Source organism: Aethalodelphis obliquidens, unplaced genomic scaffold, assembly GCF_003676395.1.
Source record: "Aethalodelphis obliquidens isolate GAN/ISIS:26980383/991018 unplaced genomic scaffold, ASM367639v1 scaffold51, whole genome shotgun sequence".
Lineage (NCBI taxonomy): Eukaryota > Metazoa > Chordata > Mammalia > Artiodactyla > Delphinidae > Aethalodelphis > Aethalodelphis obliquidens.
Window position 1 is genome coordinate 9735536 of NW_020837995.1, and position 71290 is coordinate 9806825.

The 71290-nt window shown below is 49.1% G+C and overlaps 1 protein-coding gene across 2 annotated transcripts; it reads right to left on the reverse strand.

The window, feature by feature from the left end:
• Window positions 1–813: 813 nt before the first annotated feature.
• On the reverse strand, window positions 814–43290 carry PLA2G4E (phospholipase A2 group IVE). 2 transcript variants are annotated; one of them, XM_027083997.1, is made up of 20 exons: window positions 43171–43290; window positions 36719–36791; window positions 31013–31149; window positions 27285–27416; window positions 26208–26248; window positions 24248–24290; window positions 23684–23744; window positions 22883–23043; window positions 22706–22792; window positions 22278–22315; window positions 20273–20408; window positions 18812–18948; window positions 16248–16470; window positions 13701–13815; window positions 13011–13148; window positions 11473–11580; window positions 10722–10925; window positions 9318–9484; window positions 1737–1920; window positions 814–1312 (listed from the first exon to the last, which is right to left on the reverse strand). In XM_027083997.1, exons 1-20 carry the CDS (start codon window positions 43264–43266, stop codon window positions 1074–1076), a joined length of 2520 nt encoding a protein of 839 aa, XP_026939798.1. In that variant the 5' UTR covers window positions 43267–43290; the 3' UTR covers window positions 814–1073. The 2 variants fall into 2 exon arrangements, with proteins under 2 accessions (XP_026939798.1, XP_026939799.1); XM_027083998.1 differs by lacking the exon at window positions 43171–43290 and adding an exon at window positions 42529–43114.
• Between the last annotated feature and the right edge of the window lie 28000 nt (window positions 43291–71290).

Sequence of the window (71290 nt, forward strand, 5' to 3'; positions counted from 1 at the left end):
CTTTGAGTTCCAGCTCCGAATCCGAGGTTTCTGGGGAACCAGCCTCTTATATAAATAAAATTGGGCCATGCTATTATTCTCCACACTTCAGGCATGTGTGGGAGCCTGTGGCTCTTGGATCCCCTTCCCTGCAGGGAAGGTTTAAAAAAAATTCCAGTGGGTATACTACTGGGCATATACCCTGAGAAAACCATAATTCAAAGAGACATGTACCACAATATTCATCGTAGCACGATGTACAATAGCCAGGACACAGAAGCAACCTAAGTGTCTATCAACAGACAAATGGATAAAGAAGATGTGGCAGATATATACAATGGAATATTACTCAGCCATAAAAAGAAATGAAATTGAACTATTTGTAGTGAGGTGGATGGACCTAGAGTCCGTCATACAGAGTGAAGTAAGTCAGGAAGAGAAAAACAAAATATACATGTATGCTAACACATATATATGGAATCTAAAAAAAAAAAAAAAAAAAAGGTTCTGATGTACCTAGGGGCAGGACAGGAATAAAGACCCAGACATAGAGAATGGACTTGAGGACACTGGGAGGGGGAAGGGGAAGCTGGGACGAAGTGAGAAAGTGGCATGGACATATATACACTACCAAATGTAAAATAGATAGCTAGTGAGTAGCAGCTGCATAGCACAGGGAAATCAGCTCCGTACTTTGTGACCACCTAGAGGGGTGGGATAGGGAGGGTGGGAGGGAGATGCAAGAGGGAGGGGATATGGGGATATATGTACACATATAGCTGATTTACTTTGTTATACAGCAGCAACTAACACACCATTGTAAAGCAATTATACTCCAATAAAGATGTTTAAAAAAAAATTCCAGTGGGTATAAAGCCCCATTACATCCCCTTGTTATTTTCCTTTGTCTCTTTCTCTTTCTCCTTCAACCTTTTTTTTTTAATTTTAATTTTTTTGATAGAAAGCCCAGGCCAGCCTGCCTGCAGCCCTTGCTAGGCAGCGGAGGTGGCTCTGAGGGCCGGTCAGCCCTGGGTTCTGCACCTCTGATGCTAGAAGCAGACACAGGACTGTCCTGGGACTTTAGGGGGGACTCTTTACGGGTGTCCTGGGACTTTAGGGGGACACTGGCTCTTCAGGCGTTTCTTCTTCTCTACTGCTAGTCGCAAGGCCTGAAGGAGCTTGTCCTTGTTATTCAGGATGTTATATTCGGAGAGCTTCACCAGCTTGTCGAAGGCGGCCTCTGTGTACGTCAGCTCCTTGGTGGCGTAGGGAGATTTGGGACCATAGATGTCAACCTGGCCCTGCTCCAGCTCCTCGGGGCTTCGCTCCACACCTGGAGGAGCAGAAGGACTTGCTGTAGCCCCTTATCACGTGAGGTTGTAATGGTTTGTTTCTGCCCCTCTCCCTGAGGCCCACCCCTGCACACCCACAATAAAACGTGCCCATGTGCACACTCACACACGCAGATGCGCACGCACACCTCCTAGCCCACCAGGGCGAGGGACATAGCTTGCCCATCTCAGGACCTCCCTGGCACCGCACTGCGCCAGGCTGTGAATGACTGAAAGAGTAGAGCTTGACATCGGCGGCGCACGGGGGCATGGGGGGCTGTTCTTTCTCGCCGAAGCCAAGCTGGGCTCAGACAGGAGCTATGCCAGGCTTTCCCATTAGTGCTGTCAGGAGACTGCACATGTCTAAGAACAGGAGCTCTCCGTCCAAGACCAGTTGGGGTGCGACCTGAGCTCCCGGCGGCTTACCTGGGGCCTTGTACTTTTGGAAGGTGTCGCTGATGAGTGGGAAGAAAATCACAGTGGGGGCATCGGGCTCCTGGGAGCTCTCCATCAGGTAGCACTCCTTGAGGTTATCCTCCTCCTCCTGCACCTCATATTTGGGGAAGGGGATGTTCTGCTCGGTGCAGTACTTGCAGGTTTGTTTCATGGGCTGGAACATCACAGGAGGACATGTTTGAGTATCAGGAGGGGTGAGGGTGGGCAAGAAACACAGAATTCTTAGGTCCAGCTTTCCGATTTCCCCAGCTAACAACTCAGGTCTCCAACTGCTCTGCCTATGTGTGCTCTTTTTAGGACAAACCTGGATCCGGATGAAGAGCCAGGGGCAGTAGGTTGGTGTGTGTCCAACTGCAAGCTCCTTCCCCAAGTAAACTGGACAGAAGCCCTTCTGATGATGCTTCACCCACAGACCTGGAGATGTGGCTGGCTCCCTAAGAGGGTGACAGCCATGGCTGGCCAGGCTCCTGCAGGACACTCATGGGCTTTGGAACGTGACAGGGCCAGAAAGGACTCTGAAAGGGCATCTTTATAAACAGGACGTAACAGAAAAAGCAGCAGACTTGGAGTATCAGAATCCCCTTAGTTCTTCCCCGTTCTAAGCTCACTAGCTGTGCGATCTTAAGCAAGCCATTTACCCTCTCTGTGCCTCACCTTCCTCACCTATAACAGGAATAATAGCAGTTGTGCCATCTACCTCAAAGAGCTGGTGTAAGGATCAAGGGAGATCATGTGTAGGAAAGCATGTTGTCCCTTGTTTACAAACTTAGGTCATTATCATTGGTGTCATCCTTGTCATCTGTCTATACTCCTCTTTCCCTGGCCTCAGGATAGGACTGTATTAAAGTAGACCAGGGAGAGGAACCAAGATGGCAGAGTAGAAGGATGTGCTCTCACTCCCTCTTGCGAGAACACCAGAATCACAACTAGCTGCTGGACAATCATTGACAGGAAGACACTGGAACTCACCATAAAAGATACCCGACATCCAAAGACAAAGGGGAAGCCACAATGAGATGGTAGGAGGGGTGCAATCACAGTAAAATCAAATCCCTTAACTGCTGGGTGGGTGACTCACAGACTGGAGAACACTTATACCACAGAAGTCCACCCACTGGGAAGGTTCTGAGCCCTACATCAGGCTTCCCAACCTGGGGATCTGGCAACAGGAGGAGGAATTCCTAGAGAATCAGACTTCGAAGCCTAGTGGGAATTGATTGCAGGACTTCCACAGGGCTGGGGGGATCAGAGACTCCACTCTTGGAGGGCACACACAAAGCAGTGTGTGCATCAGGACCCAGGGGAGGGAGCAGTGACCCCAGGGGAGACTAAACCAGACCTACCTGCTAGTGTTGGAGGGTCTCCTGCAGAGGCGGGAGGGGTGGTGGCTGTGGCTCACCGTGGGGACAAGGACACTGGCAGCAGAAGTTCTGGGAAGTAATACTTGGCATGAGCCCTCCCAGAGTCTGTCCTTAGCCCCACCAAAGAGCCCAGGTATGCTCCAGTGTTGGGTTGCCTCAGGCCAAACAACCAAGAGGGAGGGAACCCAGCCCCACCCATCAACAGTCAAGCGGATTAAAGTTTTACTAAGCTCTGCCCACCAGAGCAACACCCAGCTCTACCCACCACCAGCCCCTCCCATCAGGAAACTTACACAAGTCCCTTAGATAGCCTCATCCACCAGAAGGCAGACAGCAGAAGCAAGAAGAATTACAATCCTGCAGCCTGTGGAACAAAAACCACATTCACAGAAAGATAGACAAGATGAAAAGGCAGAGGGCTATGTACCAGATGAAGGAACAAGATAAAACCCCAGAAAAACAACTAAATGAAGTGGAGATAGGCAACCTTCCAGAAAAAGAATTCAGAATAATGATAGTGAAGATGATCCAGGACCTTGGAAAGAGAATGGAGGCAAAGATCAAGAAGGTGCAAGAAATGTTTAACAAAGACCTAGAAGAATTAAAGAACAAACAAACAGAGATGAACAACACAATAACTGAAATGAAAACTACACTAGAAGGAATCAATAGCAGAATAACTGAGGCAGAAGAACAGAAAAGCGACCTGGAAGACAATGGTGGAATTCACTGCTGCAGAACAGAATAAAGAAAAAAGCACGAAAAGAAATGAAGACAACCTAAGAGACCTCTGGGACAACATTAAACGCAACAACATTCGCATTATAGGGGTCCCAGAGGAGAAGACAGAGAGAAAGGACCAGGGAAAATATTTGAAGAGATTATAGTCAAAAACTTCCCTAACACGGGAAAGGAAGTAGCCACCAAAGTCCAGGAAGCACAGCGAGTCCCATACAGGATAAACCCAAGGAGAAACACACCGAGACACGTAGTAATCAAATTGGCAAAAATTAAAGACAAAGGAAAATTATTGAAAGCAGCAAAGGAAAAACAACAAATAACATACAAGGGAACTCCCATAAGGTTAACAGCTGATTTCTCAGCAGAAACTCTACAAGCCAGAAGGGAGTGGCATGATATACTTAAAGTGATGAAAGGGAAGAACCTACAACCAAGATTACTCAACTCAGCAAGGATCTCATTCAGATTTGATGGAGAAATCAAAAGATTTACAGACAAGCAAAAGCTAAGAGAATTCAGCACCACCAAACCAGCTCTACAACAAATGCTAAAAGAACTTCTCTAAGTGGGAAACACAAGAGAAGAAAAGGACCTACAAAAACAAACCCAAAACAATTAAGAAAATGGTCATAGGGACATACATATCAATAATTACCTTAAACGTGAATGGATTAAATGCTCCAAGCAAAAGACACAGGCTTGCTGAATGGATACAAAAACAACACCCATATATATGCTGTCTACAAGAGACCCACTTCAGACCTAGGGACACATACAGACTGAAAGTGAGGGGATGGAAAAAGATATTCCATGAAAATGGAAATCAAAAGAAAGCTGGAATAGCTATACTCATATCAGATAAAATAGACTTTAAAGAATGTTACAAGAGACAAAGAAGGACACTCCATAATGATCAAGGGATCAATCCAAGAAGAAGATATAACAATTATAAATATATATGCACCCAACATAGGAGCACCTCAATACATAAGGCAACTGCTAACAGCTATAAAAGAGGAAATTGACAGTAACACAATATTAGTGGGGGACTTTAACACCTCACTTACACCAATGGACAGATCATCCAAAATGAAAATAAATAAGGAAACACAAGCTTTAAATGATACATTAAACAAGATGGACTTAATTGATATTTATAGGACATTCCATCCAAAAACAGCAGATTACACTTTCTTCTCAAGTGCTCATGGAACATTCTCCAGGATAGATCACATCTTGGGTCACAACTCAAGCCTCAGTAAATCTGAGAAAATTGAAATTATATCAAGCATCTTTTCTGACCACAATGCTATGAGATTAGAAATGAATTACAGGGGAAAAAACGTAAAAAACACAAACACATGGAGGCTAAACAATACGTTACTAAATAACCAAGACATCACTGAAGAAATCAAAGAGGAAATCAAAAAATACCTAGAGACAAATGACAATGAAAACACGATGATCCAAAACCTATGGGATGCAGCAAAAGGAGTTCTAAGAGGGAAGTTTATAGCTATACAAGCCTACCTCAAGAAACAAGAAAAATCTCAAGTAAACCATCTAACATTACACCTAAAGGAACTAGAGAAAGAAAACAAACAAAACCCAAAGTTAGCAGAAGGAAAGAAATCATAAAGATCAGAGCAGAAATAAATGAAATAGAAACAAAGAAAACAATAGCAAAGATCAATAAAACTAAAAGCTGGTTCTTTGAGAAGATAAACAAAATTGATAAACCATTAGCCAGACTCATCAAGAAAAATAGGGAGAGGACTCAAATCAATAAAATTAGAAATGAAAAAGGAGAAGTTACAACAGACACCGCAGAAATACAAAGCACCCTAAGAGACTACTACAAGCAACTCTATGCCAATAAAATGGACAACATGGAAGAAATGGGCAAATTCTTAGAAAGGTATAACCTTCCAATACTGAACCCGGAAGAAATAGAAAATAAGAACAGACCAATCACAAGTAATGAAATTGAAACTGTGATTAAAAATCTTCCAACAAACAAAAGTTCAGGACCAGGTGGCTTCACAGGTGAATTCTATCAAACATTTAGAGAAGAGCTAACACCCATCCTTCTCAAACTCTTCCAAAAAATCGCAGAGGAAGGAACACTCCCAAACTCATTCTATGAGGCCACCATCACCCTGATACCAAAACCAGACAAAGATACTACAAAAAAAGAAAATTATAGACCAATATCACTGATGAATATAGATGCAAAAATCCTCAACAAAATACCAGCAAACAGAATCCAACAACACATTAAAAGGATCATACACCACGATCCAGTGGGATTTATCCCAGGGATGTAAAGATTCTTCAATATACGGAAATCAATCAATGTTATACACCATATTAACAAATTGAAGAATAAAAACCGTATGATCATCTCAATAGGTGCAGAAAAAGCTTGTGACAAAACTCAATACCAATTTATGAAAAAAACTCTCCAGAACGTGGGCATAGAGGGAAACTACCTCAACATAATAAAGGCCATATACAACAAACCCACAGCAAACATCATTGTCAATGGTGAAAAACTGAAAGCATTTTCTCTAAGATCAGGAATAAGACAAGGGTATCCACTCTCACCACTATTATTCAACATAGTTTTGGAAGTTCTAGCCATGGCATCAGAGAAGAAAAAGAAATAAAAGGAATACAAATTGGAAAAGAAGAAGTAAAACTGTCACTGTTTGCAGATGACATGATACTATACAAAGAGAATCCTAAAAATGCCACCAGAAAACTACTAGAGCTAATCAATGAATTTGGTAAAGTTGCAGTATACAAAATTAATGCACAGAAATCTCTTGCATTCCTATACACTAATGAAAAATCTGAAGACAAATTAAGGAAACACTCTCATTTACCACTGCAACAAAAGGAATAAAATACCTAGGAATAAACCTACCTAGGGAGACAAAAGACCTGTATGCGGAAAACTATAAGACACTGATGAAAGAAATTAAAGATGATACTAACAGATGGAGAGATATACCATGTTCTTGGATTGGAAGAATCAATATTGTGAAAATGACTATACTACCCAAAGCAATCTACAGATTCAATGCAATCCCTATCAAATTAGCAATGGCATTTTGTACAGAACTAGAACAAATCATCTTAAAATTTGTATGGAGACACAAAAGACCCCGAATAGCCAAAGCACTCTGGAGGGGAAAAAACGGAGCTGGAGGAATCAGACTCCCGGACTTCAGACTATACTACAAAACTACAATAATCAAGACAATATGGTACTGGCACAAAAACAGAAACATAGATCAATGGACAAGATAGGAAGCCCAGAGATAAACCCATGCACCTATGTTCAACTAATCTATGACAAAGGAGACAAAGATATACAATGGAGAAAAGACAGTCTCTTCAATAAGTGGTGCTGGGAAAACTGGACAGCTACATGTAAAAGAATTAAATTAGAACACTCTAACACCATACACAAAAATAAACTCAAAATGGATTCGAGACCTAAATGTAAGACCGGACACTATAAAACTCTTAGAGGAAAACATAGGAAGAACACTCTTTGACATAAATCACAGCAAGATCTTTTTTGATCTACCTCCTAGAGTACTGGAAATAAAAACAAAAGTAAACAAATGGGACCTAATGAAACTTCAAAGCTTTTGCACAGCAAAGGAAACCATAAACAAGACGAAAAGACAACCCTCAGAATGGGAGAAGATATTTGCAAACGAATCAATGGACAAAGGATTAATCTCCAAAATATACAAACAGCTCATGCAGCTCAATATTAAAGAAACAAACAACCCAATCCAAAAATGGGCAGAAGACCTAAATAGACATTTCTCCAAAGAAGACATACAGATGGCCAAGAAGCACATGAAAAGATGCTCAACAACATCACTAATAACTAGAGAAATGCAAATCAAAACTACAATGAGGTATCACCTCACACCAGTTAGAATGGGCATCATCAGAAAATCTACAAACAACAAATGCTGCAGAGGGTGTGGAGAAAAGGGAACCCTCTTGCACTGTTGGTGGGAATGTAAATTGATATGGCCACTATGGAGAACATTATGGAGGTTCTTTAAAAAACTAAAAATAGAATTACCATATGACCCAGCAATCCCACTACTGGGCATATACCCAGAGAAAACCATAATTCAAAAAGACACATGCACCCCAATGTTCATTGCAGCACTATTTACAATAGCCAGGTCATGGAAGCAACCTAAATGCCCATTGACAGACGAACGGATAAAGAAGATGTGGTACATACATACAATGGAATATTACTCAGCCATAAAAAGGAACAAAACTGAGTCATTTGTTGAGACGTGGATGGATCTAGAGACTGTCATACAGAGTGAAGTAAGTCAGAAAGAGAAAAACAAATATCGTATATTAATGCATGTATGTGGAACCTAGAAAAATGGTACAGATGAACCGGTTTGCATGAGAGAAGTTGAGACACAGATGTAGAGAACAAACCTATGGACACCAATGGGGGAAAACCCCAGGGGGTTGGGGATGGTAGTGTGCTGAATTGGGCGATTGGGATTGACATGTATACACTGATGTGTATAAAATTGATGACTAATAAGAACCTGCTGTATAAAAAATAATAATAAAATAAATAAAGTAGACCAAAAAGCAGTTTCTTTCCCTTGAAAATCCAGAACTTTTCAAAAGGAAATAAATTAAAATAAATAAAAATCTCTGGTCCTAACTCTTTGGTGTAATTACATGGAGGCTCATACTTCCTGGTAGTGGGGAGACCATGTGATCACTTTGAACATAGGACATTACAAGCTCCTGAAGTGGTACAAAACTTTACAATTGACTGGGTTCTATTAAGGTTATTATTATTTTTTTTAATTAATTAATTAATTAATTAATTTTTGGCTGCATTGGGTCTTCGTTGCTATGTGCGGGCTTCTCACTTCAGTGGCTTCTCTTGTTACAGAGCACGGGCTCTAGGCACACGGGCTTCAGTAGTTGTGGCACGCGGGCTCAGTAGTTGTGGCTTGCGGGCTCAGCAGTTGTGGCTCGTGGCCTCTAGAGCACGGGCTCGGTAGTTGTAGTGCATGGGCTTAGTTGCTCCGCGGCATGTGGGTTCTTCCCGGACAAGGGCTCGAACCCGTGTCCCCTGAATTGGCAGGCAGAGTCTTCACCACTGTGCCACCAGGGAAGCCCTAAGGTTATTTTTTAAACTCTTTTTTATTTTGCAGCTAAAGAATTGCCAAATATGGGAAATGCTCAAATGTAAGAATAAAATTGGAATTAGCTCAGTGAATCTAGTAAACCCATTGCATGCGGGCCAGCGGGCTACGCCTCTGAGGTTTGGAGGTGTAACCTCCATCAGGGATGGTGGCTTGAGCTTCTCCGATGCTAAGTCTAGGAGCCTGTGGGGAGTGGGGCGGGAGCCTTTCTTTGCCAAACTTGCCTTTGTCTGGGACCCAGCACAGTAATTGAGGTGGATGATGAGGTCAGCTTTTCTCTCCGGCCTGAGGACGGGCGGGTAGCTGGAGTTGATGACGAATGCAGTGTCCAGCAGGCACAAGTGGTTCACGGACGCTGTCAGCTTGTTTGGGAAGCCATCTAGCACCGAGTCTGAAAGTCAAGGCTTGTGGTTATCCTCACTCCTTGGCGCCCTGATCTCAGCAGATGGTCAGAGGCACCTGGTGGGGATGGGATGCCCTGCCCGGAGCTCATCCACTTCAGCCTGGCCTCCAGCCCTCCCCTTGGCCAGCGTACCCGGTGAGTCCCAGTGTCCCCCTGGGTAGGCTGAAGAAGAACAGCATTATCTGGGGAGTTTAGCAAGTCTTTTATGGAACATGCACAGAAAGCCCACTAAGGCTCAGCCCCATAATTTGTGGTGCAGCAGGGGCTTAAGACTATCCTATAAATTAGTGCAGACCGTGGGCCCAGAGCCAGCTGCCTTTTCTGCCCCAGATAGTGAGGACAAAGATCATTAGCCTAGGCTCAAGCAGCCATTGCAGGCCGTGGCCAAGTAAAATACCAAAGATGGTGGAAAGTCAAATTTAGATCCTCAGCAGGGTAGGGAAGAAGTCTTGAGTTGAAGCTGCAAGACCACAGTTTAAGAGCCAGCTCTGCCACTCACCATTTGGAGGAGCCTGGGCTGGGCCGTTCCTGCCCAACTCCGGGGGCAGCACTTACATTAAAACGTGTCCCCAGGGGCTTCCCTGGTGGTACAGTGGTTAAGAATCCGCCTGCCAATGCAGGGGACACGGGTTTGCGCCCTGGTCCGGGAAGATCCCACATGCCGCGGAGCAACTAAACCTGTGCGCCACAACTACTGAGCCCACACGCCATAACTACAGAAGCCCACGTGCCTAGAGCCCGTGCTCTGCCGCGAGAGAAGCCACTGCAACAGGAGGCCCGCGCACCGCAACGAAGAGTAGCCCTCACTTGCCGCAACTAGAGAAAACCCGCGCACAGCAACGAAGACCCGACGCAGCCAAAAATAAATAAAATAAAATAAATACATTTTTTTAAAATGAAGAAAAAGAAAAAAGGTGTCCCCAGAACACAACTGTAGAAAGTCAGGGCCCATATTTCCCCAACTGTAAAATGGGGTCAACTTCTACCTGCTGGGATTGTTATACAGATGCTGTATAGAGTCATTGTACAGATTCAATTAATTAAATACACCACCACTCCACCTGTTGTTCAAGGCTTCACCAGATGTAGAATACACTATGGGGAGAGTCTGCCACTTGGGCCCAATGAACATGGGCAGAGGAGTTTTCTCATCCTTTCTCCCTCCACATCCACTTCCCCTTCCTCTAAACAGAGGTAGGCCTCAAGGGGCAGCAGGTAAGGTTACCCTTCCACGTGGAGAACTGGCCATTCTGGTAGTAGTCGGTGTGCATCTGCAGCCCCAGCAGGAAGTTGTGGAACTCAGACAAAAAGGCCCGGGAGGTGAGGATGTTGCGGAAAGTATTGGACAGCCATGACCCTGGCATCACCACCGTGGTGTCCAGCATGTTGGCATCACATTTAGGGATTTCAGGTAGGAGTGGCTCATCTTCTGCAGGGGAGGGGGGTGGATGGAGGACAGGTTACAGAGCTGGAGTCCCCAGATTGCCCAGGTGAAGCACCCCATGGTTGCCCTGCACCCAGGGGTCAGCCTGTAAGTGCAGTGCACACCTTCCTTGTCTAGTTCTCGGAGCCAGGAGGACCCAGGGGAGAGACATAGAACAGGGGCAGGGTAGAGGAGAAGGAGTGGGGTGACAGGCAAGGAGCGGTTCCAGAGAAAACAGAGAGTCCAGAAGGGTGACCTTTAACTGCATTCATAGATCCCCACCCTCTGCAGCTCTCCTGGGCACCGTGCAGCTCTTCCAAGCCTACCACACGGTGCATCCACTCCCCTGGGCCAGGCCAGAGTTGGCAAAGGTGTATCCAAATGCAATCACCCTCCTTTCCAGGCAGGGAAGACCCCCTAGCTGCCCTCCTATTTCCATGGGCCATAGGGATGAGGTTGAAACACCTGGCAGGTGGACTGCTCCTCAGTTGCTGATCCACCTTCCCCACCCTGCCATTGCCCAACCAGGAGGGGAAGCCAGTGGGTCACCCACCGATATCATGCACTCTCTCCCTTGTCCACCTGTGGAAAAACTCCTCCGAGGTGTGGGACAAATTCCAGGCATCGAGCAGGTTCAGGGAGAAGATGCTGCTCCACAGACCTAGGGAGCAGGACCAGCGGTGAGCTGCTGTGCCCAAGAGCCTCCAGGCCCACCCAAATACTGATTGATTCTGCCTTGGACTCGATGCCCCCTCCAAGTCAAGTTGCTCAGGGAGTGGGACGGGCTTTCATTTCCCTCTCCCCACAGTGCAGCTCGACATAAGTGACTCAGCTCTTCTCCGCTCTCCTCTTGAAACTGGAAGAGGGTATGAAGGCATATAAGGCACAGCCCCAGGAGAGACTTAATGCTGACAAGTGCAGGCTTCAAGTTCAAGTCCAGAAATCACCCCTTGCATCAGTTAACACACTAGTTTAGGACAGCGCCTGGCACATGGTGAACACTCAATAAATGTAACACCATCTCTTATTATGATTTAAAAAATGCAACACAGTAATAATACTACTCATGTGAAATCTTTCACATACATTGACCCATTTGAATCCTCCGTAAGGTTGGTTTTACTCTTAAGCCCAGTTTACAGATGAGAACACTGAAGCTCAGGAAGGTTAGGTAATTTGGCCTACTTTGCACAGCTAATAAATGAGGAACCAGAGTTCAAGTCCGAGTGTCTCACCTACAGATCTCTGAGCCACATGCTCAACAGCACAGGAAGGAGAGGCTGCCGGGGGCTGTGGGCTTCGGGGCTGACTTCCCAGAAGAAATGGAGCTTAAGTGGGACTTTCTGGGATGGGTTGGATTTGGGATAGATGGAAGGGAGGGGGAGGCAGACAACTAGTTTAAATAAGAGCATAACTGTTGTTGAGGCTGTAAAAATGGGTCCGTTTTTTGCGGTTGCCCTTTGACAGATGTACTTTGGGCTCTGAAGGGGAGAACTCTACAAGTGGACATCACAGTCAGGCCTCTGCACTCAGTTGGCCTGGCTTCTGGAGGACCAGGGAACATAGTGTTGGGAGCTGGGCCAGGCTTCCCCAGACACTCTGTCTTCACCCTGAGGTCCCCTCTGGCCCCTTGGATCCCAGGGGCTGGTTCAAGCCCCGGAAACAGGCATGTTGCTTCCTGGAACCAGGGAGAAGGGGGTAGAAGTTCCAGAAGCTTCCATCTCAGCCTGCAACTCCCAGTCTGGTTCTGAATGGACACCAGGGAGACGACTGGAGACCAGGACATTGGGAGAGTCCCCTTTGTTCCTCAGTGACCCAGGAGCCCCTGTCAGGTCCTTCTAGGCCCACAGGGTCACAGGGAGATCAGGGCAGTCTGGGAGGCTGGGAGGCTCCGGAGCCTCTCCTGGAATGAGGGTATGCTGACAAATGCCAGGAGGGTCACATGCCCAAGGGATAACCCAAACCAGCACCAGCACCTGGCACATGATCCTGGGGGAACAGACCGTGTCTCCTCGTCATTCCTCTAATCAAACGCGGAGCCTGTTCCGCATGGGGCAGGTTTCCCAGGGGCCTCCCCCAGCCAGGAGTCACCTAGCATGTAGCATATCCGCGACTCTGGGATCCTCCTCATCAGCCGCCCCATGAAGAACTCGGAGCCGAAGAGCTCGGTGGGAATGAAGGCTCCATACTTCTGCAGACCCACCTCGTAGGGGGAGAACTCGAACCACTCTGCACACGAAGCAGCAGGGCAGGGTGTCAGTCTCAGGCCGGGGCGGCCCCGCCCACCCTTCTCCCTGCGCGCGCCGTCTCCCCGGCCGCGAGGAGCCTGGGATGGGGAGGCCGCAGTTCCCCCGCAGGGCACAGGGGGGCGCCCGTGACCGGCTTGCTGGCCCGGCAAGACTCAGTGTTGCAAGCTGCACAGGCTCGTTTGCGCCTCATAAACCCGGACCAAAACCGGACCCCGAAGCAGGGCAGGTCTCTAGAGTCCCTCCATCCTGGCAGCTTAAGAAATGTCTAGGACTCTCTCCCTTCACGACCTTTATTTCCTCTATCCCATCAAATCTCTGCTCAGGGGAGCCACAGGACCCCTGCTGCCCACCGGCTACACGCGTCTGGGCAGAAGGGGGTAGCCAAGTGGATTTCTTCGGCTGTCAGCACATTCTTGCTGTGGAGGCTGGCAAAGGTATGGTGGCGGGATGTGTGCGCTGGGGTACTGAGTGCCTTTGCCTGCTGAGAAGGGACCCACCCCGCCCCGGGGAAATTGCTAGCCACCAGTGTTACCTCTGAAATCCTGGTTGCTTACATCATCCTTGACATTGATGGTGAGGTAGATAGGCAGGGGGTTCTGGCCCTGACACAAAGCAGCACGCTGATCTGACAGTTTGCATTCATATCTCTGTGTGGAAAAATAATGGTTAAGGAGAAGGAGCAGACAAGCAGCCGGGAAGCGGTGCAGAGTAAGAGGACAGTCTGGACCTCTGGCAGCCCACCAGGCTCCTGAGCCCACCAGGCTGCTCTGGAGGTCTCACCTGACACCAGTCAAAGCTACGCTTAAAATGTACCCAGAAAATGTTCCCTCATCCTTGGGCCGTTCATCACCCCAGACACATGGACAGGGTGGGACTGGATCTGCAGTTTAGAGCTGTCCTTCAGAGTCCTGGGGTTCTCCTCGAGTCTCAGGGACCAGAGAATGAAAAGGCGGGGGTGGAGGAGGCCACCACTGCCCCCTCTTCATCCTCATCACCTTCCACCCTACTCAAACCAGAGCAGCTCCATTTTTTTAAAAATCTGCTTTGCATGTTGGGCTCTCTCATAAATTCATTTGGGAGGGAAAAAAAAAGATTCTTCTTTTTAAACAAAAGATTTGGAAACTTGGCACCGGATGGCAGTCAAATTCCCTCTAAGCCCCCAGAGCACTAAGTGGTGTAATCAAAGTGGGAGTCCTGCAGATCAGCCTGGACCACAGGCCACCTCCCAAAGTGAATCAGCCAGTGTAGACAAGGCCAGTGGAGGCTTTAGAGGACGAGGCTCTGACCCCAGGCCAAGCAGCTGCCTGGTGGGTGACATCCATGGTTGCGCGAGTGTGTAAAGGCACAGAACCTGTGTGGGATGGTAAACATGTGTGGGTCAAACAACTCTTAGGCCTCCCTTGCAAGGCCAACAGGATGCCTGTCAGAACTGGGCCCAGAGATATGGGCACCACAGCAATGACCGTCATGGAAGGAGAGGAAGTTGCAGACTCGGGGAAGAGCCCAATCCACACTCATTGTCAAGGGGGCCTGAGGCAAAGGAGCTCCTGCCTTGGCCAGAGTGGAAGAGCAGAGGCCTCCTTCCATCAATCCTAGACTTGCTTTCCCAGGAACCTAGGCTCCTTCCTACACCAAACCCTGGGCAATGCTCAGACTCTAATGTTAAAAGCCTTGGAGCTTTCCTCCTCACCACATGGAGCACTAACTACTCTAAGAAATATTAACTGTTGACGAAACAGTTGATGAAATTCCCATTTAAGGAATAGCACAGAGCAGAGCCAGAATTCAAATCCTGTCCTGCCTGAATCCAAAAGCCAACACCCTCAGCCTCTGCCTGCCCTGCTCCATCATGTGGACAGAGTAGACAGTGGGTTATCAGAAAGGGCAGGGATTCATCAAAGGCTGTGAGTGCCCGCGTTTGAATCCCCACTGTCTAGCACAGTTCCTGGCATGCAGGAGGTACTTAATTTTGTTGAAAGAATGAATGGGGGAATGAATGAATGTTGAAGATGAGGTTTGGTCTGTCCTTGGTTGCTCAAATTGTCTGTGTTTTCTGGAAGAGGGGATCTACTAGAAAAGAATTTGCTGTCCCTCTTCCTTCTGGTAAGTTCTGATTTGAATTCTGAACTCTTCAGACACCTTTGGGAGTGGGGCAGACAGCCATAGCCCTGGATAGAAATTAGATGGGAAGCCCTACTCTGGGGTCAAGCAACAGCCAAAGTTGCTTCCACCCTGGGGTCTGGGCAGTCGGAAGGGTCCATGTGTTAGCTGAGCTCACCCTGATGTCCGGGATGGCAGCATCCCATGGGGATCCCACTGCCCTACCATGGCCCACATGGCTCTCACAGCAGCTGGGTCCCAACACAGGCTGCTTCTCTTCTTGGGCACACACTGCTCAGATCATTGGATATCAGAGCTGGAAGGAACCTCACTGGGCTCATCCTCCGTGTGGTGGCCATGAGAAGGGGCCCAGCAGACCTCCAACTACAGGAGTGTAATTGGCTGATGGCCCAGCTACCGTGCTCTGAAATCCAGGGCTGAGTTTGTTCTAAGGCCACACTTCCCACTGGGCTGGTCCCAGCCCATGACTGAGCGTGGCAGGGATCCTGAGGCAGGCCCACTGTGGTGGAGGGGAGGGGGCGGTGCCAGACTCCTCTGATGGCCAACTTGGCTGGGGAACTCTGCAAGGTCACTGTGCTGACCTTTCAGACCGCACTGTGGGCTAGGATGCTTCCACCTGGCCTTTCCTTCCCTCTCTCCTCCACTTGGGGTCAGGCTTACATCACACTCTGATGGCTCCCTCCCCATTTTCTCTCACAGGTTCTCAGAGGGCCCGCTGCCTCTCGGAAAGGTTGCACCTAAGTCACCCTGATGTGAGGGTTTCAGTCATACTCCAAAGGGACTCGGGAAGACAATCCCACCATCTGCCTGCATCATGCGTTCTAATGCCTCATGCTTCTTAAGGCCCAGGGGTGCATCTGCAGGGTCTAACCTAACTCCCTCCTGCTGCGATGTACCTCCCGGTGCCCCAGTGAAGGCGGAGGGCTGGGCATCAGCCCAGGGGAAGCTGAGCACCTACCTCGTCCCCCAGACAGGCCTCGACCAGCAGACCCCAGAAGTCTGTGAAGGTGACTTTGTAGCCTTCCTGCCTGCGCTGCTGCAGCTCCTCCCGGAATTTGAGGAGCTGATCTGGGAACAGAGCGGGCGTCTTGTCCTTGACTACGTGCCTCCGCGCCTCGAGGATGGCAAGCTCCAGGTTTTTGGAGGACCAGTCAGGGTCACGGTACAAGGTAGCCATGGTCCTGGAGAGAGACAGGCGTGGCTGAGAGAGCTGAGCCAGCCCTGGTCAGATGGACCCTGGACCCTGGCAGGAAAGGAGGTGGGTAGGTCATGGGAAACCCTCACCTGCCAGGAGAGGAGCCTGGAGGAAATGGGGTGAGGCCCAGTCAGGGAGGGGAGAACATTCTTACTCAAAGTCACAATTGCTGCCATTTCTTGACTGCCTGCCGTGTGCCAGGTGGAGCACAGTGCTTAACAGTGAAGATTCTGGACCCAGATCTTCCTGGGTTCAAAACCAGACTCTGCCACTCACCAGCCATGGGATCTGGGCAAGGTACCTAACTGCTCCTCACCTCAGTTTTCCCATCTGTGGATTGGGGAGAAGGATGATAACTGTACCTACCTCACAGCGTTATTGTGAAGATGACATGAGTCAATGTAAAATGATTAGGACAGTACTGGGCACGAAGTAAGTGCTGGGGCCAGCATTTGACCCCAGGCTTTGCTGATTCCAAATCCTGGACTCTTCCCACTCTGCCACATTAATTCCCATAATTGTGATGCCAGCTAAGACTTACTTCCCCTTCTTCTTCTTAACTTCTATGTGGGCAGTGGGGAGGAGTAAAACAAAGATAGATATCCCCCTAGCCCTGGGTCTTTGCCTCTGTCTGCCTCTGCTTGGCCTGGACCCGGCTTTTCTCAGTCTAGGTCAGGACAGCACCCAGGAATCCCCCTCCCCACAGTGGACCTGGTCTACAGCTGCACAGCTGTCTGAGCAGCGGCCTCTCCCTTCAGGAGATTTCTTCAACAAAAAGTACCCTGCTCTCCATAAGGTTCACGCTGTTACTTTCATACCTTTAAAAAGCTTTAAAAAAAACATTACAAATGATTGATTTTGATTTTACAAAATTCCTTCCCAGTGCTTTCCCAGGCCAGGAGACACCCTACCCCCACCCCAGCTGGGTCTGAGTTCCTCCCAGTTTCCTGCCTGGCCCAGAGGTAGGCCAGGAGGATGCAGGTGCCCCTCTACCCTGGTGCAAACAAGTTTATCTCCTTAACCTACTTCCCATGGGCAGCGGTTTATCGGTGAGATTAAGAATGTGGGTCCCCCCCCCCCAAAAAAAGAATGTGGGCCCTGGACTCAGACAGCCTGGGTTGAAATCCCAGCTCTACCGCTCATTAGCTGAGTGACCCTGGGCAAATTCCTTTCTTTCTCCAGCTGTAAAATGAGCATAATGACAACATCATCCTCATAGTCTTCTTGTGAAGAAGAAATGAGATAGTCCATTGGAAGCAGTCACCTCAGCGCTCCGTGCAGAGGCAATGCCCGTAATCATCAGCTATCCTTCTGTCCCACCTGGGCTGAGCCTCGGGGCCTCTGGTGCACCAGGAACCCTTGGTTTTCTTCACACCCACCCCCTCAAATGAAAGTTACCCAGAGCCCCTCCAGGATGAGGGACACAGCTTGGGACGTTGAGGGCTCTGAGGCCCACTAGTTACACACAGAATAAGATGCAGCCCTGGCTGAGAGGATGTGGGTAGTCACAAGGCCTGGGTCACCCTAGACCAGGGCTGCATTACGACTTTGGTGGGCCCCTTCCACCATAAAAATATTAAAAATTATCTTCTATGACTGTTATATAAAGAAAAATATAGTGATATATTACTATATATTAAAACACTTTCTTCAACCTAGGTTTCTTTTAAAGAACTTAAAAGAAATTACAACATCTTTGTGGGCCGCCAGCGGCATCGTGAATCCCAGGTGCCGTGGCTGCTGTGGAGAAGCCGGCCTCGTGCTGGCCTCACCTGTCAGGGGAGCTAAGGGCTCACCCTCCCTGCTCACCAGCAAGAGTGAGGATGGGAGCCCGAGGACGCCTGCAGGGCAGAGGGAGCACGCAGGGCTGGGGGTGGGCTGGAACGTGGCAGCCAGAGCAGCGGGCCAGCTCCACCCACCCCAGGAGACCTGGCACAGTCTGAGAGAGGGCAGCTGCTGGGGAGATGCACCAGTGGCACCAGTGGTTCACTCATAACTGGCTGCCACGCTCCTGGGACCCTGCCATAGTCATGGAGTCATGACCAACACGTGTCCCTGGTGTACCCAGTACTGGGAGAGCATCTCACAACAACCCCATGAGGTCAGGGCTATTACTATCCCCACTTTACAGATACAGAAAATGAGACTCAGAGAAGTTCAACTGCATTCCCAAGGTCACACAGTGGTGAGGGGTAGAGCTGCCCAGGTGTCACGAGTCACTCTACTTGGGGCGGATGAGCTTTACCAGAGACCCCACCCCCGCCCGCCGGCCAGGCTGTTGGCTGCTCGCTCTGGGCTTCACCAGTCAGTGGCCCCCCGCTCCTTACCAGGTGGCCCCTGACAGGCCAGTGATGTAGCTGGCACAGTTCAGAATGTTCAGCTTCTGCAGCCCCAGCAGGTGGCCATACATGGCAGTCATGGATCTTGTCCCACCCCCAGTGGCCATGATGGATATCAGTGGGACCTGGGGGCACATGGAGGCAGACTGCTGGGGCAATGCTGGGTAGGAGAAGACTTGGAGAGACAGGAGCTTAGAAATAACAGCGGAAGAGGAAGAGCTGGCTACAGAGAACAGAGAGTGGGGACTGAGTGACCTGAAAACTGCCTTTCACAGAGTGTCAAGCCGCCTGGTAGGTCTAGAACTGGACCTTAGTTCCAAACCCAGTGGTCGGTGTTGGGCTTGGTAAATTAGAAGGCCATGGCTGGAAGGGTTCTTGGCACTATTAATCTAGCTCTCAGTTAACAGGTGATGAACTGGGGCCAGAGGGCTGGGTGGCTCGCTCAAGAGCCCAGCTAGCGTGTGATTCCCTAACGGCTGCAAATCAGCACCTGCCGTAGAGGGATTGGATGTCAGGCTCAGGCCTGGCACATGGTATGTGGTCCCTATAGACCATATGTGTAAAAGCAGGGGTAAATGGATTTTTGATGTGGGAAGGAGCACAGTTGTCACCTCTGGGTTTACTTAGGTTTAAGATGTCCTCAGTGTGTTTCCCTATAGATGGGAGAGTGAGGCGTGGAGTCTTTGCCAAGACTCACTCAGTTTTCATCTGAGTGGGGACTGTAAGATGTACTGTCGGCCGAAGCCCCATCACAGCCCTCCTCAGGGACGAGGTCTCTGTCTACACCTGTGGTTGGCCTCTGAAGTGCGGGCTCTCCGAGGGCTGACCTGCTGCTCAGGGGAGTGTGAGCCTCAGCCCCTACCAGGGAGGGGACAGAGGGCTCTGGCAAAGGTACCATCATCTACCTGTGCGCAGAAGCTGGGCCTGCGTGAGGAAGCTGTCTCTCTCCAGCCCCCCACTGCTGTTCGTTCTCTGTGTGTGTGTGTGTGTGTGTGCACGCGCGTGTGTGCATGTGTGTGCGCGCACGTGCGCATACATTTATGGGAAGGGAGAATTGAAGAATGAAAGGCCCAGGGCCTTTTGGGTGGAGGTGTGTAGAATGTGGGTGGTGGTGGAGCTTCCAGTGTTTTCCTGGCTGGGGAAAGGATGCCACATTGTCCCGTGTAGATAAGACATCATTCATCATCTCAGGATCTGTTAGCGCACGGGGAGCAGCAGCTGGGGCTCCTTCCTTTCTCTCTACTCTGCCCTTCCTGCCCCTTGCGAACACACAACTGAACCACATCCAGCACAGCCAGTCACCTGGGCACCTGGAACCTCAGCAGTAAGGGCCACCAGGAAAGGCAGTGCTGAGGCTGCCCTGGGGCAAGGGAGGGACTGCAGGGGGCAGCTGGCAGGCACAGTGTTCGAAGGACAAGCCTGGCTCTGAGCGGACCTCTGCTCACCCACCTCGTCTGCCTGCAGGTCCTCCTCCAGCTGCAACACCTGCTTCAGCGCCTCAGCCACCACCACCCTCCGCTTCTGCAGGAACTCCAGCTCTGCCTGGCACAGGCTGAAGCCTAGCCGCACGTCCAGTGCCTCGGAGCTGTGGGGACAGAGGAGCTTGGCTTAGCAGGTCTGTAGACTCCACCTCCATGGAGAAGACATGGCTTTAGGGTCAGTTGGACCTAGGCTTGAAGACTGGTTCTGCCAGGAATCACCTTTGTGACCTTGGGCCCCTGCTTTCTCATCTGTAAAATGGGGCTAATCGTGCTTAACTCCTGGCACTGTCTTCAGCACTTAATGAGATAACAAATGTAAAGCCCCAAAGCCTTAGCTGGTGGACCATAAGCAGGTACTCAACACAATTAGGGACTTACTGAACCTCTGCCTCTTCAACGAGATCTGGAAAGTCTTGAAAGCCTTCCCCCAGGCACCTTCTAGAGCCCAAGGCCAGACATGGGTGACAAGAGGCCCTGAGATCCTTTTGGCCAGTCCCTCTGAATAAGGCTCTACAGTAGGGCTCTTCTGAGCTGGATAAACAAGGTCCTGTTCTCATGGAGCTCATATTCCTTGGTGAGCTTTTCCTGCTCCCAGAGTAAAAATCATCCTGTGTGACAAAAACCCTTCACATCCCTGATCTCACCCTGTCACCCCCACAGGTCTGCAAGGTGGGTGGGGCAGGAAGAGCATGCCCAACGCTTGCCCTCTTTTTATCACATCCCTGATGTGAGCAAGTCCAGGCTTCTGGCCTGGCATCCAAGCCCCCACCTGATCTGTCCAACCTCACCTCCTGCTACTTCCTGGAAGGGTCCATCGGCTCTCAGAGCCCAGGAGTAGTCTGGGTTCTGAGCCTCCTCCCTCTGCCCATCAACATCCCTTGCATTCCAAGGCCCTCCTCCCCAGTGACTCCAGGAGAATGGACCTTGACAATTTCCAGCCTGAGTCTTAGTGACCCTGGTAACTATAAAGGTCACATCTCCTTGAAGGTAGAGCCTGGGAGCTCTCTCATTATGTTTCCTTCATGTCTGGTATAGGCCTGCAGACACAGCTGTGAGGAAATCTTCCCTTGGCCTCAACAAGGAATGAATAATAAAACAGCAATAATAGTAACATTTGTTGATATTTTCTGAGTTTCCCACTTCGCAGATCACTGATTTCTTCACATGTGTTATCTCACTGGATCCTCAAAGCAACCCAATGATAGACAGTACTCCTGGTATTGCTCTAATTTACAGGTGAGAAAAACTGAGGTTTAGAGAGCCTTAATAACTTGACCAAGGACAAACAGCTATCAAATTGTAAATGGAAAGTACAGTCACTTGATTTTCAACAAGGGTGCCAGGACAATTCAAAGGGGGAAAGAACAGTCTTTTCACCAAATGATGCTGTGACAACTGGATATCCACATGCAAAAGAATGAAGTTGGACCCCTATTTCACACTGTATATACAAATTAACTCAAAATTGATCATAGACCCAAATTGAGAGCTAAAACTATAAAACTCTTAAAAGAAAACATGGGAGTAAATCTTCATGACCTTCGATTAGGCAATGGTTTTTTAAATATGTCACCAGAAGCACAAGTGACAAAAGAAAAAAATATACATACACTGAAGTTCACCAAAATTGAAAACTTCTGTGCTTCAAAGAACACCATTAAGAATGTGAAAGACAATCTCCAGAACAGGAAAAATATTTAGAAATCATATATCTGACAAGGGGCTTGTATCTAGAATATACAAAGAAATTTTACAAGTTAACAATAAAAGGCAAGTCACCCACTTTAAAAATGGGTAAAGGATTTGAATAGATATTTCTCCGAAGAAGATATAGAAATGGCCCATAAGCCTGTGAAAAAATGCTCAACGTCCCTGGCCGTCAGGGAAATGCAAATCAACACCACAACAAGATACCACTTTAAGTCCCTAAAGATAAATAAGTCAGAGGGACAGACCGAAAGAGGGCACTTTACCAGGGTGTAGACTTCATGTGTAATTCACAATTCTTGTTCTGGGAATTGAAAGATGAAAAGTTTGTCAGGGATGACAGCTCAGAGCCAAGTGGTCCCAACCAAATAAGGGGAGACTCACCACACCGTGCCCGCCCCCACCCCGGGACGCTTGACTTAGCGCATGCGCATGCAGCGCCCCGCCCGCGCATGCGCACACAGGTTCTCTTCTGGACGTCTCTCGCTCCCAACCTGGCTCAGCTTCCACACTCTGTCTTTGGCTCCACAATGCAGCTCAGCAGTCTTCTATCCCCCAAGACTCCTGTACCCTGCCTGAGAGACCCGCCGCAAGCCATGCTTCCCGCCGGGCTCCCCAGGCTGTCCCCGTCTCCCTTCCACAGGCACTCCAGGCTACGCTGCTCAGGGACCCCTTCCCAGACCCAGGCCCTCACCACAGGCAGGGTCACCGCCTGGCCGTCAGGGAGGCAATCCAGGGACTGGCACACAGGGTCGTTCTTGCACGCACTGCAGCAGCAAAGCTGGAAGGATGGGCCGTTTCGTGAGGGGAGGGGCTCCTCCCAACTCGAGTCTGAACCAGCCCCTAACCCCCTACTGTCGCAGCCTCCTACCACAGAGCTCCACTGGCTCTTGGGCACCTCCACGTGGACCTGGGGCTGGAAGTACTTGGGGTAGTGGAAGCAGGCAGGGTTTGGGCCGCAGGGCTCCAGGCAGTGTGAGATGTGCTGGGTGTGCTCGAAGGACTCCGTCACTGTCACCGGGAGGCCCTTCACTGGAAGAGAGGACAAGAGGGCTGAGACCCCTGGGAAGCCTCCCACTTCCCACCCCAACTCGGCCCAATAAAAGGCCTAGGGGAGGCACCCAGGACAGGGGTTTAGAATTACCGAGGGCATTGGTTAAAATGCCCCAGAGAGTCTCATTCTGAAGGGCCAGGCGGGGCCCAGGAATCTGCATTTTACAAGGCTTTTGTGTGTGTGTGTGTGTGTGTGTGTGTGTGTGTGTGTGTGTGTGTGAGGTCTGAGAGGCTGAGTTTTCTGGACTAGTCCTCCTAGGTTCTGCTCCTCCACAAGGTGCCCCGAAGTTACCTTCCCACTGCACTGAAAGCAGGCCCTCTCCTTGCTGCCAGTTTGGGGGCAGAACCTCTTCCTTCCCCCTCCCTCCCCCATGCCAGTTGGGCTGTGCCGCTCTCCTCTCTGCAGACAGGGCTGGAAGCCTTGCATGGGGGGGATGGGGTGGAGTGGTGAGAAGGAGAGTCGCGTATTTGCGGATCTCTTAGGTCCCTGCCAGCTATAAAATGCGTTCCCCATGGAGCCCAGGGCAGCCATGGAGCAGCCAACTCTGGTGTTGACAGGGTTGGGAAGTGGCACTGTCCTCCCCACCCCCCAGCAGGCAGAGGTAGTCAAAGGGCTCACCTTTCCTATTCTTCTGTCTCCTGGATTCTGCATGAACCTCCAGGCAGGACATTTGTCGAGACTGAAACAAAGGAAGGGGAGGTCATTTTGAGCACAAGCTTCCGGGGATGCTCTACCAGGCCACAAACTCCCAAAGACTGATTTTCGGGGGAGAGATTTCCTTGAATCCTGAGGCTTTAGATGCATCTAATTGAAATGGCTGTACCAACAGCCTAATTATGAAAATCTTTTTCATTCTGAACTTGTGCTTATAGAGAGATTGGAGTTGGGGGAAAATGGGACGAGACTGATTCTGAGAGTGGGTGCTTTATTAGGGAGGTTGCTGAGGTCATCGTTTTGGGAGATGGGATGCTGGTCCAGGTGTTTCCTCCCCAGGAGCAGGAGCCCAGCTGCTGCCCCCACCACTGCCCGCACCCCCTTTGTCTGGCTTCAGTTAGTCTGACTCCTAGTGGGCTCTGGGACAAGGGCCCAAGTTGGGCCTGGTTTTCCCTCCCACAGTTCTGTTCCCAAGAGCAGCAGCCACAGGCGGCCTCTGGAGCCACAGGCGCCTGGAAGGACAATTACCACCAGCACGCCATTCGTGATGAGACTCTCAGGTGGAGAGGGGCTGAAAAACAAAATGAGAACTCCTGGTCAGTCATATCGTTCTTTCTAAAAATTTATTTTATTGAAGTATAGTTGATTTACAACACTGTGTTAATTTCTACTGTGCAGCAAAGTGGCTCAGTTATATACATTCTTTTTCATATTCTTTTCCAGTATGGTTTATCACAGTATATTGAATATAGTTCCCTGTGCTATACAGTAGGACCTTGTTGTTTATCCATCCTATATACAATAGTTTGCACCTGCTAATTCCAAATTCCCAATCCAACCCTCCTCTACCCCCTCTTCCCCTTGGCAACCACAAGTCTATTCTCTAAGTCATATCATTCTTGACTGATTTCTCACAAGGCTGACGAACAGCCTACATAGGGTCAATAAGGAGATAGCAGAGCCTTCTTAATCCTTGTGAAAAATATTGGCTTAAGAAACCTTAGATCTGCAGATCGTCAAGGAGAAAACTGGCATACATTTTAAATAGAATGTCCAGGAAAAAAAAAAAGATTTCTAAGTTAGAGGGAGTAGAAGAGTTTCTTTTCTTTTTCTTCCTTAAAGGATAGCTGTTCTTTATGTCCAACCAGATGCAACTGCATGGAGTTATGAGGATAAACAGGTTGCAAGAAAAGGCCAGAGCCCACCATCTGGAGCAAATGTAAACAGTTCTGGTAGCAAAACGGACTCATCCTATTTAATTTGTGCATTTAACAAATAGTTTTGACCCAGCTAGAGAGGGGCCTGGTGAGTGTGAAATGTCCTTGTGTTACAAAGCTGAGAAAGCCTCCAAGGTTACAATTCGCCTAGGGGAGTCCACAGCCTCCCTTGTCAAAATGAAGCCCAAGATGACTGTGTTTCCATATCAACTCTGATTACCAATGCTGACGTATTTCATTTTGTAAGCCACTTTCTAATTCACCCAAGGAATGTTTTTCCCCCTAAAAGTCCTGTCAAACCAAGAACTGAAGGAGAGGGCCCAGATTTTCTTTAATATGAAACAAATAAAGTTGATTTTAATTTGTCAAATTTAATTTAAATTTTAATTTAAGTTGATTTTAATGAGGCACCTCAAATAGTTCCAAGACCCCCTATGCAGAGGATTCTCCGAGTGGAATTTGACAAGCCCTCTTGTTCTTGTTCCTGCCTCTCATTGTCCCCCTGTCCCTGGGCTGTTAATAAGTCCAGGGGACTCAGTTCTGCCAGGGTTAAGAAGCTGGCTGCCCAATCACAAGGCACACTGCTGCCCCAGGGCAGGCTTGTCCCCTCCCGGCAGGAACCCTACTCCCCTCCCTCACCGCCCTTTCCTCTCCTTTCTCTCTCTGTGTCCTCTTCTTCCCACACTCCAGCTCTGTGACCCAATTCCACTTGAGTCCACGGCACAGTCATACCTCCAGGACCCTGGACCTTTTTCTTAATTGGACATGATGAGAATTAACCCCACATCTCTGTCCTGAGCCTCCCCTTGACTTGGTTCCAGAGTTGACTGCAGAGGGGCATGGCCTCTGCTTCAGGCCAGGTTTGGGGGAGTTTGTTCTAACAGTCCTGGGTCCAGGAGGAGACGCCTTGGTCCTGACCTCTTTCTTAGCGTGGCCTCAAGAAGGCCCCATCCCCATGGTGGCAGGAAGTCTTCCCAGAGGCCACTCTCAGAAATGCTGGGGAGCTGAGGCAGGTGATTTGGCCAGAGTACTAGATCTTTAAAGCAATACTGACATCAGCAGACCTGGATGAGAAGGGGTGGGGTCCAGGCACCTATGAGATTTAGAAGTTCCCAAGTGATTCTGATGCACAGTGAGGAGCGTCAAGGGTGGGAGTAGAAGTGGGTGTGGGGAACTGCAGAAAGGAGGACCCAGCTGTACAATGCCTGTGCCCAGAAGCTGCTTTGGGGTCAGGACCTTGGTGGAATCCTGGGGGGTTGGGTCCTACTCACCTCTCCTCCAGCAGGAACTCCACCTCCAGCTCCTCCATGCCCTGCAGGGGGAGGAGGAGACTGCAGTTGTGAGCTGTGTCTACGCCTCTCTGCAGACCAGGATCCTGTGCCATCCCAGGAGACCCTGTGGACCTGCCCCTGTCCTTCGCACATGGCTGTCCTGCTGTCTTGGCGTGGGGGCAGCTGCTCCTGGCTCTTTTTGTCCCCTCTGCCTCCCTCTGTCCCCAAGTCTTTGATATCAGGAACATCACTGACCACCCAGGGGAGGGTCAGGGTGTGGAGTTGACCCCTAGACCCAGCAGGTAAATCTCTCTGCCCCAGAACATTTTCCTTTCATCCTCTCCCTCCAGCTTCCATTGCTCCCCTTCTCCTCCAAGGGGCTCAGGGCCTGGGGCAAGGGAGATATTGTCCCCAGCAAGCTCAACTCTGAAGGCTAGGAGCCCCTTCCTTCAGCTACTGCTTTGCATCTCTTGCTGTGTAACTTCAGGAAGTCATGACCTTCCTCACTGGACCTTAATTTCCCCACAGAGTATAAGCCAGGTGAGGGCAGGGATGCTCGTCCCTGAGGTGTCGCCAGTGCATGGAAGTGCCTGGCCCATAGGGCATTCAAATACTTGTTGAATGAATTGATAATATCCTGGGCCTTTTCAGCTCTGACTTTCTCTGATTTGCAGATTTGCACTCCTTTATCCTTATCTGTCCTCTCTCCCCTGGGACCATCCCAGAAGCAGGACTCTGAGGAAAGAAAGGGAATCAACACGTATTCTGTCTCCATTTTGTACTGTGAACAGTGCTAGATGCCTTAATTATGTATTCTTATTTAAGCCTCACAGTGACCCTGTGTGGTAGGTCTTACTATCACTATTGTATAGACGAGGTAACAGAACTCAGAGGAATGAAGCAATTTCTGCAGGGTCACAGAGCTATTGATAGTAAGCCAAAGCGCTGGGATTTGAACAGCAGTGCTATCTTCTCCTGACCTGGCTACAGAGAGAGGATCCCATAGAACAGCATCATAAGAATAACCAGCTGCCCCTCGTGAAGCAGGAGGCTGAGGGCTGGGGCACCTGCACTCACCTCTCTGTTGAGTGGGAACTTCACGTGGGTTTTCTCTCGGAAGCAGAGCTTGGTGAGGTCATAGAGAACTGTCAAGAAATGGTCATCTGGTGTCAACATGTCGTCATCACAGACACTCAGCTCTAGCACGTTCTAGGGGAGAACGGAGGGTTCAAGTCTGGTTACCAAGGTTGCATCAACCCATTCCCAGGATGAGCGGCCTGACCTCAGTCCTAGTGAGGAGGTGGGTCTGAGGGATGGGAGCCAGCACAGCTCAGGTGTGAGGGACATCTGTAGGGACATGAATTAAGAGAGGAAAGTGTCTATTCCCTTCTTTGCAACTCTCTGAAGCCTTCCTGCCCTTCTTCTCTGATTCTCCTACTGGGAAATTTTGCTCTTTTGCAAGCTTGGCAGGGGCTTGTGAAGTGTGAGGGATTTCATTTCACCTGGGGGAGAGATGGAAGGGCACAGCAGAGAAGACCCCTGTCAAGACATAGAATGTATCCAGCATTGGGACCCAGGAGCTGAAGACAGTTTCTTTGGCACTAGAAAACCGAGCTAAGGGAAGCTAACATCTTCACACTCCAGGGGAGTGATGTGGCAAAGATTATAGAGGGTTTGATTGGGTTGGGATGACGTATTGGAACTCTATCCTTTGGCTCATCAGCCCCTAAAGAGGTCTCATGGATGGTCCCAAAGCTGTATGTCAAGGATGGAGCAGTTACCCTGTCGTCTGGCTGAACTCTAAGGTCAATGATTTTAGGTGACATGGATTAGCCTCTGAGGCCACTTTTTCCAAGGATCCTGAGAGATGTAGGTTGGGGCTGGGTTTGCCTCTTTGGTTCCTATCTAGTGGGCATGAGGTGGTTCTGGGGGTTCCCAGCTGAATGAGATCTGTTGACTTTGTAATGACTAGAAACCAGGTGTGTCCCTGAACCAACCCAGCAGCCCCATAGATCTTCAGACAAAAGAAACACGAATTCTGTTTTCAAGATGGTAGGCCGAGCCCAAACTGAAATCCCCCTTTCTCACCAAAAACTATATATATGATAGAAAAGATATTTTTAAAACAATAAATATAAAGCCCTTCTTGAAAACAAAAAGGATAAGTCATTAACTCGGAACGGAGAAGCATCCCTAAAATATGAAAGCAGTAAGCTTGATGGAGCTGTCAAGCCTCAAATGCCTCAAGACTGGGTTTGATGCCTCCATGATGAGGCCAAGCTTGTCTTAAGGCCACCCTGATGAAGCTGTCGCAACTCAGGATGTTCAAGAGAGGATTCTCCCTCAGGAGATGTGAGCTCAACTTAGAGTCACCGTATATCTGAAGAAGACAAATACCATGAAACAGCAACTCAACAAATGAAGAACACACACCCAACGAATTCGAAATAATAAAGCCATCTAAAAAGGATTTAAGATAGAGAAAGCCCTCTGGCCGGAATTAGACTGGTCTTGGGCCTAGTGAGTAGAATGGCTCTTCTCTATATGCTCCTGCTTGGAGTATGTTCTGGAAGATACTGGAAACACACTCTATTTTGGGGCAGGAGACATCCAGTTCCAGTGACAATTAGGTAGGACAAGAGAGACAGGAAAGAGGATAGAAGGATAAGTATGCTAGAGGGACAAGCGTGAGACAGGCAGAAGGAAGGAGTGGGTGAGTGGGGAGATAGATAGGTCGATAGGAGGACAAGAAGTCGGTAGAAAGAAAGACAAATAGGGACTTCCCCGGTGATGCAGTGGTTAAGAATCTGCCTCCCAATGCAGGGGACACAGGTTCGATCCCTGGTCTGAGAAGATCCCACATGCCATGGAGCAGTTAAGCCCGTGTGCCGCAACTACTGAGCCTGCACTCCAGAGCCCGCAAGCCACAACCACTGAGCCCACGTGCCACAACTACTGAAGTCTGCATGCCTAGAGCCCATGCTCTGCAACAAGAGAAACCACCACAATGAGAAGCCTGCACACCATAATGAAGTGTAGCCCCCACTCGCTGCAACTAGAGAAAGCCTGCACACAGCAACGAGGACCAAATGAAGCCAAAATAATAAATAAATAAATAAATTTATTTAAAAAAATACAAATAGTCATTATACTACAAAGTCACAGTAATCAAAACAGTATGGTACTGGCACAAAAACAGAAATATAGATCAATGGAACAGGATAGAAAGTCCAGAGATAAACCCATGCACTTATGGCCACCTAATCTATGACAAAAGAGGCAAGAATATACAATGGAGAAAAGACAGTCTCTTCAATAACTGGGGCTGGGACAACTGGACAGCTACATGCAAAAGAATGAAGTTAGAACACTCCCTAACACCATACACAAAAATAAACTCAAAATGGATTAAAGACCTAAGTCTGGATACTATAAAACTCTTGGAGGAAAATGTAGGCAGAACATTCTCTGACATAAATCACAGCAAGATATTTTTCAATCCACCACCTAGAGTAATGAATATAAAAACAAAAATAAACAAATGGGGCCTAATTAAACTTAAAACCTTTTGCACAGCAAAGGAAACCATAAATAAAACGAAAATACAACCTTCAGAATGGGAGAAAATATTTGCAAATGAAGCAATTGACAAGGGATTAATCTCCAAAATATACCAACTGCTCATGCAGCTCAATAAAAAAAAAAAAAGAAAAAAACCAAAAAAAAAAACTGAAAAACTAAACAACCCAATCAAAAAATGGGCAGAAGATCTAAATAGACATTTCTCCAAAGAAGACATAGAGATGGCCAAAAAGCACACGAAAAAGTGCTCAACATCACTAATTATTAGAGAAATGCAAATCAAAACTGCAATGAGGTATCATTTCACACCAGTCGGAATAGCCATCATCAAAAAGTCTACAAACAATAAATGTTGGAGAGGGTGTGGAGAAAGGGGAACCCTCCTACACTGTTGGTGGGAATGTGAATTGGTACAGCCACTATGGAGAACAGTATGGAGGTTCTTTAAAAAACTAAAAATAGAGCTACTATATGACCTAGCAATCCCATTCCTAGGTATATATCCAGAGAAAACTATAATTCGAAAGGATGCATTCACCCCAATGTTCATTGCAGCACTATTTATGATAGCCAGGACATGGAAACAGCCTAAATGTCCATCGACAGAGGAATGGATAAAAAAGATGTGGTACATATATACAATGGAATATTACTCAGCCATAAAAAGGAATGAAATAGTGCCATATGCAGAGATGCGGATGGACCTAGAAACTGTCAAACAGAGTGAAGTCAAAGAGAAAAACAAATATCATTTACTATCACTCATACGTGGAATCTAGAAAAACAGTAGAGATGAACTTATTTGCAAAGAAAAAATAGAGTCACAGATGTAGAGAAAAAACTTATGGTTACTAAGGGGGAAAGGCGGGTGGGATGAAATGGGAAATTGGGACTGACATATATACACTACTATAGATAAAATAGATAATTAATGAGAACCTACTGTATAGCACAGGGAACTCTACTCAAGTGCTCTGTGGTGACCTAAGTGGGAAGGAAATCTAAAAAAGAGGGGATATGTGTATACGTATAACTGATTCACTTTGCTGTACAGCAAGAAACTAACACAACATTGTAAAGCAAGTGTACTCCAATAAAAATTAATTTAAAAAAAGAAAGAAAAACAAATAGTCATAAGAAGGGCACATGATCAAAGAGAAGGACAAGCAGGGAAGGAGGGGAATAGCAAGCAGGGCAGGCAGGTGCTGTCCCCCACGTCTCACCTTCACCCGGGTCTGGATCTGGAACTTGAAGCTTTCATTCCACTCTGGGTTTCGGCAGTTGGAGATGGTCCTAGTCCTCAGCCTCTTAGGAGAGCTTGTGGGCAGCCAGAGGCTCACAAAGCAGTCTGTCTGGCTTACTGTCCGAGGAAGACAAGGGTGGGAGGGGAGGGTGAGGAGTCAACCCAGGTCCAGAGAGGAGAGAGTGTGGAGGCAGAAGCCAGCTTCTGGTCCCCTCCCGACTCATGGCTCTGACTCTCCAGAGACCTTTGTCCCAGAACCCTGAGAAGGTCATGGACTGCAGGCTAGAGGTTTCACAGAGGGGACCCAGGTCCCACTGACTGTTCTCGTGGACACAGATGGCCTCTGGCTCTTCTCAGCAGCACCCTGGCTCTCTGAGCAAACACCTGTTGGTTTGGGACAAGGTACAGTTGCACAGTTTTCCCTCTGCCAGGGGAAGATCTGGAGGACTAGCCCCCAAGGGTCCAGTTTATCTCTTGCCTTAGCCCAGGGCACCAGGGAAACCACAGTAGGGCCCAGCTCTTCCTCTGAGCTGAGGAGCAGCAAGGATTAGAAGGGACACCATCGGCTGGGAGTCAGCCTAGAGGGCCCCAGCGGGGAAGGGCTTGAGTGGAACAAGCTATTCAGCAGGATCTAGGGGCCGGGACTACCATCCACACATGACTAACGTCTCAGATACACCCCGATGGGCTTTTCATATCTCTGCTGGTCTCCCCACATGGGGTGTGTGACCCAAGAAACCCTCACATCTAAGACCACATACTCTATTTTTCATTTGAAATAACAACGCAACTGTGATGATGCTGTAAGTGCTCTGGAGAAGGACAAAGGCTGTGACCTCAACAGGCCCTCCTGAAGTGAAAGAAGGCTTCCTGGGTCTTCTGTTTGGAGCAGCAGAAGGCATACAGTGAAAAATGGCAGCCCAGCCCAGCTCCTTCCCTCCATTCTACCTGGTAGGAGGGAGGAAGAGGTGCCACGATTGCCCTTGTCACTCTTCTTCGGTCATTCCCAGGGTACCCACCCAATTCATAGAGAACGGGAACCGTCAATACAGTTTCCAGTGTCAGAGAGTCTTCTAGATAGTAAAGCTGGGCAGGGATGCGAGACTCATCCAAACTACCTCCTAATTATAATTAATAATGTCCTGTGAGAGTGGAACCAGAGGTGACCCACTCCCCAGACTGACTTAGTCCTATATTGTCTCTATACTGAGAACTTTATCAGACTTAATAACCATGGCTTGCATCACAAGCATCCCTAGTTTCTGATTTCATCCCCGCTGTCTGGTTAATCTGTGAGGGCTCACCATTCAATGAATTGGAATTCATGGCCTTCCTCCCACTGAATAGAGGTGAGATGACCCTGTCCTTTAAATGTCATAATCATCATTAATCCAAACACAAAGAATGACCCAAACCCAACAGAATCAAAAGAAAATGATGACATCATCCCTATCTTTCTTTCCACACCCAACCTGTTCTTCCTCACCGTCAACTCAGGTGTCCTGACTAGACACCAAATATCGCCCTTGACTCTCACCTTGAGTCGACTTAACTCCTTGGAGCTCTCCAGCCTGTCCACTTCTCCCTACTTGCATGGCCACTGCCTTGGTACAAGCCACCTTCATCTCTGCTGCCACTGCCCCAATGGATGCCCTGTCTTCTGTCCTGCCCCACCCTGATCTTTTCTCTTTAGAGAAACCAGAGGGCTCTTGTCCCATCTGACCATGTCACTCTCCAGTTTAAGATCCTTTAGCGGCTCCCATATGCCTTCAGAAAGGAGTCCCACCCATTCAGCATGGATGCCCCTCCCACTTCCCCAGCCTCAGCTTCATCTTTCCATCTTCCCTACCACCCCAGCCCCTTCCCTGCCCCCAAACACACACACACACACACACACACACGCACACAGAGGTGCGTGCACACATGCACGCACGTAAACACTCACACACGTGCCACCACTCACACTCCAGACTCCAGCCAAACCCAGTCCCTTGTAGGTCTCAAAGGCCATGCCATCTTGCAATGAACACCCTTCTGTTCCTCCTTCACGCCACCCTTCCTTGGTTAGCCCCTTCAGGTTGCAGAAGAGACCTCCTCTGGAAGCCTCGTCTGAACCTCCAAGTCTGGGCCAGGTGCCCCTTGTAGCCCAGGGTCCTCTGCTCTCCTCCCGATGGAGCACTGGCTACAGTTCACTGCAATGGCAGGTCGGTGCATCTGTCTCCACCTCCCACTGCACCCTGGGAAGCTCAGGAAACCCATGTTGGCACCGCTAGATATTTGTTGAATAAATGAATGATAGAAAAGCCCAACTTCCTGCTATTGGGCTGTATCAGTACCCAAGAAATTCTGGGCTGAGTCACCACAGATATAGATAGGCACGTTTAATGGCTCTGCTCAGAGAGAGACTCCCTGGGGACCTGCTTAGTCCTCCTGGACCCCTCCCTTGGCTTTTCCTGGGCTCTGGGGCACCTCCTGCTGGTCTGCCTCCTGTACACAAGGAGCCTGCAGGCAGGGACCCACCAGGCCTACACTCACTTGCTTAGCATGATTTGAAGGACCCTGTAAAGGCCCATTTCCCTCTAACATCCCTTTCCTATCATCAGTCCATGCCTAAAATTGTCCCATTAAATCCACTAAATAAAGTTTCAGGTATTTTGGCCGAAGGCTTAAATCTCTAATTAAGATAAAAAGACTCCTGGAAGAGCCAGGATTGATCAGACACCCACATGTCAAGCATTAATTTATTTCCCAGTCCTTTCGTAGGGAGCCGTTCCACCTCCTCCCCAACAAGGTTGGGAAGGAGAGTGAAGCCCAAGAGGGGATAATCCTGGGGAAGGAGGGATGATGAGGTAGCCGCTGGACCCAGATGACGATCTGGGGCATAGGCATAATGAACTGACTGTAAGGCAGTGACCATCGAGCTGGCAATGAAGAGTGGTTAAGCAAGGATGACCCAATTCTGAGAATTTCAGGGACTTCAGGGAATTTCCTAAGCACAGATAGGTTCTAATCCTTGTTCTTCATGAAGTGACAGAGGGCTTGGTCATCAGAATGACATGTCTCTTTTCCCAGAATGTGGGTGGCCAAGATGACTCAATGATCTCTATAGATGTCAAGAACATTGTCTTCCTAATACCTTAGAGACACCTGCCTCACACCCCCTGGGAGTGCTGGTTTGAGTTTATTTTCCCAAGAGGAGTAAAAACTCTTGACAGCGGGGAGATTTCCGGGCTGATTTTCTCCCAGCTCTGGTGCAGGGCTGGGTGGTGTGCTCCTTGATGGGGCAGTCACCCCTGAATCTCATCCCTGAATCTCATCCCTTTCAGCCTCCTGGAAATCTTAGAAACTCAGGCACTCATTACAGGACTGAACCAGAGAGGAGCTTGTTTTTGATCCAAGCTGGAAGGCACAATGTGGGGCAAGGGTAACCCAGGACCTGCAAGAGGTTAGGATAGACTCAACCCAGGTGAGGCAGCAACAGATCCCAGCCTGTGACAACTGTGGATCCAGACACGTGACCTGGGCTGCTGACACCCCCAGACACCATGGCTGCCCCCGGACGCTGTTCTTTAGGGAAACGAGGAAAACATAAAAAGGGGTTCCCAAAGGGGCCAGGGTGTCCCCGAAGGGCAGCCTGTGTGCCAGAGGCGTGTGGGGGGAAGGGGGAGAGGAGGGTGGTGGAGCAGACCTCAGCCTGTTTCTCTGGTTCCTGTTCCCCATCCCACCCCCTCCTCTAGGGCTTGTAGGTGACGGGTGTAGCAGGGAGAAGACAAAAGGAAGGGCCCTGGACGCGGGGGAAGGTCTGAGCGCACAGGTGTAGGCACGCCGTGCGAGTGTGAGGCCCGCATGACACACAGGGCTGGGACAGATACGCCTCCAGAGGAGCTGAGGCAGGCGAGGCAGCTGCCGGCATGCGAGAGCTGTGGCCGTCCCTGAGGGAAATGGGCTGAGGTGTCTGATAACCCACGCTGGCACGGCAGGAAAGGCAGAAGAGGCAGGCAGGTCCTGGGTCCAGCGGACACTTCCAGGCCCCTCAGGTCACTCACTGGTGGCCTGAGAGGTCCCGAGAAGCCCAAGAAGTCCGTGGCCCTCTGGCTGGCCTTGTGACAGAGCCAGGCCCCAAATGATGCTGGCTGCAATTGCTCCCCCGGCATGGGCTCTGGACACTCACCCTCCCAGGGGCCCAGTCTGAATGCTGCCTGATCCCTTTGTTCTCTCTGGGGCTCCAGGGCCCTCCTTCCTCCACCCTCCACACTCATCCTTACACTGCAGTGTTGCAGCGACAGCTTCCCGGAAGGTCTGTCAGCCTCTCCCACCTGTGCTCCTGCACCATCTGCATATAAGCCCTCGGGAAGTCATGCAATCCCTTCCTCAAGAGCTCAGGTGCCCATCACTTAGATTCCTGTCAACCCTCTGAACGGCCCTGACCTCCTCCTCCTGGCTTGTCTCCCTTAACCCCCAGCGGTCCAGACCTGGCATCAAACACTGATTCTGCTTTCGGCAATTAATCCTCAATGTGCGAAATGGGCCCCACAGCCCTGCCTTCAGGTTGTGCGGAAGATGAATGATGTTTGGATGTCTGGCCCCAGCTGGCCCCCAGCAGGGGCTCGGGGGGACGCAGCTCCTCTCCCTCAGACTGGGCTCCCCAGGCCTCTGGATGCTCACACCCTGTCCGCTCAAAGCAGCTTTCCTCAGCTACTCCCAGCTTTCAGTGTCCTCCAGTTCTAAATTCTGTGGTGACAAGATGAGAATGCCGTCCTCTATTACTACTCTATAATTGCTTTGGGCATAGACACCTCCCCATGTATCACGGCTCTCCCAGGCTAATTGAATCCTGGGGTGAGGGCAGTATAACAGAGCTTTGGGGAAACTGGAGCCCTTGGGCGATTCCTGTGTGGTCACCAGTGAGTGGGGACCCCCTCAGCCATGGGCCTTGACACAGAGCTTTCTCCTCCTTGAGGGCCAAGCTTCCTCACTGGATGGGGTGGGGGGAGATGAGGGCAGCATAGGGAGGGGCTTTTGTTCTGCCCACCCAGATGCCTTCATTTCTTCCTGAAGCCAAAGACTTCCCTGGGCCCCCGTGGTCTCGGAATGCAGCAGGGGCTGGGATGAAAGGGACATTAAAGTTGCAAGAAGACACTGCACAAAGAGCCCTGGTGAGTCAAACCACATCCATGGCCTGAACTGAGGAACTCGGCGCTATGGGGCACCCGGCATGCACTGTAGAACCCGTTTGAGATCCAGGTCCTGAGAAGGGCACTGGGGCTGGCCGGCAGCTGGCTCCATGGTACTCAAGGGCCCTTCCTTCCCTGCCACCCCTAACAGGCCGTAAACTCATGCAGAGACAAGGAGTGCCCAGTGTGGGAGAAGCTACTCCTGGAACGGATCCTAGGGAGGGGAGAGTGGGGAGGAGAGAGCGAAGTGAGCCGTTGGAGGAGGCCGAATGCAGGGGCCGGTCATGCCAAGGGTGCAGCTAGAGGGAGAGGCCTGGGAAAATGATACAAACCCCAAAGTCTGTAATACAACTTGAACATAGAGCGTGCACACACACACACACACACACACACACACTCATGCGCGCGCGCACGCACACACAGCCACACCTGACCATTTCTCCCCCGGGGCCTGTCTCCATCCTGGCCCCAGATGCAGAGAAGAAGGAGGGAAGAGGGAGGGGGATACTTACCCACGTCAGCCTGTTGGACGTTTTTCATCCGGATGACCCTCACTGTCAGCAGGTGGCATGGAGACAGCTCCTCCTGTGGATTGAGAGGACAGTGGACTCACTCTTTGGGCGATTGTGGCAGGTGGTCTTGACGGAGAGAGCAGCACAGGCTCCCACTGCCCAGGCTCAAGAAACCTCCCCACTGTCCATCGGTGTTTCTGGGCTCTGGAGGCTGCTTCTGGTCCCCAGGCGGCCTGAGGCTATGGACGTGAGGGGCTTTGTCCTCACCCCACTCTGAGCCAGCACACCCGGGAAGAGGGACAGCTTCATGCCTGTTCCGTCCCTGTCTTGCTTGTTTGGATCTGGGAATTGGAAGCCCTTTTCCTGAGCATTTTACCCAGGCTTAGACAAGTCTTTTTACTGTCCACTCCCAGCCCACGCCCATGGCAGACACCATCGGACTCCTCCAACCCACCCAACGACATTTATAGAGGCCTCTGAACTGGAATCCTTTACTCCACATCGTCCACTCCATGTTACTAGAATCACTTTCTACCCTTCCAAGAAGATGCAATTCTTCTGTATTTAAAATAATATTGGGGGACTTCCCTGGTGGCGCAGTGGTTAAAAATCTGCCTGCCAATGCAGGGGACACAGGTTCGAGCCCTGGTCCGGGAAGATCCCACATGCCGTGGAGCAACTAAGCCCATGCGCCACAACTACCGAGCCTGCGCTCTACAGCCTGTGAGCCCCAACTACTGAAGCCCGTGTGCTGCAATTACTGAAGCCTGGGCGCCTAGAGCCCATGCTCCACAACAACAGAAGCCATGGCAGTGAGAAGCCTGCGCACTGCAACGAAGAGCAGCCCCCGCTCGCCACAACTAGAAAAAGCCCGTGTGCAGCAACGAAGACGCAACACAGACAAAAAAATAAATAAAAATTAAAAACAATATAACATTGGGATTTAGGGAAAAACATGAGAGTATGAAGGAAAAAAGTCCCCATAATGCCACCACTCAGAAAAGGTCACTATTTATAATTATTTTTATTTTCAACTCAGACTGCCCACAGATAGTTCATCTGCCTTGGCGGTTATCAGAGATAATACTATTTGTAATAGCATCTACTGAACACGTACTGCAGTAGGGGCGGGGCAGAGCGGGGCAGGGCAGGCACCGACCCTTAGTGCGAGACCCTGAGCTCAGGGGTTAGAGGTTCCACTCAGTCAGCCTCACGGGGGTCCTGGGGCAGAGAGTGCAGTGGAGGTGGACAGCGGCCTTCTCCCCAGGGCCCTCCAGCCTCAGGCCAGCGGGTGAGCTGGGCTCCTGGGGGACAGGCTGGGTGCTGGGTCTCGCAGAGCTCCAGAGCCCTTGCCATGGCCACCCACTGGCCGGGCCCAGGCCACGAAGCAGCAGTGAACCTCTCCGCAGTCCCCGCCTCTGCGACCTAATGGCGGCGGGGTCTCCATGGGTCACAGGCCGTGGGACCCACCCCTGTTTGGGTGGCCTGAGGAGCCCGAGGGCCAGCTGGTTCCTGGGTGCCTGGCTTCCTCAGTGATGAGATCTGTGCAGGGTCTGGGGATCTTGCCCTGAGGACACCGCCAGCTGAGATCTGCCTCCTCAGCCAGGCCTGGGCACTGGCGCGAGGACCCAGACTGGAGGCTGGTCCAATACTCCCAGGCAGGGAACCAGCCCACGTAGGGACCCCCTCCACTTACCAGAGGCTGGACCTCAGAGGGCAAAAGTTGAGCCTTGGGACCTTGCCCTTTCTTGTCAGAAGAGAGAATAACATTTGTTTTGGTGGAGGTTTACAGGAACATCGTGACCTGACTGTGACCTGACCTCAAGAACAAAGGCTCGGACACCGAGAAGTCTGCAACAACTAACCATGCCCCTCCTTCACCTTTCTTATAAAAGGGCTTCGCTGAAAGCTTTCAGGGAGTTTGGGAATTTTTAAGGCATGAGCCACCAGTCTCCTTGCATGGCCCTGCAATAAACTTTCCTCCGCTCCAAACTCCGACGTTTTGGTATTGTTTGGCCTCACTGTGCATCGGGTCCACGGACTTGCATTTGGTAACATTACTATTTGCTAGACACTTCTCTTATAGTTTCTAATCCTCATAAAACCTTTATAATAGAGGTATTGCCATCTTTTTAAAAGTTAAGAAATAATTGACGTATAACATTGTATAAGGTTGAGGTATACAGCATAATGATTTGATATATGTATTTAGTATTGCCAGATGATTACCACAAGAAGTTTAGTTATCCATCATCACACATAGTTAAAATTTTTTTTTCCTTGTCATGAGAACTGTTATTTTGATGGCTGTCCTTCCAGCCTCTTCGGGGCTTAATTCTGACCAGGAACAATAGGACGACGGCTGGGAAGACAGTTGCTTAGTCCCTGAGATAGATACATACGTCAGTTTTAGGGCTTCTTCCTCCTCTCTCCCCAACAACTGCCTCACAATCGGAACAAAAGCCACACTGGCAGACACATACAGGCCTGAGGATTCCTTCTGTGAGATTAACTCTGAAATGTTGAATATATTCATGGTCAATAACTTGCTCTAATGGGATTGCCTTTTGAGCTTTGTAACTGGGCCAAAGGTCACAACACTGCTTCTCTTTTGGTTCTGGAAATACGGCTCAGCCTCTGGGCATGTGGGCTCGTCATTCTCACTCCCCACCTGGGCAGAGCGTGTGTCCTGGTTTGATCTGGTGAGGAGGCAGGAGTCAGCTTTCATCCAGGAGAGCAATTCTGGTGAAACCTGTTCCCCCTGGCCCATTTTCTCAGAAGGCAGCTAGAGGGCTACAAGAGGGGAGCTGCCTGAGGACTCAGCCCAGGCAGGGGTCACTCCTCATGTCTCTGAACCCAGGGTCACGATCCTCTTGGCCATCATAGGTCTTCTCCTGCCTCCAGGAGGGGCTGCCCTTGGCCCTGCCCAGCTCCCGTGTGTCTTCGCTGGGAGAGAATGAGCATCTACAGCTTCCCGCAGGACCTCACTTGAGGTCTCCCTGCCTTCCAGGAAAAGCTCTCTGCTGTCATCTAACACGATACCTTCCAACGAGGCTGACCATTTCTTTCTACTCTAACTCAGCCCCATTAACAACACAGCTACCATCTGCTGAGTGTCTTCCAAATGCTAAGTGTTGTGTATATAATCTCTATATTTTATCTTACTATTAGCCTTGCTTTACAGATAGAGAATCTGAGCCGAAGTCCTTTGACTTCAGGCACTCAGCTAGAATCAAAGGAAACTGAGTTTGAATCCAATTCTAATTCTTAAGCCCACGTTCACAACCACAATTATACTGTCACCTTACTTGAAAGCGACCGTGGGCAAACACGAAGACAGGTGCTGCTTACCCTGATCTCCTCGTGCTTGGTCTTGTCCTCTGAAAATCTATTTTCCCGGCAGAGTCTTCTTTTCTCCCTTCATTCCCCCAAAGCCCCCAAATAATCCCCACACTCTGGCAGTCCTTCTATTTACAGTGCTCTTCTGACACATTTCATCACCTCTCTCTGTTTTAAACAGACAGAGCACGTCAGAACTGTAAGGGTACTTGGAGAAGCTCTCACTTTCTAGCAGCCATGGATGGCTCCTTTGTGGTCATTCTGGAGCCTCAGATTACACCTTTAGCCCAGGAATTTGCAGAAGACACCCAATTGCAAAGCACTCTGCAAAGCACTCTTACATCTGCCAGCAGGGAGCCAGAGCCTGGAGGGTTTGAGAGACAGCCCAGAGGGGCGGTGCGGAGAGGAAGGCAGTGGGAACATGGGACTCGGGTCTTGGGCCCAGATGATTCCAGAAATGAGGTCTGTGAAAAATGACCTTCTGGGATTAACATGAGTGTACATATTTTGCTCCTGATATGATCAGCTCAGTTGGAGTGGTGCTAGACACAAGCAAAACTTCATGGCCCCAGAGGTAATGAATAGAAAGACGTAGAAAGACGTAATAGATCAAAGTACAGCGTCTGTGACTATGGGAACCTGAAACCAGTGAGCTTACGGAACCCAAGTGTATGGGGTAGCTTACGGGATCCAGGTAAGAACTTCAGGGACTTAGACAAGCTCATCCTTCCAATAGGATGCCCTGGCTGGGCATCAGGGTGAAAGTTTAACAACAGGCATGGCCAGGCTGCGGCCCTGGAGTTGGGATGGGCAATAATCCTCCAGTTCATGGGGGTATTGGAGGGTCCTGGGATAAGGACCAGGGAGCACTCCCTGGAGGGGCTAGAACTGAAGGCAGGGATTATTTGGCAACCAGTGGAGGAGTGTATTTAGACACTTTAATAACCAGAACAGCTGTGCAGGGAGGGTGGCTGGATGGTAGTTTGCTGGGAAGTCACTGCTCAGGCTGCAGACACACCTGGCTCCAGCCTCCTCCCTCACCTCGGTCCCTGGGGCTGGACTTGCCAGGACTCCATTTCCCCCGAAAACTCCTCAGGACAGGGGTATCTTGCCAGCTCATATGGAAAAGAGCTTGACTCTCAGCACTGGCTATTGTGCAATCCAGTATTACCCCTTCCCAAACCCTCACTTTAGAGATAGGACTTTGGCGGGGAAGTTGGGAATACAATTCCTTACCCTCCTCTAGTGCGCTGGGCTCTGCTCTACCTGGGGTTGCTGCATCTGTTCTCAACTACCGCCCGCACCCCCCCCCCATCCCAGCCAGACTCTGAGGAAGGTACTATTATCCTGCTTTGCAGAGGAGAAGACCGAGGTTAGAGAGCTTGCATCTCACGTGGGGTCACACAGCCCAGAAGGGGCGGGGCCAGGACTCAGACGCAGATCCACCTGACTGCAGGGCAGAGCCCTCTCCGTCCACCTGGAGGCTGGCTCTCACCGTGAATTAACCAACTCAGTTAAAAGCTTGCTCCAGGTCATGCACTAGACTAGTTAATAGCAGAGGCAGGAGTAAAACCCTCAGCTCCCATTCTGGGACTGTCCTCACACCCCAAGAAACTAGCTATCATCACAAATTAGAAGAATATTTAGTTACAGATGGGCTCCCAGGGCCTGGCTCCCAGGTGCGGGTGAGGGTTGGGAGGAGGGTCTGACAACCCTGTTTCAGAAGTGGTTAGGGTCAGACATACCCAAACCACACCAGCGCATGAGGTCTGGGTGCTGACGAGGGAGTACAGCTCCCGGGGAACCTGTGGGAACTCCCCTCCGTGGGGCTTCTCAGGGCAGGCCCGGCTGGCGATGCCACCTCCTCCTCCCTAGAGAGCTGGGTGTATCCATCAGTTCCCTGCAACACCTGTGTCAGAGCTCAGACCAGCCTGGCGATAGCTTCCAGGAGGCAAGGGCCCTCCCTAAAAGGAGAGCATTGGGATGGGAACTCTGTGGGATCCCAGAGCATTTCCCTGCTAGTCTGAGCAGCACCCCAGACCAGGGGTCACCTGGGAGGAGCCACTATGGCTGTTTTCCTTTTTATCACCCAGGCTAGGTGAGAGGTCAGGGCAAGAAATTCCAGCTCTGAGTCATGGACCCTCCAGGACCTGAGAGGGATGGGCACAGCTCTCAATTGCTTCATTCCCGCTTCAAGGTAAGCTCTGTCCCTCTGTGGAGGTTTCTCCTTGCCCAAGCTCCAGGAGACTCAACGAGACAGGAGAGGCAGGAGCACGTGTGGACCAGAGGCTATCTCAGCCCCCTGAGGGCTGTGGAGGAACACAGCCCAGAAGGCAACGTCTATCCTGGCCCAGGCAGCGGGACACCAGGCACCATACAGCATGGGGTTTCCCTCCTGGGCTCCCTGGAGACTGAGCAGGGTCTCCACCTCCCACCCCAAAGGGACAAGACACCTTCAGGGCATCACTCACCTCACTCCATGATTTAGTGTGGGCCGGGGGAAGGTAAGGAGGAAGATGTTGCTGCTGACAGCCCTTGCCATGGCATGCCTACAGCAAATTGGAAGACAGAGACGATGGGAAAGCCAAGGCAGAGCTGGTCTAGAGCCCTGGAAACCTGACCCATGAACCTGGGGTGTCTCTGCAAGGCCGTGAGGGGCTGCAGAGACCCAGGAGTCTAGATCACAGACCCAGGAGGGGTGCCTCGTGGCCAATGGAGACAGGTTGGCAATGGCACAGATACTCACCGGACACCACACCACACACTCTCCCAGCAGGCAGTTCAAGACGTCCACAAGGTAAATGCCTGCTCACCGTTAGGAGAGGCCAAATGTGACCCACCCCCAGCAGTGCTGAGCACTGTCCTCCTGGGTGCTGCTGGGCGCAGGACGTCCCTGAGCCACTCCATAGAGTCTTGTCAAGCCCGTGGGTATCCGCAGCTGGGCCATCCACCCAGGAGCCCAGCCCCAGCTGGGCCAGACTGTGTCCCCTGGTGCCGGGCAGGGGCTGCCCTAGACGAGGTGCTCCACATCTCTGGAGTCTGCGGTGCCCCCAGCCCTCCCTGAACCCGTCTCCTGCTCTCAGCTCCCGACCCACCCAGCCCTGCTCCCTCACCTCCAAGGTGCAGGTGGCGGAGGGCCTGCCATCTTCTGCTTGGCTTGGGTGTGACGGGTGGTGGGAGGCTGAGACAAGCATCTCCTTCTGGAGCATGGTGTGGCTCTGCCGTTGGGCCGTGAGATGGGGAACTTATACTCTTACTCAGAGCTCCGCCCTCTGGAAGACTCTTGGCAGTGTCTCTAATTGCCCGGGGAGGGGTTTAGGTAGGTAGACAGATGGGGTTCCCGGGCACAGGCCTCTTAGTATCAAGGGACCCTCAGGTCTTCAGATCCTGGAAATGCAGGGACCAGCAGGGTCAGGGGTCTGCTGCCCCAAGAAGAATGACCAGGCTGTCCACTGCCCCAGAGAATGGCAGGAAGAGGCTGCTGGACCCTCATGACTTCAGGATTAGCCCAGCCATGATTTGGAAAAGCTGTCTCTACAGCTTGTCAAGGTCATGGCTCAGAGGTGCCCCTCTGGGGGATATGCCCTCCCTCCTGACTCTACTTAGCCCCATGGCTCAGTGCCCCAGGAGCTGTAGGCAGGGACCTCAGGAGAGGCAGGGACCATGACCAGGACTCAAAGTTAGAGGATGAAGAAGGAAAGTAATCGCCTGAATCCCCGGTGAGGAGAGAGTCAAGGGCTAGTGGTCCCTGCCCTCCCAGGCAGGTGGAGAAAGGGTGAGCCCAGCCCCTGCCCGGGCTCAGAGATGCTCTCGCCCCATGCAGCTGATCCCTATCTCTGTCCTGGTGGCTGGCTCACTCCAAGGGTCTGGGGAGGCAGCTTTGCTTGCTCAGCTGTGCAGCTGGGAGCTTTGGGAATTTCCTGCCTGAGCTATTGCCTGGGGGCCCACAACCGGCTTTTCCGGCCCATGGATTAAAGTGATTTTATGAAACTAAGGGTGAGATCTGAATACAGGGCTGACTGGGCTTGAAGGCAGGGATGGAACCTGGTCAGTGGTATCTGTGGGGCCTCTCCGTATGCCAGGTGGAGGACATCCCCACCCTGCTCCTCTCTGCTTGCCAGGCTCTCCGGACGGGGGATGGGGCCTTAGCTTGGACCCCTCCCAGCTTGCACCCTTCCCTGCCGCTGCCATGGCGCACTGCCAGGGACACAAACAGCATCCGCGCCCCTCGGTGGACTCTACCAAATTCAATTTCGTTCACAGCGCTTAGTGAGCACCTACTGCATACGTGCTACTAAGAGAGGAAAGTCTAAGCTTGAAGCTGCTGACAGTCCAGCTGGGGAACCAAGTGCTTCCAACCCCTCAGAAGCTCAGAGGTCTGAGTCTCCTGTGGTAACGGGGGTATCCTAGAAGGAGCAATAGAAACTCTTTACATTTGTAAAAATCTGTGGTTTGCAGACCTAATAACTGGCTGCGGAGCACAGAAACGGGGAAATGAGTGTCAGCTGGGAAGGGAAAGAGTGGGCATGAGAAGGCTTCGTGGAAGAGGCAGCATCTGAATTGGGTCTTGCAGGAGAGATGGGATTGCAGTAGCTAACGATAGGTGAGAAGGGCATCATGGGAAGAAGGAGCAGTAGGAACAGGAATAAGGAGGCCAGAAAGCAGGCTATGCTCAGGTATGTAAGTGGGCTGGTATCAGAGTAGCAAGTTGTGTGGGAGGAGGTATGGGGGGGTGGAGAGTGGGACACAGAGGGTGGTGGAAGTTGAGCAGAGAGAAGGGAGGTTCTGTGAAGGAACAAATCTGGAAAGATATATTAGGCCCCCATAGTTGTGACCTTTAAAAGGCATACTTTAGGGACTTCCCTGGTGGTCCAGTGGCTAAGACTCCGCACTCCCAATGCAGGGGGCCCAGGTTTGATCCCTGGTCGGGGAACTAGATCCCTCATGCTGCAACTAAATGACCTGCACATGGCAAGGAAGATCCCGTGTGCTGCAACTAAGACCTGGAGCAGCCAGATAAATAAGTAAATATTTTTAAAAATTAAAGAAAAATAAAAGGTGTGCTTTAAATTTGGACTTATTCTCTAGGCAATGGGGAGCCATCAATGGTTTTTGAGCAGGACAGTGACATGATCAGAGCTGAAATTTCGGAAGGCAATGGTGATTCATGTTGTAGACAGCCCAGCCCACAGCACTACAATGTCCTGAATGTGATGTGGTGAGGCTATAGTGAGGGAAGGGGGACACTCCCCCCAACGGAGGTGTCTGCCTGGTACCCATTCCCTCCACTCCCCCACCCTTCACCATCAAATGGGCCCAGGGCAAGCCCCAAACTCCAAAACATTCCTCAAAGCCTAGAACTTGATCCTCCTCTCACTGAAGGAGCCTAGCCACAAACACCCACCCTACCCCGCTCCATCCATCCTCGGCAGCCTGTGAAAACTCTGGGTCTCCAATCCTTGTATTTCCTCATTGTGCATAAACTTCTCAAGAGCGGGGCCTCACTTTAGCTGAATGAAATCAGATTGAATAGGAAGCTAACAGGAGGTGGGGTGGAAGCTTCTTCCTCCATACCCTCTACACAGCCTCTGACCCAGGTGGGAGTTGGTGCAACAGCAAACAGAGTGGACTCGCCTGCCAGCATTTACTGCCTGGCTCTGAGCTGACAGGGTGCAGTCGGGAAGGAAACAACAAAGAATTTGTGATCTAGTGAGGGGAGCAGAGAGGGCTGAGTTAAGTGGTGAATTGTCCAGTGTGGACTCTAAGTAGGGCAGGAAGGGACAGAGGCCTTGGTGGTGGGAGCTGTTGGAGTGGGCTGGGAAGGTGGGGAGTGCCAGGCATAAGGTAACGTCCAACTATGGGGTGACGGGAGCCTAACCCCCTCCTCTGATCCAGTGTGTCTCTGAATGAACCCACAATTAAAGCTACAGCAGTGTTCTTGGTACACAATCTGATGCTCCAGAGCTCCTTCATGCGGAAATTCTGAAGCCATCTCCGCACAAAGTGGAGGGGACTTGGTTTCTTTCTACCCACCACCCTTTCCTCCCTAATGAGCAGAAAGCCTGAGATCTCCCCAGAGCCCCCCAACCTGCTCTTCTGAGCCTCCACCTCTGACTGTGTCCGGGGGTCTTGTTAACTGGCTCCCATTTATCAGGGTGACCAGGAGCTGCCTTCACCAGCCGCCTCTTGGTCTCAGGTAACCCAGCATTGGAAAGTACATTCCTCCCAGTGACTCAGCTGACATCACTCCCAGGAGAACCAGCAAGGATGAATTCTTCACCTTTCCTCTTTCAAGATGCCTCGGGTGCCTGTCCCTTCCGTCCCACCCCATCAGCAGCATCTGATTCTCAGCCTCTTGCCTCTCACGAGTTTTTGCCCCACAAACCAGGCTGGCCAGTGAGTTTCGTAACCACGCCCTCAACCTGTCATTCTCCTGCTCAACACATCTAATGCTTTTCCATTCTTGCCAACGAATTCTGGATTCTAATACCTTCCAAGCAGAGCCCAGAAACAGCCCTATGTACACATGAAATTTCATTATACAATGAAGGAAGTATTTCAAATCAGTGATGAAATGATGGACTATTCATTACTGGAAAAAGTATTATAGCTTACCATTTGGAATAATATAAAGTTAAAATGAACTTCATAACCACACAAAAATAAATTCCAGACAGACTAAATATCTAAACGTTAAAATAACACTATAGAAGGTTTAAAATAAAATATTAGAGAATGATGAGGAAGAGGAGAATTTTCCTAAACAAGGTATAAAACCTAGAAACCAATAGGGAAATGCTGCCAGATTTTTTTTTTAATTTTTAAAAACAATTTATTTATTTTTGGCTATGTTGGTTCTTTGTTGCTATGCACAGGCTTTCTCCAGTTGTGGCGAGCAGGGGCCACTCCTTGCTGTGGTGCGTAGACCTCTTACCATGGCAGCCTCTCGTGTTGTGCAGCATGGGCTCTAGGTGCGTAGGCCTCAGTAGCTGTGGCTCACGGGCCTAGCTGCTCCTCGGCATGGGGGATCTTCCTGGACCAGGAATCGAACCCGTGTCCCCTGCATTGGCAGGCAGATTCTTAACCACTGCGCTACCAGGGAAGTCCCTGTTGCCAGATTTAAATACAAAGAAAGGGACTTCCCTGGTGGTGCAGTGGTTAAGAGTCCACCTGCCAATGCAGGGGACACACTTCGATCCCTGGTCTGGGAAGATCCCACGTGCCATGGAGCAACTAGGCCTGTGCAGCACAACTACTGAGCCTGCACTCTAGAGCCCTCAAGCCACAACTACTGAAGCCCATGCACTGCAACTACTGAGCCCGTGTGGTGCAACTACTGAAGCCCACATGCCTAGATCCTGTGCTCCGCAACAAGAGAAGCCACCGCAATGAGAAGCCTGCGCACCGCAACGAAGAGTAGCCCCCGCTCGCTGCAACTAGAGAAAGCCACGTGCAGCAACGAAGACCCAACACAGCCAAAGACAAAACAAAACAAACAAACAAAAAACATAGACATGTAAAACTGGGGTAAAGCAAAAGATGCCATAAGCACCGTTCTACCTCCAAAACTTATCCCAAATTCCTTCCTCTTAATAAATATCTGTAGATAACAAACCACTCTTAAAAAATACCAGTAAAGAGGAGAGTCTTACCCTGCCTGGTACTAAAATAAACTACAAAGTCACACTAACACAAGCAGTAGGGTGTTGGTGCGAGAATAGGACCAATGGAACAAAGTAGAGGGGGCAGAGGTAGACCCCGATATTTAAGGGAACTTAACATATGAGAAAATTGGCACCACAAATCAATAGAAAAAGAACAGTTTAAGAGGTGACATGGTCATGAGTGGCTCAGTGTATAATGTAAAATAAAACAGCATCCTCACCTGTCCCCATATAAAAAGATGGGCTGTAAATGGGGTGAACATAAGAAAGGGAAAACTATGAAGTTGGCAGAAGATAACATAGGAGAGTCTATTTGTGGTCTTGGGGATGAGGATTTCTTAAACATCAGTTTGAATCCACAAACCACAAGGAAAAAAATTTCTAAATTTGATTACATAAGAATTAAGGGTTTCTGTCAACTAAGAACACAGAGAAACAGTTAATAGACAGCCAACAGAATAACAGAAGACATTCGCGTCGCATTTGCAAATCACAAAAGGATTAATGTCCAGTATATAGGAAGAATTCTTACATACTCCACAAGAAAAAGACGGCCATGCCAACACAAAAGTGAACCAAAGATTTGAACCTGCAATATATAGGAGGGGAAACCCAAAAAACTAACAAGCATTTGAGGAGACGCTCAAAATCATTGGTAATCAGAGAAATTAAAACCAAAATGAAATTTCACTGCAGCTATTAAATTGGAAAGCACTGAGAAAGTTGAATAAAGATTGCCTTTCTTTGGGGAGAGAATGGGAAAGGATTTGTGGGTTCAGGGAAGTAACAATCAAGAAGACAAACTCGGGGCTCATGGGCACCTAGGGTGATAACAGGCCATGTCCTCGGCCCTCTGCACTCAAGTGAAATTATTTTCCCTCCTGCTTTACCCCAGAGTCACTGCCACTGCTCCAGCCTGAGTCATCATCTCCCTCATCTCAGCTATGGCATTAGGCTAACTGGTCTTCCTGCTTGCACTTTTGCCTTGTTATAAGCCATTCTCTACAGAATCTCCTAAAAACATAACTAGATTATTCGACAGCCCCGGTTAGAACCCTCCCATAGCTTCTGGTGGCTTTTACTTCTTGTCATGGCTTCTCACATTCTACTCCTTCCCTTGAACACAGTTCAGCTTGTGAAGTGGAGATGCTGCTTTATTTCACCCTGTATAGTGAGCCACTTGTAGCCATGTCATCTATTAAACAGTGTGTTCTTTTTCTATTGATCCGTGGTGCCAATTTTATGATATATTAAGTTTCCTTAAATATCAGGGTCTGTCTCATGGCCCTCCATGCCCTGAACGTGGTAAATCCTTTTCCACATCAGGGATTTTTGCGCTCGCCGCTCCCTTGCCCGAAGTCCTTGACTTTCTGCTCTGTGCATAGCTGGCTCTTTCTTCTCTCTCATGGCTCTGCTCAAGTGTCATTTTCTCCAGCAGGCCTGCCCTGACCACCCTTTATAACATGTATGCCTTTCAACCACTTACTTGCTTCCGTGTTTCTCTGGTTATTAATTAAGTTAAATTAGATCAAATCTAACTTAATATATCATATATTGATTTATCATGTTTATCTTTTTGCCTCGTTCCACCAGACCGTAACCCTTTTCAGGGCAGGAACATTGCTGGTCTTGTTCATCAACTGGAAACACCTAACGCCTATCAGTAAGAAGACGGTTAGTTATGGTACATTCACCACTGGACCATCACACAGATGCCGACAGCAACAGAGTGGCTACCATCTATTGAATGTTTACAAAGTGACGGGGACTATTCTTCATATCTTGTATTACCTGTGAAGTAGATACTATTATGATCTCATTTTAAAAAATAATTGAGACATGGAGAGGGTAAGCCACTTCCTCAGAGTCACCATAGTAAGTGACCGGGCTGTGATGCAAATCAGCCTGTCCCAGAACTTCTGGCCTTAACCCTCATACACTCAGCCTTTTGGGAGATGCTACTGCCCTGGAAAATCAAGATTCTCCATTATGTTTTTTAAATGTCTCTTTATGTTCCTGTGTTCATTGATAAAGCTCAATTTCCTAAAACAAACATATAATGAGTAACACAGACATAGAAAACAAACTTATGATTCCCTTAAAGGGAAAAGGGGGTAGGGGAGGGATAAATTAGGAGTTTGGGATTAAGAGATACAAACTATTGTATATAAAATAGGTAAACAACAAGGTCCTGCTGTATAGCACAGGGAACTATACTCAATATCCTGTAATAGACCATAATGGAAAAGAATATGAAAAAGAATGTATATATAAGTATAACTGAATCACTTTGCTGTACATCAGAAACTAACACAACATTGTAAATCAACTATACTGCAATTAAAAAAAACACACAGTGAGTAAACACAGTTTTGACAACATAAAGTAAAGCAAATATTATACCCTCCAAGTAACGGGAGATAAAAAAAAAAATCAACCATTGAAGTTAATATGTCAAGATGTCTCAGAACTTCTGGTCAACAGATTAGACGTGACTATTTCATGATGATAAGATATAAAATAAGGATAAATATGGGCTTCCCTGGTGGCGCAGTGGTTGAGAGTCCGCCTGCCGATACAGGGGACATGGGTTCGTGCCCCGGTTCAGGAGGATCCCACATGCCGCGGAGCGGCTGGGCCCGTGAGCCATGGCCGCTGAGCCTGCGTTTCCGGAGCCTGTGCTCCGCAACGGGAGAGGCCACAACAGTGAGAGGCCCGCGTACCGCAAAAAAAAAAAAAAAAAAAAAAAAAAGATAAATATGACAAGAAAGGCTCTTTATTCCAATGTAGGTAGTATTTATGTTCCTAATGTTGTCAACAGATCCTGCCCTTCTTTATCTTTATAAGCAGATGTTAAAGTCCTACTCAGTGCTTTGTATTCTCAAAGCACTTGTGTCCATAGCTCAACATTTCTCAATCTTGTGAGGTTTCTGCTACTAAAGCTTGTGCCTCTGGTTTCAACTGGATGATAGGTTTTATCGTCCTGACTCTCTCTCACACATAGCAAGACTGCCTGGAGCTTCCTGTACACTGAGTTTGCTCTTTGTCACCAGTCACCTCTGTGAGGATGACATTGTCCAGTTAGTCCAAGGTCTAGATGTTGAAGTTTCACAGACCTGGATTTGAACACTTGTTCTGCCACATGTTAGCTGCATGAACTTGGGTGGGTTTATCCCTCTAAGCCTGAGTTTCTCCATCTGAAAAGCGGGAAGCAAAAGAATTCCTACCTCATAGGGTGGTTGTGAAGACTAAACGAGATAAAGTCATAGCACATGGCCGGCCCTTAGTTAGCGATGGATTCAATACAAGTGCTATGATCCACAGGACAGCAACCTCAGACACCAAGACGTCATCTGCCCGAGGAGCTCACAACGTACGTTGGGTGAGACAGGAAGGTCATGCAAATGGTCTCATATGAGGAGAGGTGTAAAAATATGCTGCTTGGGGATCACAGCCACCCAGGGCTGGGCAAGTCAGAAGAGGCTGCCTGGAATAGGAAAAACTTGAACTTGCCCTCGAAGGAAGGATAAGGACCCAGGAAAGAGCATTTTTGTCTGGTGAAACAGCATGAGCAAAGGTATGAAGACTCAGAAAGGATATTGAATAAGGTACCAAATATCAAGTGTAAGAATCACGATGATTCTTCTGTTGGCAGTGGTGACGCATGAGCAGAGAATATTTAAGAACGAGAGCAAATCCTACTCCTACAGGCAGAACAGGTGGCCGTCGGCACTGTGTGGTTTGGGTGAGCTGGAAGGCAGGCATGCCTCCTTCATCAGCCCAGGGTGGCTCCTTGGAGCAAGCCGTGGCCTGCAAAAGCCCCCTGATAAATAAATGCCTCCCCCTCTTCACCAGCCGGGAGCGGCCGCTGGTCTCGTCCTACCCAAATGCCCTGCAGTCTCCCAGGGCCCCCAGTTCCATGCAGACTCTGCCTCAGCTTCTCTAGCTGTCACTCTGGGCCTGAGGGGACGGTACCCAGGAAGGATAAACATGCATGTCTGTGGAGGAGGAGGAGGAATCCGGAGCAGGGCCTGTGAGTGTCAGAGGGAGACGATGGGAAGCAAGGTTGCAGGCTCCATTCGTTTCTTCATGGCCTCTGGTCACCTGGCCAGAGCAGAGTCCCATCCATCTGTGTTTAGGTCAGGCTAAGTCTACACAGGCAGACACCGCCTTTCTCTCTGGTCACTTTACAGAGATGGAAGGGCTTCCTGCTGGCCTCAAGGCCGGATATGGGCAGAGACCAGGTAGGGCAGGAGTCACCTGGCCATGGAGCCCGCAGGGCGCCAAGTGCTAGCCGCAGGTGGCATTGCTCAGTGGAGGAGACAGCTGATGTGACACAGGTGGAGAACCTTCACTGAGCACTCAGGAAGTGCCCAGCACCGGCTCTAATTCTGGACAGACTGACTCTGAACAGAGATTTCTTGTATGTAAGGAACTCTTTGGTGAGTCTCTCCTGGGAATCAAAGACTTAACAAAGAGTTAAAAAAAAAAAAACAAAAAAACGGATGAAATGTGAACATTTTAACCTGTATGGTTTTGTTCTTTGTTTTTGTCCCTGCAATCCTTTTGGTCCTTTCTTCCCTCAAACTGGCCCCTGGCCTCTGCTGCCCTGAGGAAGGAGACCGTCTTCAAAATACAAAGAGAAACAGAAGATAAATCTTGGTTTCTAAATTTCTCTAGGCCTCAGTTTTCCTGTAAATAACAGATATGGAAAAATACATAGGCAGTCATTTATCCTTGCCCCACCTCCACCATCCGACAGCTGGCGTAACAGCGAGAAACTCTTGGGATCCAGAGCGGAGAGCACGTCTGACCTCTGTGAGATGCAGCCTCACAGATGTGCCCTTTGGCTCCCAGAGAGTAGAGGGAAGAGGTCTGGGCAGACTCATGGAAACTCCGCAAGGCTGCCTGAGGGGCCCTGGAAGTTAGGAGAGCCGTGGGCCTGTGGGCGATGGTGGGGCTGAGTGAACCAACAGTGAGAACTGCTGGGCTGGGGTTGCTGGAGCCTGAGGACCCAGCTCGGTAAAAGCCACATGAGGGCATCTTGGCGGACGGCCCAGTAGAATGATTGCACTTTTGGCAAACTCATCATTTGGTGAATTGACTTATTTTTTTTACTTTAAAAATCAACTTTACTGCGGTATAATTTAACACAATAAAGTCTATCCATTTGTTGGGTTTTGACAACTATATACAAATGTGCAACCACTGCCACAATCAAGACGGAGATCATTTCCTTTGCTCCCAAAATTTGCCTCATGGCCCTTTTGGTCAACGCTTCCACTTCTCCCTGGGCCTCAGGGAGCCAGTGATCTGCTTTCTGTTGCTGCCAATTAGATGGGTCTTTTCTAGAGCTTCACGTAAGTGGAGTCATACTGTTCAATCTTTTGTGGTGACTTCTTTTGTTTGGTGTAAAGTTTTTGAGATTTATCTATGTTGTTGTATGAGTTCTTTCTTTTTCACTGCTGTGTAGTTTTCCTTTGTAAAAATTACAATTTGTTTATTCATTTGTCAGTTAAAGGATAAAGGTGTTTCCATTTTCAGCAGTTATGAATAAAGCTGTTATGAATACACACATACAGGTGTTTGCGTAAATATGAGTCTTCATTGCTCTTGGGAAAATAACTACGACTGGAATGACTAGGTCTGACTGATTTTTACCTAGTGACCCAGAGCTAGTGTGATGTCACATCTGGGCTCATCTGACAATCCCAGCCTCCTGTCCTCGACACTTCTCCACTCTCCCTGGGGGTAGGAAGATGAGTTGTAGTGGTTCAGACGGGAAACCCATGGTGACTCAGGCCAGGGTGAGTGGCAGGGATGGAGAGAAGTGATGGGATTCAAGACGTATTTCGGGGGACTTCTCTGGCGGTGCAGTGCTTAAGAATACGCCTGCCAATGCAGGGGACACGGGTTCAAGCCCTGGTCTGGGAAGATTCCACATGCTGCGGAGCAACTAAGCCCGTGCACCACAACTACTGAACCTGCACTCTAGATCCCACAAGCTACAACTACTGAGCCCACGTGCCACAACTACTGAAGCCCCTGCACCCTAGAACCCGCACGCTGCAACTACTGAAGGCCACGCGCCTAGAGCCCGTGCTCTGCAACAAGAGAAGCCACTGCAATGAGAAATCTGCTCACTGCGACGAAGAGTAGCCCCCGCTCGCCGCAACTAGAGAAAGCCCGTGCGCAGCAACGAAGACCCAACGTAGCCAAAAAAAAAAAAAAAAAGACGAATTTCAGGATAGAACCATCACAGTATGATGGTTTAGATATGGAGGGCGGGGCAGAAGATGTCCAGTGGGCTTCAGTAACCTGAGGTGAAAAGATGTAATGCACAGGGGTGGTCCTGAGGGAAATGCATCAAGTACAAAAGTAGAGGAGGGGCTTCCCTGGTGGCACAGTGGTTGAGAGTCCGCCTGCCGATGCAGGGGACGCGGGTTCGTGCCCCGGTCCGGGAGGATCCCACATGCCACAGAGCGGCTGGGCCCGTGAGCCATGGCCACTGAGCCCATGTGTCCGGAGCCTGTGCTCCACAACGGGAGAGGCCACAGCAGTGAGAGGCCCGCGTACTACAAAAAAAAAAAAGTAGACGGCAGAAGGGGAGAGACTGGGGAACTGAGCTTTGAGCTGGGCCTGAAATGCGGGCCAGGCTAGGAAAGGCAGCAGGAAGGGAGGGCATTCCAGGAAGGGAAGCAGCAGAATCCAGGTGAAGGGGTGGGAATGAGCTTGGCTTACACCCTGTAGGCGGCACAGAGTAGGGCGAGTCCCGCCAGGAGGGAAGGGTGGGCGCCAGGCCATAGGGTGGGCAGCTGGGGTGGGGTTCGATTTCGTCAGGCCTCTGGAGCCAGGCAGAGGTATCAGCCTTGATGTCAGAGATCATGGGAAGCCGCGTGGGCTCTGAGGCCTGCAGTCAGCCACCTGTCACTCAGTGTTCCAGGTGTGCACCAGAGGCTGCAAAGACACTAACAAGCAGCCACAAAGCTTGTGCTTCCTGAAGAAATTTACTGACAACCCACTCTGATAAAAGTACGGGGCGTTTATAGACAAAGTCTCTTGGCTTCCTTGGTTTCTTCCAACCTCATTGGCGATTCCTTCTCAGTCTTCTTTGGTGGCTCTTCTGTCTCCACCAGGCGTCGAGAAGGTGGGGAGCAGAAGGGCACAGGCTTCTGCTTCTTCCCTTCTGTCCGCCCCACCCCACCCCCATTTTTGGGAGACCTCATCCAGCTTCATGGCTTCAACAACCATCTATATTCTGCTTCATGTAGTCAACCCAATTATCTCCCCGACCTATCTCCCAAGTTCCAGACTTGTGTTTGCACCTGCCCACCTGACATCTCTGCTCGGATATGCATATATCAAGCACCTCAAATTTAAAATGTCCAACACAGAAACCTCCAGTCTCCTCCATCCCAACCCATTTGGGGAACCCTACCTTGGTGTTCCCTAGATGACTCAGGGGTACCTCCCAGTTATTAAGGCAAAAACCTAGGAGGCGGCTTTGTGTTCTCATTCCATATCCAATCTATCAGCAAGATAGAAGTTCTGCCTCCAGAAAAATTCAGAATCTGTCCACTTGTATTTAAGCCGCCTCCATTTCCTCCTGGATCACAGCCAAAGCCTCTTCACTTGCCTCCCTGTTTCCCCTCAGGCAGTCCATTCCACAGACCAGCCGCAGTGGTCGGTGTAAAACATAAATGAGATGAAGTCCACCCTCACATTAGAAGCTTCCAGTGGCTCCCGCCTGATGCCTCAGAACAACCCAAAGCTGCCTCCTGCTGCACTGGGTCAGCATAAGGCTCTGACCACTTCCTCTCTTCCCCTGCTCTCTGCTCTCCAGACACACTGGTCTCCTCTCTGTTTCCAGAACAGACCAGCCTTGTGCCCACCTCAGGGCCTTTGCACTTAGGAGTTGCTCTCTGTGGAACATTTTCCCACCGGTCTTCTTATGGCTCAGATCTTGGTTCAGATGTCACCATCCTACCTCCTGTCTGTCCCCTCCCTGCTGAAAGTCACCCTCTATCACATGTTTAGTTCCAGTAGCTTTGACATAGAAACAGTCATGTATTTATTTACTGTCTGTCTCCCCCATTAGAATGTAAGTTTCAGGAGGACTGGATCCTGTCTGACCTGCTCAGTGCTCTGTCTTCCACTCCTAGAACAATACCGGGGGCACAGTGGGACCTTGATAAATATTTGTTCAAGGAATGAATATGTGCTTCATATGTGGTTCCTGGTCTTCCTGAGATGGAAGACATGTAACAAACCACAGGAAGAGTTGCCTAAGAATACAGTGCAGGAAATGGTAACTCTGAAAACGAATCCGATAAACTCATTTTTGCTGAAGTATTGCTGGATGACGATATGCTACCCAGTCACGCCAGCCTCCACGGGGCCCTAGAAAGATGAAGACGTAATCTACAGGGTGGTCCTGGAGGGAAACCCTTCAAGGACCAAAATGGAGGGCAGATGAGAGACTATTTGAAGATTGGTGGGTCCCTCAAAATTTGCCATATGGAGGATTCCTCTGTCACTGAATGCAGACACATCCTCCCCAATCATACACATTCCCCCCACATACATACATTCCCTAATATTACACCCCCTCTTGCAGAGCTGACTGTGATTCTTCTTATCTTGTTCAGGTATTTCACACCGGTCTTAGGGAAGAACCAATTGACAAGCTTCTGAGAAATTCCATGGAAATTTGCAAAAATAAAGCACTATAAACTCTGACATTTCACCATAAATCTTAACAAATTATAGTACAGGCACACAATGGAAGATTATTCTGCCACTGAGGTGACAATTATGAAGTTTAATTATCAACCAAGAAAACATTCATGGCTGTAATTTTAGGTTAAGACAAAAAACCTGGACATAGATCTGGTATAAGTATTATAAGCACAACTATATCAACATTATCTAAGGAGAAAAAAGACTGAAAGGGAATAGTTATTGTATTGAGTTAATGCGATTACAATGGGTTTTTCCTTTATGTTTCCAGACATTTTTTGAAATGACTTTTACACACATAAAAAAGAAAATATTAAGGTTAAGCACAGTGTCTTTGCCTCTGTCCCAGCCCTGTGGCCTTCCTGCTCTTCCCTCAAGCAGCTGAAACAAGACAAGGGCACAGCCTCATTCCTGAGCCATGTCAGGCATGGGGATGACAGGGCAGAGGGGAGAAAGAATTGTAACGTCACAACAACAACGACGACAGCGGTCAGCATGGTTCCAGCTTCCTGTGCTCTAAACACTCTGCTATCCACACCTGACATGATTTTGCCCCAGAGGTGGAGAAACTGAGAGGTGAAGTCTGAGAGGTTAAGGAACTGGTCTGAGGTCCCAGGGTTGGCAAGTGACAAAGAAAGTTATGGAAGCCCTGGTCTGATTTCACAGCCCACGCTCTCAACCACTCTTAAGGAGGACGGCGCTCTTACAGATACCGAATCCCTGTGTTTCAATGGCTCTCACAGCTTTGAGGGGCCACCTCTGAGTCAGGAGGCCTCTGATGTCAGGGAGGGGCAGGGGGTGCAGGCCCCTGACCTCCCAGCAGGGCTGTAGCTGGTGCATCTCCCGCTGCATCACATCAGGAGCAGGCCTGGCCTACTGGACCACAGGGACTTCCCCACTGGGGGACAGGGGACTACAGGAAGGGCGGGAAGGTGTGGGGCAGAGACGGGGAGAGGAGCCACCACTCTTCACCTGTGACTCTGAGAGGGGTCACCGGCAGGGGCCCTGGTGCTTCTATGGGGCAGTCAGTCTTGTCAAGGGGATGAATCTTGGGGGGACTGATTATCTGCCCAGCTGCCCTCAGGTACCTTGGGTGGTGGACACTGGGTTGACAGCCACAGCTATGAAGTGGGACCTACTGGGGCCAGGCAAGGTGACCCCGTGGTGGAGGGCCAGGATGGAGCCAGCAAGCCAGGGTCCAGACAGAGTGGGACAGAGGCAGAGGGGTCCACAGGGGGCAAAGTGACCATGACGCAGTGCTCCTGTGAACAAGGCCCATGGATGGACGCGAGCCTTGCCCCCTGCTGAGCTCAGCCTGGCACTGCTGCTGAGACCAGAGCGGCCAGAGGGGCACAAGAACACGGACCCCTCCCCATTGCTGGGAGCCCACAGGAAGCTCACACACCTGCCCGGTGGAGAAGCTGGGGAGGCAGATCTGGATCTACTGATGATTGCCTAAAGCCAAGGTTCAATTTTTGTAGCCCACTCAATTTACCAGATGGGAATGACTTAGTCAAGGTTTTCTCTTCACTGGCCCATAGGTGGGGTCTGTGAGGAAGGCCAAATCAGTACATTCCCTCCAACTTCCTCAGAGCTGCGTGTGGTTACAGTTATGACCCTATCCTGCCGCTAGGCTAGATGGCACAGGCCTAGAATCTATATGTGCCAGGTGGTCTGCTAAGTCATTCACCTGCAGGATGCTGACCCCTCTTCTCAGTATCACATCAATCGAAACACCTGCCATCTCAGCTCTCCTATCGACTTAGCTGGGGGACCTTAACCCCACTGAGCCTCACTTTCGTCATCACCACTAATCCCTCCCAAGCACATAGAGTGCATGCAGTGAAAGGTCATCACCGTCAGAGTTAACAACCCTTTGGGGCACAGAGACAGGTAAGGACAGGTAGGTGATGGGCGGGGCCCATGGGATGCATCTGGGAAAGAAAGAAATTAACAAAAACACAACCTGTTAACTCTGCAGCAATGCAGGTGATCTTACTTATAGTCAGGAAAGCGGGGGTAAAATTTAAGGGGCCAGGAGCACTCCCCAGAAATGCAGACATACCTGAGAGCCCCCAGGGGCCATGGGAAGTAGAGGTGGGAGATGGGGAGTTTCCAAGACCTGTGTCTGCTCCAACTCACTGACACTCCTTCATGCTGTGCTGCCTTCTTCATCCCCTTGTAGGCTCTGCAGGACAAACACATCAGTTCCCGAGCCAGGCTGGCCTTCTGAGGTCTGGATAGTCATTCCAGCCACATCCACTTCTCTGGGGCTTAGAACAGGCTGTTTGGTACTGGGTTGGTCCTTAACAGCGAGGCAAACCGCGGATATCCTTGGGAAATTTCAAGGGGGTTTTGCAAAACAGCCAAAGCAATGTCATCGGATTCCTCCTGAAGCTAAATGAGCCTGATGATTACAGAGGTGAAGGCAGTCAGTGCTTGGCTAAAAGAGTCCCACACCTCTGTGAATACATCAGCCAATCTGGGCCGACTCTGGTGGAGAGAATGTTCCTGCTCTGTGTAGAGAGTCAGCAGCAAGCTACAATTACATTCACCTGGAGCAGCTCTCCTCAGGGGAGGCCTGCATTTCCGAGCTCAGATCCAGGCTCCTCACTGCTCAGGACTATTTCTAAAAGTGTGACACTCAATATGTCAGTGGGGAGGGAAGAGGGAGCAAGGGCTGAGGGTCAGGTGGCTGAGACCATCTAGGCCCCTGGTGGAGTCCCTGGCTCTTAGCTGACACCCCCAGATCTCTCTTTTGAGCCCTGAAAATAAATCCCTAGCCTGGTGTTCAGCGCTGACGGAGGGGCCACAGGCCAGAAGGGAATTCGGTAATCTACTCTGCCTCTCATTTTCAGCCCTTTCTTTGGGTTGATAGACGCCATTTCTGGCAGCTTAAAGACAATGCATCATAGCTCCACGGTAAAAACAAAAATGCAAAAATAAAAACAAAAAACAAACCCTCTTTGTGTCTGTTTACAAGTGTTTTAAAATATACGTTCAAAATGCGCATCTTTCCGTTTCTCTGTGTGTGGGCTCTGAGTGATCCAGCATCCTCTCTAGCTGGGGCCACTCCATCATCCCCCTCCCCATTTCAAGACTCTCTTTTCTGAGGCTGTGGTTCTCCCGTGGGGCCGGCCTCTGGCCTAAACAGCCCTGTCAGAAATCAAGCAGCAGTCAGACTCCCAGGTCTGACTGACTACAGTCCTGTTTGGGGGGCGGGGTTGGGGGGAGATGTATGTAAAGTGTCACTTTTCTGTTTGTGCTAAAAGGTAGCAGAATTCGCACCCTCTACCCCTAATTAAGTCACTTAGCATTCAGGATTATTTTCAGCTGAAAGCAATTAAGAAGAAGCCAATACAAGCAAAGCTTTCTGCTCTCCCTCTATTTGCCTAAAAGCAGTAGGTACGTTTCCTTCCCTTTCCACCAGTTAGAACAGAACTTAATCAGACCTTAATCAGAACTTAATTCCAGACCTTCATCAGCCCACAGAAGCGCCAGTGCTATAACAGTAAATTATAGAAAATTATGTGACTAGGAAGATAAGGGTTAATTTAACCAGGTCTGTTTGTGCCTCTACTCCTCATCTTTAGGGATAAGAATGTTTCTTTCCTCCTAGTATATCTTCTAAACACATGGAGTTGTTTAAAAAAATAAATTTATTTATTTATTTTTGGCTGCATTGGGTCTTTGTTGCTGTGGGTTTTCTCTAGTTGAGGTGAGCGGGGGCTACTCTTCGTAGCCGTGCACGGGCTTCTCATTGCAGTGGCTTCTCTTGCTGTGGAGCATGGGCTCTAGAGCACAGACTCAGTAGTTATGGCGCACAGGCTTGACTGCTCCGCGGCATTTAAGAACTAACGTTGACTGCAGCCCACTGTTTGCTGGGTGTTAATTCTCACACTTCTGCGAGGTCAGCATCGTCATCATTATCCCTATTTTACAAATGAAGAAAACAAGTCTCTTGGGGCTTCCCTGGTGGCGCAGTGGTTGAGAGTCCGCCTGCCGATGCAGGGGACACGGGTTCATGCCCCGGTCCGGGAGGATCCCACGTGCTGCAGAGCAGCTGGGACCCGTGAGCCATGGCCGCTGGGCCTGCGCGTCCGGAGCCTGTGCTCCGCACCGGGAGAGGCCACAACAGTGAGAGGCCCGCGTACCGCAAAAAAAAAAAGAAAAAAAAAAGAAACCAAGTCTCAGAAAGGTTGGTAACTTGCCAATAGTTTGCTCTGGAGCCGTGGGAACCCCTTTCTGCCCCACGAGCCCATACCGGGCCCTTGGCGGGCTTGCCCCATCCAGAGTGGGATCCAGGCCTGCAGGAGAGGCACCTAGCCTTTTGTGTCTCTCCTGATGTCATCAGATACTTTCTCCCTGGACCTGTAATGAGATATTCTAATTATTACCTCCCTGTATCCCTGGCTACAGACAAATCAGCTCCTTTTGATAAAGCCCCACCTCCCTTTTTTTTGAGCAAAATGAAGTGAGTTTTTGTTGCCTGAGATGAAAGTGCCTTTGGGAAACCCTGCCTACAGCTGATGGGGTGACAGCTACTATGCCCTGGAGGCTTGCCAGGCACCACTGGACTCTGAGCCCTTTACAAAGGGAACCAGCTCATGGGGTAAATATGGAACAATGTTATTTTTCTCACTAACTGTCCCCAGCTATACTCTGTCAAAGCCTCCTTTCCTGCTAGATACAGATATTTGAGAAGAGACAGTCCTCCTAACAATGAAACCAGAACCATTTTTCATTTAAACACACACATTTTGATGCATATTATGTTTATGTTTGTAAATTTTTTCTTTTTTGTTCCCTAAAATTGAAGGCCTGCAGGTGCACAAAATACTTATTTAGTCCTTAGCTTCCAAAACCTCAAGACACAATGTACCCCTACACGACTAATGAGTTCACTGTGCCAGGAGCCAGTTCTAGAATGTAATGTAATTTAATGTAAACACAAATGGGATAATTATTATGGAATGGTTTTGTATCGCTGGTCTATTTGACAACCCCTTTCTCTGCATGGTTTTCTCCCTCTATTTCTCAGTATGGGGACTTTCTTGTTGGAAAACTTCCTTCTTTAAAGAACTTTCCCCTGGAAACTGAGGATGCCTTTGTTTTTAATCTGTAGGACTTCCCACATTCTAAAAGTTTATTTTAACCTAACAAAGCACCCTGCCATTTAGCCATACCATGGAAAATGCTTTTTCTTTATCAATGCTTTTTGCAATAAAAAAGAAAAGCAATACACCTTAAACTTATACACTGCTGTTTGTCGATTCTATCTCAATACAACTGGAAAGAAAACAAATTAATTAGATTTTTAAAAATCAGTCTTTTATCCAATTTCCAGTGAGCATTACTTTTAGGATTAATCAATGCAAAATAAAACCAGGAACAGCTAAAATGTCACATGGTAAACTTTTTTTAAAGTTAATTAATTTTGGCTGCGTTGGGTCTTCGTTGCTGCGCATGGGCTTTCTCTAGTTGCGGTGCGCGGGGCTTCTCATTGCAGTGGCTTCTCTTATTGCAGAGCACAGGCTCTAGGCACACAGGCTTCAGTAGTTGTGGCTCGCGGGCTCTAGAGCACAGGCTCAGTAGTTGTGGCTCACAGGCTTGGTTGCTCCGCGGCATGTGGGATCTTCCCAGACCAGGGATCGAACCCGTGTCTCCTGCATTGGCAGGTGGATTCTTAACCACTGCACCACCAGGGAAGTCCCTATGTGGGCATTTTATCTCCAGCTTGTAGGAAGAAAAAGAAAGGTCAGTGTATCCTTATACATCTGCTATTTTTTTCAAGTGCCTTTAACTCAAAATAATCAATAAGCAGAGCAGCATATTTGAGGGCAAATCTGGTTTCTTTCAATAACTTCACCTTTGTGAATTTTCTTTTGTGGCCTCTATTTCTTGACAAGTCTAATTTTTTCCAGGTCATTTCTTTAAATCTCCAAGACATGATTCTTTCAAAGTTTACCATGTGAGGGACTTCCTTGTTAGGTTAAAATAAACTTTTAGAATGTGGGAAGTCCTACAGATTAAAAACAAAGGCATCCTCAGTTTCCAGGGGAAAGTTCTTTAAAGAAGGAAGTTTTCCAACAAGAAAGTCCCCATACTGAGAAATAGAGGGAGAAAACCATGCAGAGAAAGGGGTTGTCAAATAGACCAGCGATACAAAACCATTCCATAATAATTATCCCATTTGTGTTTACATTAAATTACATTACATTCTAGAACTGGCTCCTGGCACAGTGAACTCATTAGTCGTGTAGGGGTACATTGTGTCTTGAGGTTTTGGAAGCTAAGGACTAAATAAGTATTTTGTGCACCTGCAGGCCTTCAATTTTAGGGAACAAAAAAGAAAAAATTTACAAACATAAACATAATATGCATCAAAATGTGTGTGTTTAAATGAAAAATGGTTCTGGTTTCATTGTTAGGAGGACTGTCTCTTCTCAAATATCTGTATCTAGCAGGAAAGGAGGCTTTGACAGAGTATAGCTGGGGACAGTTAGTGAGAAAAATAACATTGTTCCATATTTACCCCATGAGCTGGTTCCCTTTGTAAAGGGCTCAGAGTCCAGTGGTGCCTGGCAAGCCTCCAGGGCATAGTAGCTGTCACCCCATCAGCTGTAGGCAGGGTTTCCCAAAGGCACTTTCATCTCAGGCAACAAAAACTCACTTCATTTTGCTCAAAAAAAAGGGAGGTGGGGCTTTATCAAAAGGAGCTGATTTGTCTGTAGCCAGGGATACAGGGAGGTAATAATTAGAATATCTCATTACAGGTCCAGGGAGAAAGTATCTGATGACATCAGGAGAGACACAAAAGGCTAGGTGCCTCTCCTGCAGGCCTGGATCCCACTCTGGATGGGGCAAGCCCGCCAAGGGCCCGGTATGGGCTCGTGGGGCAGAAAGGGGTTCCCACGGCTCCAGAGCAAACTATTGGCAAGTTACCAACCTTTCTGAGACTTGGTTTCTTTTTTTTTTCTTTTTTTTTTTGCGGTACGCGGGCCTCTCACTGTTGTGGCCTCTCCCGGTGCGGAGCACAGGCTCCGGACGCGCAGGCCCAGCGGCCATGGCTCACGGGTCCCAGCTGCTCTGCAGCACGTGGGATCCTCCCGGACCGGGGCATGAACCCGTGTCCCCTGCATCGGCAGGCGGACTCTCAACCACTGCGCCACCAGGGAAGCCCCAAGAGACTTGTTTTCTTCATTTGTAAAATAGGGATAATGATGACGATGCTGACCTCGCAGAAGTGTGAGAATTAACACCCAGCAAACAGTGGGCTGCAGTCAACGTTAGTTCCTTTCCTGCTCAATCCCCATTACAGAAAGTGTGGCTTCAATAACCCAGCTTAATATCAGAACTGATTCATGTAAATATTGTAGATCTGTTGGGACTAAAATGATCTCAATATAACAATGATTTTTTTTTTTTTTTTTACAGAGAAAAAGATACATCGTCTTTTTTGTCTTATCCCATGAAGGGGAGAGTGGACATTTTCCTAATTTTTCCTTCAAGAACTAGCCTTGATGGGGGTGCACTTGTCATCCCCATCTCCCCACAACAGGAATTCTTCATCACAGAGCAGGAAATGGGACAGGGCTTGGCTTGAGTTAAAATTTCCCTCATTCCTGAGGCCAGAATGCAGAAATAGGGAAAGGAAGGTAGCTCAGAGCCAGTACGGGGCTGAAGCTGCAGTGTAGAAACCCTTTTGGACCCTGCCATCCTGGCACGTCAGGCCTTGAGGAAAGTGGCTGTGGGCTGGTGCGAGCCTCATGAGCTGAGGAAGCCAGAGTGGGTCCGAGTCGGGGAAATGGCAGACAAGCCAAAGCCACCTGCCCCGGGGGGCACGGAGCCTGTGGGTACGTGCCCCGCAAAGCCCTCTCAGCTTCATTCCCCAAGAAGCGCGCAGGGGCAAGCCAGGCAGCAGACCTGGTGGGGTCCCCTGTCATCCCCAGCTTGTCCAGTAGTGGGCAAAGAGGACAAGCCCAGAGCAGCTGGAGCACCTGTCTTTCATCACCAATGCTTCAGGACAGGAGCAGAGGGCGGTAGTGGGGTGCTAGCATTGCCTGTGCTTCAGCAGTGACACCATGTGGCACTGACTATATATAAAATAGATAAACAACAAGGACCTACTGTATAACACAGGGAACTATATTCAATATCTTAAACAACCTAAATGGAAAAGAATCTGGGGGACAGGATAAATTAGGAGGTTGGGATTAACATATACACACGGCTGTATGTAAAACAGGTAACCAACAAGGATATACTGTGTAGCACAGGGAACTCTACTCAATATTTTGTAATAACCTATAGGGAAAAGAATCTGAAAAGGAGTGTATATGTATATCTGAGTCACTGTGCTGTACACCTGAAACTAACACAACATTGTGAAACAACTATACTTCAATAAAAAAAAAAAAGCTGAAAAGTCAGCTGAAAACCTTGACTGAAGGGAGGCTGCCCAGTTTCCCCCCACCACGATTTTAATGGCCAGGACCCACCTCTTTGGACTAATAAGCAGCCCTGGGTGTTTTGTGGTTATCACTGACGGGAGAAATCCAGGAAGGAAAAACATATTTCTAAGCTCGGTTAGTTGGAGGCTTGAAGTCAATTAGATAGATAATTAAAAAGAGTATAATCTCAATCTGAACTCCCAGCTAGAGGAGTGATTACACATTATTACATTGGGGGTTAATCATCACCCCAGGTGTAGGCAAAAATCACATAAAATACCAATGCCAATTTGTGAAACTTCCTGACACCCAGAAGAGTCCTCACCCCCTTCCTGGATGAGATGGACTCACAGTGATCACACTTTCCACAGAAGAGGATTCTCCTCCACTTCCTGTTGCCTACTTCAGTAGGTGGCCCTGTCATCCGTCCAGTTGCTCAACGGATTAGTCAGAACTCTTTCAGTTGAAGGTGTTGGGAGCAAGCTTAGCATCAACAGGAATGTATTGCCTCATCTAGCTGGGAAAGATGCTGGATTAACTCACAAAATTGAGAAATGAAGATCCTGGGAAGTTGAGAAAGGAGAGAACCTGGGATTCGGAGCAGCAGAACTCTTTCCCTGTCCTGCTCTCCTCTCCTCTTCCTCTGCTTCTCTTTGCCCTGGACCTCAGTCTCTCCTAATGTAGACAGTTCCCCTCCACCGGCAGGGGATATAGTCATTAGCAGCCCAAGCTTCCCAAGCCCACCAAGGGAGAAGTTTTCTCACCAGGCACCTTTATCCTAGGGAAGGGCTCTGATCGGCTTGCAGTGGGTCAGTGTCTACCCCTGGGCCAACTAGTGCCAAGGAGATGACATATGTGATAGGTCAGTCCTGGTCACACCCTCTCACCTGAGGCCACTGAGCAGGGGTTGTGGGCAGAGAAGAGTGATGGGAACTCTCATTTTCTGGGAGCAAATTGAAGACTAGCACAGTCCACCCTGCAGATGCTGGTATCCGCAGCATTTTATAATAAACTCCCAGCTGGACCTTAACAGACAAGCAGAAAAGTACATGAATCATAAGTGTGTAGTTTGATGAATTTTCACTATTGAACACACTCACAGAAACAGCACCTTGATCAAGGGACAGAACATTATCAGTATCCTAGAAATCTACCTTATGCTTCCTTCCAATCACCACTTTCCTGACCCCCCAAAGGAAAACACTATCCTGATTTCTAATACGGTAATTAATTTGATCAATTTGGGAACTTTATATAAATGCAGTCATTCAGTATTATTCTTTTATGCCTAGTTTCTTACACTCAATATTATGTTTATGAAATCCATCCATATTATTGCATGTAGGCACAAAGTGTTCATTTCACAGCTGCATAGCATCACATTGCATGAATATGCCAAAATTTATATATCGTAGAGGCTTTACCTAGGCGTTTATGTCTTTGAATTTTGCTCTGAATTATATCCTTCTTTGGATATACATGTAAATGCTGGTTACTAATTAATATTTTTTAATTAATTTTTATTGGAGTATAGTTGCTTTACAGTGTTGTGTTAGTTTCTACAGTAGGGCAAAGTGAATCAGCTATACGTATATATGTATCTCCTCTTTTTTGGATTTCCTTCCCATTTAGGACCCCACAGAACACTGAGTAGAGTTCCCTGTGCTATACAGTAGGATATCATTAGTTATCTATTTTATACACAGTATCAATAGTGTATATATGTCAATCCCAATCTCCCAATTTATCCCAGCTGCCCTCTCTTTCCCCCTTGGTATCCATACATTTGTTCTCTACGTCTGTGTCACTAATTAATACTTAAGGTTGCTACCTGAGCTTAAAAGCATATTTTGTGGAAAGGTGTTACAGAAGGATGAGGATGCTCTGCACACTTGAGGTCCACCTTTCCTCACCTCTTTTTGTCTGGGCAACAATCATTTGTCAACACAGCCCCCTGGTGGCGACTTCCTGAACTGCAACCACGGCTCATAGCAGAGGTTAATTACCGGCTTTTCAAAGTATTATATAAAGTAACCGGTGATGTTTATGGAAATAAAAGTGCTCCATCTCCATCTCACAATCTAAAATACTGATAAAAATTTAAAATAACAACTACCATTTATCAAGTACCTACTATGTGTCAGATATTATGTCAACTTCAACACAGTATTCTGTGTACTGGTTATTGTTGTCTCGTTTTTGAGGTGAGAAAACAGACTTAAGGAAGTTCAATACTCACTCAAGGTTCATTCCCCCAGACCTCTCCCCGAGGAGGTGTGGGGTTGGACAAGAGCTTGCACCCCTCCTGGGGCTATCTGCTGGGAGGCAAGTGCTTCCAGATCCTCTTCTCACATCTCCCTCTCTGTCCAAGAGGAAGGGACTTGCACTCCTGCTTTCCCCCGTCCATTCCCTCAAGGGGTACGCGTTGTTTTTGTGATTGGCAGAGGCTCGAGACATTGATTGGGTCATGCCGTACTAGTGGTGGGTTAATACACCTACAGATCAAGAGTCGTGTGGGTGTTTTCTCCGTCTTCCTGCACCTGCATCAGGTCAGCCTCTCTTCTGTCCTTGCTAGCTGCTCCAGACCAGGTATTAGGGAGGATGACAAACCTTTCTTGGTTTGCTGGGGACTTTCCCCCCTGTGCACTGAAATTCCCAAGTCACAGGAGCTGCCTCAGTCCCCAAGCGACTTGACTTCCCTTCTCAACCGTGGGCAGGTCAGGACCAAGTTGTTCCACAGACTCAGCTGTTCTAGATTCTCTAAGAGGATGAGACATTCTTTAGGGCTCCTGGTTCGTGACACATGAGCCAATCAGCACTCAGCAACTACCATTAGGAATGAGGATTATCAGGTGAGCTTTGACAGCATGTGGGATGGCCCAGCATGTGGGTTCTGCAGGTGGCCTGGGTACAGGCTTTGGTTGGTTGTACACAGAGCTGCCAGATCAGGTATGGAAATACCGTGTTGTTAACCACAGGCTGTGATAGTCCCCCAGTTAGTGATCCTAAGTCTTTATTTATTTATTTATTTATTTGTGGTACGCGGGCCTCTCACTGTGTGGCCTCTCCTGTTGCGGAGCACAGGCTCCAGACGCGCAGGCTCAGCAGCCATGGCTCACGGGCCCAGCCGCTCCGCGGCATGTGGAATCTTCCCGGACCGGGGCACAAACCCATGTCCCCTGCATCAGCAGGCGGACTCTCAACCACTGCGCCACCAGGGAAGCCCCTAAGTCTTTATTTTTATTAGGAAATGTTTCATAATACAAAAGGATACATACCATACACGCTCATATATGATGTAAAAAGTAATAAAACGCATATACCCATGTACTCACCACCACTACCACCCCTGCTTGAGAAACAGAATATTTCCAATGCTTTTGAAGCTCCTGTGTGCCTCCCTGTAAGGGTTACAACTCATCTGAATTTTGTGTTTATCATTTTCTCAACTTTTGTTATATGTTTACTACATATAAATAATAGATTGTTGGCTTTTGGATACTTGAGTACTAATCCAAATGCAACCATACTTTCTTTTTTCACTTGACCTTGTGATTTGGGGATTCATCCACAAGAATGTGCAAAAACTGTAGTTCATCATTTTCCTTGCTGTATAGTATTCCACTGTTTGACTATTCTGTAATTTATTTATCCATTCCCCTATTGATGGACATTTAGATTTAGCTTTTTGGTAACACAGACAGCGCTGGCGCAAACAGCCTCGTATATGACTCCTGGTGTGCGTGTGTACAAGTTGCTCTCCGGTATATACCTGATCCTGAAAGTCTTTACTGATCGCCCAGTGGCAAAGCGCTGTTCTCTGGTTTGATTCTCCTTGCACCTCAGAGTTCTGAGTTCAACACTTGCATTTCCACTAAACCCTCTTTCCCTGTGTATTAGTTAGGATTCACGATTGTGAGTGACAAAAATCCCAACTGAAGTGAAATTAAGCCAAAAAATGAGCGTGTGTGTGTGTGTGTGTGTGTGTGTGTGTGTGTGTAGTGAGGCAGGGGTGCGGGAGGAATGTGTTGGAATGAATGTATGATTGAGCAGTCAGGAGGGGGACTGATTTAAACTAGTATCACCTCTGCAGCCCTAAAAAAAGTCTCTTGGTGTCCCTCTGGCTGGTCACCTACTCATCCCTGAGCCAGTCCCTGTGGCCAGGGGAGCACAGTGTGCTGCTCTGATGGGCCAGGCTGAGCTACAAGCCCAGCCCTGGAGCTGGGGTGGTGGGTCAGAGCCCTAAGCTTGTGGGCTGAGAGTAAAGGAGAAGGGAGTTCCTCACCTGGAGATGGGTACTGCTCCTAAAAGAAGGGTAATGACCACAAAGTAGCCTAAAACAGTGAGTGTCTGACTTGCCCTGGGCTTGCATGTGGCTGGACAAGGTATGTCGCATCCTCGGTGTCTGTTTCTTTCTGCATGGCTGAGGGTGATGAGCTGAAGGTCCTTGCGATCTCGTCTGGCTCTGAACTGTGAGCTCTGGCTGCCTCGTCATCCTCCTCCTTGCTCCTCTTGTGTCTCTTAAAATCATAGCTGGGCCCATCCTCTGTGGTGCTGCGAGGTCAGCCTTTGCTTCTCCAGTCTTCCAGAGCATTCCCCATGGATGTTCTCAGGAATGCCAGGCTGCAGTTCTGAGCTCACCTCCACGGCACATTCATCTGACCACATGACATGACTTCTCAGAGGCAGCTCACCTACCGCAGGACAACTTCTCAAGCTAAGCCCGCCACGAAGTCCAGAAGTCTTTCTAAAGCATCATTCTCACCACAACCTTTCTTTCAGGTTGCAACCTTCAGAGTCTTCTGTGGCTCTTCACCTTCCTTACGGCCCTGAATCCAATCTGTCACGCAATTTGGTCATTTCCTTCCTCTGTCATGCCCCTCAGGCCCCCTCTCTGCTTCTTATTGCTTTGCTCACTTTGATGAAAGCGGCTGCCATGCTGTGACCTGCCCTGTGGACAGGCCCGCTGACAGGGAACTGGGGGCAGCCTCAGGCCAACAGCCCATGGGGACCTGAGTTCTGCCAGCAGCCCGCGTGTGTCAGTTTGAAGGTGATCCTTCCCCAGGGGAGCCTTGAGCTGATCACAGCCCCAGCCAATGCCTTGACTGCAGAGGAACGGCTACATCACGCCTGGGCTCCGCCCACAGAAACCAATGAGCTGCAGGCAATTGTTGTCAAGAGGTGGAGACAGCAGACATCCTGATCTTGTACCTGAACTTTAAGGAAATGAATCTAAGATTTCACCATTCAGGATGAAAGGAATTTTTTTCTTCTTCTAATGGACACTCTATTAGTCAGGGTTCTTCCGAGAAACGGAAAAGAGAGCGATTTGGGGAGTCCAAAATCTGCAGGGAAGGCTAGGAGGCCAGAGACTCAGAAAAGAGCTGCTGCCTGAGGCCAAAGGCCATCTGCTGGCAGAATTCCCTCTTGCTCTGAGGAGGTCAGTCTTTGTTCTATTAAGGCCTTCAGCAGATTGAATGAGGCCCATCCACATTATGTAGGGTAATCTGCTTTACTCAAAGTCCAGCTGATTTAAATGTTAATCTCATTTGCAAAACACCTTCATGGAAACATCCAGGATGCTGTTTGACCAAATATCTGGGCGCTGTGGCCCAGCCAAGTTGACATAAAATTAATCATTACAGATACCCTGTACCAGTTAAGTAAATGCCCTTCTTTTTTTTTTTTTTTTTCTGGTATGCAGGCCTCTCCCTGCTGTGGCCTCTCCCGCCGCGGAGCACAGGCTCCGGATGCGCAGGCCCAGTGGCCATGGCCCATGGGCCCAGCTGCTCCGCGGCACGTGGGATCCTCCCTGAACGGGGCACGAACCTGTGTCCCCTGCATCGGCTGGCGGACTCTCAACCACTGCGCCACTGGGGAAGCCCGTAAATGCCCTTCTATTCCTAATTTATTAAGGGCTTTTCATAAGTCCTGAGTTTGTGTTGAATTTTATCAAACAATCTTTTTTTAAAATTTATTTATTTGACTGTGTTGGGTCTTTGTTGCTGCATGCGGGCTTTCTCTAGTTGAGGTGAGTGGGGGCTACTCTTCATTGCAGTGCGCAGGCTTCTCATTGTGGTGGCTTCTCTTGTGGAGCAAGGGCTCTAGGCCTGTGGGCTCAGTACTTGTGGCACATGGGCTCAGTAGTTGTGGCTTGCAGGCTCTAGGGCTCAGGCTCAGTAGTTGTGGTGCATGGGCTTAGTTGCTCTGCAGCATGTAGGATCTTCCTGGACCAGGGCTCGAACCCGTGTCCCCTGCATTGGCAGGTGGATTCTTAACCACTGTGCCACCAGGGAAGTCCCTCAAGCTACACTTTTATATTACTATTCTCATTTGATCTATATGTTATTACATAAAATTTATAAGTTTTCTAAAAC

Excerpts from the sequence above, each read along its gene's own strand:
- PLA2G4E (XM_027083997.1), bottom strand. The coding sequence starts at position 43,266 with ATGCTCCAGAAGGAGATGCTTGTCTCAGCCTCCCACCACCCGTCACAC. Across the intron at positions 22,316-22,705 it reads AGGCGGTGACCCTGCCTGTG|AACAAGAATTGTGAATTACA; the intron begins GTGAGGGCCTGG and ends TTCAATTCCCAG. Across the intron at positions 16,471-18,811 it reads GGCCTGTCAGGGGCCACCTG|GACCATGGCTACCTTGTACC; the intron begins GTAAGGAGCGGG and ends GTCTCTCTCCAG.